The 60,490-nt window shown below is 31.6% G+C and overlaps 3 protein-coding genes and 1 pseudogene across 3 annotated transcripts; 3 read left to right on the top strand and 1 right to left on the bottom strand.

The window, feature by feature from the left end:
• The first annotated feature begins 21,604 nt into the window (after positions 1–21,604).
• LOC114193471 (L-type lectin-domain containing receptor kinase IX.1-like) lies at positions 21,605–24,158 on the top strand. The gene is made up of 2 exons (XM_028083291.1): positions 21,605–23,064; positions 23,330–24,158. Exons 1-2 carry the CDS (start codon positions 21,716–21,718, stop codon positions 23,979–23,981), a joined length of 2,001 nt encoding a protein of 666 aa, XP_027939092.1. The 5' UTR covers positions 21,605–21,715; the 3' UTR covers positions 23,982–24,158.
• Positions 24,159–36,640: 12,482 nt separating this feature from the next.
• On the top strand, positions 36,641–38,837 carry LOC114193473 (L-type lectin-domain containing receptor kinase IX.1-like). The gene has a single exon (XM_028083293.1). It carries the CDS (start codon positions 36,737–36,739, stop codon positions 38,633–38,635), a length of 1,899 nt encoding a protein of 632 aa, XP_027939094.1. The 5' UTR covers positions 36,641–36,736; the 3' UTR covers positions 38,636–38,837.
• Positions 38,838–46,931: 8,094 nt separating this feature from the next.
• On the bottom strand, positions 46,932–55,558 carry LOC114194250 (annotated as a pseudogene).
• A 3-nt stretch (positions 55,559–55,561) lies between these two features.
• LOC114194246 (L-type lectin-domain containing receptor kinase IX.1-like) lies at positions 55,562–57,222 on the top strand (the record flags this gene model as incomplete). Its single annotated transcript, XM_028084370.1, has 1 exon — positions 55,562–57,222. A coding segment is annotated over one exon (1,614 nt), but the record flags the coding sequence as incomplete, so codon positions are not given.
• Between the last annotated feature and the right edge of the window lie 3,268 nt (positions 57,223–60,490).

Genomic DNA, 60,490 nt, shown 5'->3' with positions numbered 1-60,490 from the left:
AACAGAGACAAGGAATTGACTTCACAAAAATTTTCTCTTCTGTTGTCAAGATGACTACCATCAGAGTTATCTTGAGTATAGTAACTGCAGAAAATCTTCATCTGAAGCAGTTAGATGTGAAAATTGCATTCCTACATGGAGATCTTGAGGAAGAAATCTTTATGGCACAACCAAAAGATTTTGAAGTACAAGGCAAAGAGAATCTTGTGTGCAAGCTTCATAAAAGTTTGTATGGATTGAAACAAGCACCGAGACAATGGTACAAGAAGTTTAATGAGTTTATGAGAAACTCTGGAGTTCACATATGTGAAGAAGATCATTGTTGTTACGTGAAGAAATATGTTGACAGTTATATCATTCTTGCCTTGTATGTTGATGACATGTTGATTGTTGGTGCTAATATGGCAAAAATTGACAGGTTGAAGAAACAATTGTCAGAAAATTTTGAAATGAAGGATCTTGGTACAGCCAATCAAATTCTTGGTATGAGAATTTCCAGGGATAAATCTAAAGGTATTATGAACTTATCTCAAGAAAAATATATAGAAAAATTGCTTAGCAGGTTCAATGTTGGAAATGCTAAAACCAGGAATACACCTTTGGGAACTCACTTAAAGTTCTCAGAAAGGTAATCTTCTCGGACAGAGGAAAAAGAAAGTCACATGTTTAAAGTGTCATATGCATCTGCAGTAGGGAGCTTGATGTATGCTATGGTTTGCACCAACCTTGATATAACACATGTAGTGGGAGTTGTGAGCAGGTTTCTATCAAATCCCAAAAAGGAGCATTGGGAAGGCGTGAAGTGGATATTGAGATATTTGAAGAGCACATCAAAGATGCATTTGTCTTTTAAAAGAAGTAATTTCACTTTACAGGGGTTTTCTGATGCAGATTTGGGAGGTGATTTGGATGGTAGAAAGAGCACATGTTACATTTTTACGTTGGGTGGCATAACTATCAATTGGAAGTCCAAACTTCAAGGAAGAGTCTCCCTTTCAACCACTGAAGCCGAATATATAGTTATCTCAAAAGCAGCAAAAGAGAGATGATATGGTTGAAGAATCTTCTAAAAGAATTAGGGAAAAGGCAAGATGAATCTCCATTGTTCAGTGACAGTCAAAGTGCCATTTGTCTTGCTAAAAATCCAATTCTTCATTCCAGATGCAAACACATTGAATTGAAGTATCATTTTATCAGAAACTTGATAAATAATGGAGATTTGATTTTGTTGAAGATTCCAGGTGCAGAGAATTCAGCTGATATATTGACCAAGACTGTCACAATAACTAAGTTGAGGCTTTGCATTGCCTCAACTGGCCTTTGAGAAAATTGATGATGAAGGCACTACACTAAGTGGTAATGTAAATCAAACCCCAAGTGGGAGAATTGTTAGTAGTATGGTGCTTGATTTAGTCCCACATCGCTTAGAATAGTGAGATGTGGTTCTCTATTTTACTATATAAGAGACTCTATGTAAAACTTTGAGATACACCAGAAATAAACATACTTCCTAGTGTAGTCGTGGACGTAGGCATACACATTGTACGCCGAACCACGTTAAATTCTCTGTGTCTATTTTTTTCTCTGCTTTATTCTTTCCTTTATTGCCTTGTTCCTAACAGGTGACACATTATTACTATTGTTATTATGTATTCAAGGTAAGTTGTTATTTTATTGATATGGATTAATATTACTTTACCTATTTTATCACATGGATCCAAGGTCCAAAAGGCTCTATAAATAAACATAGTATTTCACCCAAAAATACACACTTCTCATACTCATTCTCTCTTACTCTAAAGATTCAAACTTTCTTATTAACTTAGCGTTGGAGAGTCTTTTGTAGGTGGGTCTTCCTTCCCATGTGTTTCAGCCCTCAGGACTTAGGAGCATACAATAGGATTCTTCAATGGATCTTCTTGTTCCAGTCATAAGGAACATTCAAGTCACCACTTCGATTTTGTCACCTATACAAAGATCTACGGTCTAAATTCTGATAAGAACATTAATGAAATTTTTTCTTACAGTGAATATTTTCTTATAAGGAGATATGTAAAACCCATTGTTTCAAACATGAAAACATCCCAAAATCAACTCAAGAAAATGGATGAATAGGAATTTACTCTAAAAACAAATTCTTGTTCGGACAATCGTTTTCTATTATCACCAAGATTTTTAAGTTGAACTCTAATATATGAATAGAAAGAATGATTAAATCCTTCAAAAATCTAAAAAGAACACATAGAAAAGAGTTGTTTTAGAGAGATATTTTCTTTTAAAATCAAGTTTAATAATTAACTTTTTTATGTTTATAAAATTTATACTTAAATAATAAAGGTTAAAATACTCTGTTGGTCCTCGTTTTTGTAGCAAAATCTCAATTTGGTCCTCGTATTTTTAATAGTCTCAATTAGGTCCTCATTTTTGTAAATTAGTATCAATTAGGTCATTTCCGTTAGTAGAGAACTAACACCGTTAAGTAGGTGCCACGTGTTAGTTTCTCGTTTTTTTGAATTTTTTTAATTTTTTTTTAATTTTTTTTAATTTTTTTTAATTTTTTTTTTTAATTTTTTAATTTTTTTTAATTTTTTAAAATTTTTTTAAAAAATTATTTATGCCACGTGTCACTTCTGTAATGTGCCACATGTCAATCTAATATGGTGACACGTGTCAAATTAATGTATGAATCTCAATTTGGTCCTCATATTTGTTAATTTGATTTCATTTCAGTCCCAATTTTTTTTAAAATAATTTTAATTTCATATGCTCCAAATTTAGAACAAATTTAATTTTTTTATAAATGTAATGATGATACTTTTATTACAAGTGATATTTCTATTACATATTTTTAACAACATTTAATTTATTTAAATTTATATTTTACATTAAACTTTATTTAAATTTTGTTTTAAAATTATAAATATATAAAATAATAAATTTATATTTGAAATATTTGTATAATATTCAATATCAACAATATTTTAGAGTTGGCTTAAAAATAACAATTTTATAAATTCAAATTTAAAATTTTAAAATAATTTTATAAAAATTAAAATAAATATATTTAAAATTTTAATATTAAATATAATTAATATTATTAAAATATTTAATTAAAATATCAATTTTAATAAAAATAATCATAACATTATATAAAAGTAAAATTTGGTTTAAATTTGGAGTGCCTGAAATTGAAAATTTTTAAAAAAAATTGGGACTCAAATCAAATCAATTTAACAAATATGAGGACCAAATTGAAATTCATATATTAATTTGACACGTGTCACCATATTAGATTGACACGTGGCCAATTACAGAAGTGACACGTGGCATAAATATTTTAAAAAAAAAAATTAAAATATTTAAAAAAAAAATTCAAAAATTCAAAAAAAAATTCAAAAATTCAAAAAAGCATTCAAAAAAAAATTCAAAAATTCAAAAAAACGAGGAGTTGACACGTGGCACCTAATTAACGGTGTTAGTTCTCTACTAACAGAAAGGACCTAATTGATACTAATTTACAAAAATGGGGACCTAATTGAGAATAATAAAAATACGATGACCAAATTGAGATTCTGCAACAAAAACGAAGACCAATTGAGTATTTTAACCAATAATAAAATATTCAGTTTTGTCTCACTAATATTATTTGTAAGGCCCACTTTTATTGAGTGTCCTAATGTTAACGGTTGCCTCACTGTTGGGCCTAAAGGGCTGGCCCATAGGGTGGCAAGACCCCTAAAGCAGCCAAAGGTCCCTCAATTGCAGGTCATTCTGAAAAATCAGTGCCCTAACTTCCCCTTTTTCTCTCCACAAAACCTCTGCTAGGGTTTCGAAGTATGCTCATCTTCTTGTTCAGCTTGACCTTGGTTCGGCTCACTTTTGCAGGTCTGGTTCTAGAGCTGCTGTGCTCCGTGGTTCAGTGTCGAAGTCTCATATAACCCCTTTCCAGGTAAGGGAAGTTAGGGTTTATAGTTATTTACATTTTTGGTATGCTTTCTGAGTTTGAATCATATGCTTGAAGTATACTCATGGTTTGATTGCTTGGTATTGGTAAAAGTATGATTTTTGGGTGTGGTTTCTGCGTTTTCACAAGTGAACAGTGGCGGGCACTGGTTTTCTCGCCCAAGCGAGCATGCCTCGCCTAGGCGAGACTAACAAAGGCTCGCCCAAGTTTTCTGCGCGAATAGTCGCTCAGGCGACTTGTCTTCATTTTGAGCGAGAGGTGATCTTGCTTAGGCGAGAGGGAGCTCGCCTGAGCGAGAACTCGCAGGGGCCACTGTTCCACTGCTCGAGCTCTCGCCTAGGCGAGAAGGGACTCGCCTGAGCGAGGGGATCTCTCTCGCCTGAGCGAGTCTCCTAGCCTGAGCAAGACAGGGGCGAGTTGTGTGCTATGATGTGAATGGTCAATGATATGGTTGCTTGTTTTCCTGGCTTGAACACTTTACTTTAATGGTTTGAGGGATGATGCCTCGATTATTATATGAGGTTGAGGTGAAAGCGATATATTGCTTTATTGTGTATGAATTGGAAAGCATGAGATGTATGATTGGTTGTTTATACATGATATTAGTACCATGAGATCTTTCTGATTTGTTTGGTGACACATATACAAAGTCTGACTTGGACATAATTCCATGACTCTTGTAGTGAGAGTTCATGGTGGTGCCTCACCTAATGGACATAATCCCATGGACTTTCCTATTGGGAGTCCTTGGTGGTGCCTCATATAATGGACTTAATTCCATGAACAGCGGGGTGAGAGTTCATGGTGGTGCCTCAACATAAGGACGTAATTCCACGGGGGGGCGGGGGGGTATCGTGGTGGTGCCTCAAGGCCAAGATGTAATTCCACGGAGGTCTCGTGGTGGAGCCTCATGTAAGGATGTAATTCCACAAAGGCCTCGTTGTGATGCCTCACTGCTAGGACGTAATTCCACAGTTTGGTGGTGGTGCCTCATCATATGTATCCGGATAGTCAAGTCTAAAAGTCTTAAGTGGTTTGGGTATATCATGTGTGGATATTTGTTGATTATGTTTGGTTTGAACTTACCTGTTGAGTGTTATAATATAATGATCTGTTACACTAGCTTACCCTTTCGCTTGCTTGTATGTTGTGTGTGGCTTTCTCCATTGCGATGATCATCAATTTTATTGATGTGAGCAGATGTGAGAACCCTTGGCAGTGGTAATGATAGTAGAGATGGTGCAGCTTGATGGTTATGGACGGGTATTGAGCTCACTATGGGGTCCGCGGTTGAAGGAGTTTATTTAGTTAGAATTTCTCTTGTTCTGGACAAAAACTTGTGTTGTTTTTGAATTATTGTATTGATGATAGGCAGTGTGGTGCCTCTTTTCTTTGTTATGAATAGGTTTGGGGTACTGTGTACCTCCGTATACCAATTCTCGTACTCTTTGGATATTTATATATGTAGCGTTTATTAAATTAGAATTATCTATTTAAAATGGGAAGTTACATTAATGGTATCAGAGCAGTTCGTCCTTAGGATGACCTGAGGTTATGGGTTTGTCATGCCTTGTAGGCGGAAGAAGTCATGTCTAATTGAGTTTGTCAGTGAAACCAAAATTTTTAAGAACAGAAAATGCCTTGATAAAGTAATGAGGGTGCACACTCATGACTAGATTAAAGGTTGTTTTCCTTTCTTAATTCTAATGGTTTGGGGAAAGAAGGGTGGCAGACAAAAGGGTTGGTTGTCTGTAAGTGATAGAGTGTTGCTTTGTATGAAGTAGTTTGCCTTGTTACGCCTTTGTGCTTTGTGGCTAGTGTCTACGGAGATAAGGGAAAGCAGATTGAATATCAACTTGGTCTGCTCGCCTTTACAAGTGTTGGATGGGGTCTCTGAGACAACGTCTTACCTCAGAGATAGGAAGTTGATGTATGGTGTATATAATTGAGCAAGGAAAGCTAAGTTTTGGTTTAATAAACCGGAGAAGATGCTAGAGTTCACAAAATAACGTTTGGTCAAGAGGGAACTTTAAGGATAGACTCTCGGAAACAAATACTACAAGTTTTCTAAAAGAAGTCAAATTCAAAGATTTAGAACACTGAAAGGTAGCAGTGCATGCAAGTGCCACATCGTTTGGGGGAAGTCAACTTGATTCTACATCCCGACAATGTTGAAGTTCAGAGTCATAGAAAATGCATATAGTGTTAGGATAAGTGTCATTGAATATAGTCATATGGTCACACCTAATGCTTCTTGGGGTAGTGGAAGAGGAACAATTGGCAAATTTTAGATCGTAAAAAGTGGAGAGGTTGCTTGGCAACCATAAAGCTAAGAAAGTAGGAGACCATGAAGTGCAAAAAGATGGCAAACCTCTAGTGAGAGGTTGAGATGGAGAAGGGTTCACTGAATAAGTCAGGAAAGATGACGTTCCTAAGTAGGGGAAAGAACAATTTATGGTTAGGGAAGAAGTGAGATAAGGAATTCATACTAGGATTAATAGTCAGCAGGTGAGGATGGGTCTTTTCAAACTGATAGTGGGATGTTTCAAGGAAAAGTAGTTCTCATGAGTAGGACATCTGACCTTGGGTATAAGTGGAAGATTTCACGTACCAGAAGGAGGGACACACCTTTAAAGGTTATTCTCGTATGGAAGGACAACCCAACTGATCTCGGAGCACAATGATGGAGGGTGTGGAAAGAAAAGTTTTGAGTAGTGATATGGTGTCTACAATGGTTGATGCTAAAGTGGTTAGCACGAAAAAAAAAATTCTCCTCCAGAGATGCACCTTACAAAGTGATGCTTGGACTGAGAGTCGAATTCCTTGGGATCATCTACTCCTTGGAGTCGCCAGTATGGTAAAGGAGTCATGGTTGACTTTAAGAAGGGACTGCGAGTGAGATGATGGTTTTTGCTACAATTGCGACCAAGTGGAGACTCGCTCGGGTGTGTGGTGCCTTCGTGATGATCAAAGTATTTAAATTCAAACCCAATTCGAATTATTCTCTTTGCAAGGTTGGAACATAGTCTCAAGGGTGAATCAATTGTTTTCTCAATCTCGCTCCGATGAGCTGGGACAACCAACGAGGTGGTGTTCTTAGATTAAAAAGAGATGAGTCAGCGGTTGCATATGAAGTATGCATCAAGCTAAATAGTGGGGACAGAGCTTCATGTGAATCAAAAACATCTGACGAAGGAAAGTGAATAATAGACGAAAGGGATCTAAATGGTAAAAGGATTATAGACGCGTTCTGAAAACAAGTACTAGAGTTTTGACCTTGGTGTGGTGGAGTTCACTTCTGCGTTGGTGTTTGAGGAACAACCTGTGACAATAGTTCCTAATGGAATGGTTACTACTGTGAATTTAAAGTAAATACAGAAATGGAGGAGATGTTAGAGAAGTAGTGGCTTATACTAATTATAATCACAAGGATGACTGCAAGTTTGGTGGACATTAGAGAAAAGGTAGTGGTGGAATAAATTGTTCAAAGGAAAGCGTTGGATAAGAGAGGATTGGCTTTTTGGGCCTATGGTTGTAAAGAGTAGAAACATGATGAAGGTAAGGCAATCTCAAACATGTTAGTTGTACCGTCAAGGTTTAGCGACGAGTTTCCAAGTGCGAACAAAGTCTTTGGAATGGGCAAGAAAGGGGATTGACAAAGGTTGTAGTGTCTAGTAGGACATATGGTTTAGAAAGGGGTGGATACGATGTTGAGAAAATGGGACGTTAAGACTATAAAAAGGTGAGTCCAAAGAGTTTTGCAAGTTCCGTGGAGGTTGTGGAGGAAGGTTTCTCAGCGATGATTGTTCCCTTGTCACGGCAGACGTGGGAGGAACATCGTTTTGAGTGAACGGATGAGTGACTTGTGTGTGTGATCAGAGTAGCGCAGTAGGATGATGGAAAGTGATACCTATGAAGGGTAAGAGGTGTGTGGAAAGAACTATCTCACTCATGACTTAGTGATTACTACAACACCCAGTTCTTCATCAGCGAAAGTGTCATTCTTATGAGTATCAAGTAGGGATGTTCAGTGATCATTTAGAGTTGGAATTATGGGGTTACTCAGAGAAAGTTATACAAGAGAAGTAGGAGATGGTTTGAGTTATGATTTCAAGTTAGGGTGTCAACTTGGAAGTGAGAAAGCAAGAGTAGATGTTCAGTCAGAGAAGGGAATTCAAGATCCTCGATTTGACGGGGTAAGAGTGAGAGTTTGTTGAGAAACATAAGTGTTTGGGTTAGGAAGAGAATGGGTGAGGAGATTTCATTAGTCTAGTCATCTGACTATAACTAGTGAGTCTCTCAACAAGGTTGGAGAAAAAGCAAATCAGAAAAATCTTAGTTTGAGAAGTATCTTAGAGTTGATAGGTATATATATCACACTAGAAATTTCAAGTCAAGGAAGACATGGTCCTAAGGCTTTTGGGGAATGATGGTTACAAGTTAGTAAAACGAAGATGAGATGCCAAAATGAATTTGGTAGTTGTAACTGAGGAAAACTTAATTTGGAAATGGAATGACTTGGTTGTGGACCTTGCTACCATTGGTGGAAGTTAGTAAAAGAGGCAAGAGGTTATGAGTGTCGTTATACATAAAAGTGGTCAAGAGTGTTGATGGCGAGGCAATAGGCTAGAACTCAATCGTGATCAAGTCAGTAGAGTGATGCATAAAAGAGTGAACAAGGTGTCGAGAACTGATGACGAACATGCTTTAGTTTGAGACCTACAGTGATATGAGGGGTAGTGGAGAGCATATGGTGGATGGGTCAGTATATCAGATACAAGTTAGTTGGACAGGTATGAAGGAGCAATCTGGTGTTAAGGTTGCAAGTTGGAAGTTTGTCGAGTGTAGTGACTAAACCAGTCTACATTGTTGAACACATATCACATAGCACAAAGGCAAAGTTTCCAGTGACTATAGGTGTTGGAGTCATCAAACATGTCATGTCGAGGCGGTGGTTGTCGGAGGGTGTGAGGAAAATATAGTTTTCTTCCTACCCCATCGGTGAATTTTTGAAGACGAAAATTTTTGTTGTTGGGGAGAATGTAAGGCCCACTTTTATTGAGTGCCCTAATGTTAAGGGTTGCCTCACTGTTGGGCCTAAAGGGCTGGCCCATAGGGTGCCAAGACCCCTAAAGCAGCCAAGGGTCCCTCAATTGCATGTCATTCTGAAAAATCAGTGCCCTAACTTCCCCTTTTTCTCTCCACAAAACCTCTGCTAGGGTTTCGAAGTATGCTCAGATTCGTGTTCAGCTTGACCTTGGTTCGGCTCACTTTTGCAGGTCTGGTTCTAGAGCTGCTGTGCTCCGTGGTTCAGTGTCGAAGTCTCATATAACCCCTTTCCAGGTAAGGGAAGTTAGGGTTTATAGTTATTTACATTTTTGGTATGCTTTCTGAGTTTGAATCATATGCTTGAAGTATACTCATGGTTTGATTGCTTGGTATTGGTAAAAGTATGATTTTTGGGTGTGGTTTTTGCGTTTTCACGAGTGAACAGTGGCAGGCACTGGTTTTCTCGTCCAAGCGAGCATGCCTCGCCTAGGCGAGACTAACAGAGGCTCGCCCAAGTTTTCTGCGCGAACAGTCGCTCAGGCGACTTGTCTTCATTTTGAGCGAGAGGTGATCTTGCTTAGGCGAGAGGGAGCTCGCCTGAGCGAGAACTCGCAGGGGCCACTGTTCCACTGCTCGAGCTCTCGCCTAGGCGAGAAGGGACTCGCCTGAGCGAAGGGATCTCTCTCGCCTGAGCGAGTCTCCTAGCCTGAGCGAGACAGGGGCGAGTTGTGTGCTATGATGTGAATGGTCAATGATGTGGTTGCTTGTTTTCTTGGCTTGAACACTTTACTTTAATGGTTTGAGGGATGATGCCTCGATTATTATATGAGGTTGTGGTGGAAGTGATATATTGCTTTATTGTGTATGAATTGGAAAGCATGAGATGTATGATTGGTTGTTTATACATGATATTAGTACCATGAGATCTTTCTGATTTGTTTGGTGACACATATACAAAGTCTGACTAGGACGTAATTCCCTGACTCTTGTAGTGAGAGTTCATGGTTGTGCCTCACCTAATGGACGTAATCCCATGGACTTTCCTATTGGGAGTCCCTGGTGGTGCCTCATCTAATGGTGATGATGCCTCAAGGCCAGGACGTAATTCCATGGAGGTCTCGTGGTGATGCCTCATGTAAGGATGTAATTCCACGAAGGCCTCGTGGTGATGCCTCACTGCTAGGAAGTAGTTCCACAGTTTGGTGGTGGTGCCTCATCATATGTATCCGGATAGTCAAGTCTAAAAGTCTTAAGTGGTTTGGGTATATCATGTGTGGATATTTGTTGATTATGTTTGGTTTGAACTTACCTGTTGAGTGTTATAATATAATGATTTGTTACACTAGCTTACCCTTTCGCTTGCTTGTATGTTGTGTGTGGCTTTCTCCATTGCGATGATCATCAATTTTATTGATGTGAGCAGATGTGAGAACCCCTGGCAGTGGTAATGATAGTAGAGATGCTGCAGCTTGATGGTTATGGACGGGTATTGAGCTCACTATGGGGTCCGCGGCTGAAGGAGTTTATTTAGTTAGAATTTCTCTTGTTCTGGACAAAAACTTGTGTTGTTTTTGAACTATTGTATTGATGATAGGCAATGTGGTGCCTCTTTTTTTTGTTATGAATAGATTTGGGGTAGTGTGTACCTCCGTATACCAATTCCCATACTCTTTGGATATTTATATATATGTAGCGTTTATTAAATTGGAATTATCTATTTAAAATGGGATGTTACATTATTTCTACTTTAAACAATTTACTAAATCCATATAATGAAATGAAAATATAATACAATAATTATTTGAGAGAAAGTATTTTAAACTCACACCATATATTTTGAAATAAATTTTATTTTCAATTTTCATATAGGAAATTGTTTTCTAGAACGTTAAGAAAAATATGTTTTCATTATGTTTTTTATAAGAAAACTTTAGAATGAATATCTAAATTAATCTCTAAATTTATCAATTTATTTATTTTTAGTCCTAAAATTAGGGAAATTAAATAAAGTTTATGAACCCGCAACTTATCGCTCATTTTAGTTCTTGCCATAGTTTCCCAATTTTATTAGAGAATAAAATGATAATTGTTAGATTCAATAAGGACTGTAGTAGTCAGTTGAAAACTTTAACGACTTCAATAATAGCAGTTGGCGCATTTTAATAACTAAGTTGATAATTGAAGATTTGATTTTAAGAATTGGTTTGATTTTTTCTTTTTTTAATTTCAAAGACTATTATGACACCAACACACAATTTCAAAATAAAAGAATTTATCCACAATTTGATTAGAAAAACTGTTTACAAGATACTGAGTGTATTTAATTGACTTAACAAGATAATGTCAAACTAGATCGAGGATTGATTCCTTGATTGGCCTTCATTCATACACACTTAATCTTTTATATATATATATATATATATATATATATATATATATATATATATATATATATATATATATATATATATATATATATATATATAGTTTTATTCTTTTAATATCACTACAATAAAAACTTTAAATAATAATCAAATTTCGGGACAAAAAATAATTAGTCACTTAGTGACCAAGTCATTAATTTATAAATTAAAATTTATTGGTAAGTTTTAAAAAATTATAATTTGTAACTGATAACTAAAATAGTTTTTATTATGAATTAATTTTTAAATTGTTCACTAACATTTACTTAGGTTTTAGCTACCAAATGAATTAGTCACTAAATTAATATCAAATTAGGAATTTTCAACCTGCCAACCCGCTGTAACGCGGTCTGCCTAGCCCGCCAGTTTAGCGGGCCAAAATGGACTGGCCCGTTCTGGCCCACCAACCCATTTTTTTAATATTTTTTTTTATGTTTAAAATTAAAAATAATTAAAAAATAATGCTTTTTTTATATTATATAAATAAATTTATATATATAATAGATTTATAAACAAAAATTAAAAAAAATTTAAAAAGAATTTAAAAAGAATTTAAAAAAAAAAGGACGGACCAGCCCACCCTAACACGGGACAGGTTGCAATATCCAACCCGTTTATTGGTGGCAGGCCAGCCCGACCCGTTTTTGGCAGGCTACAAGCGGGCCGGGCTAAAACGGGTCGTACTGACCCATTTTGCCACCCCTATATCTAATTAATTATTTAGAGACCAACCAATTTCTTTGTATCTGAAACCTAGGTAGCTAACGTTAGTGACCAATTTATAGACCAATTCATAATAGAAACTATTTTAGTTACCAATTTAGAGACCAATTATAATTTTTTGAAACTAGTTTAGTTACCAATAATGTTTAGTATCTAAATTGGTCACTATTGTGACTAATTATTTTTTGTCATTATAGGTCATCATTTAAGGTCTTTTTTAATGTATGGACTATATTATAGTGTTTATATTAGTTATTTATATTTAGTTGAACTCAATAGAAATGATCTAATTTTAGTTTAGACTAATAGTGGCGAAACTAATATGAGCTTAAATAAATGAAAACAAAATTTGGCTTGTTAGGGATTGATGAGAATCCTGACAGGTTTAAATTAGACGGATAGTTATGATTCCCAAGATGCCAAATTAGAAACATACGTCTCTTTGTCTCCCCATTAGTTGTCTCCCCTTTAGCAGAGGAGTATCATGTCCTCAAGTTTGGTAATTGGTAATTTAGTTGAGGAAGATAATTGGACTATTCCACTACAAGCTTTAGTCAATACCAAGATCCAAGATGCAAACATGTATATGTTTGATAGTAACCGTACGATGTAATGCTTGTTTGTTTGTCTTTTATTGATAATTAGTAAAGATTAGAAAGATTATTTCAAAATAGTTTGCATACAAAATTAGATTGCATATCAAAATCATAAAATTTATTCCAGTAGTGGTATCAGAGTCAACATTGTTATCAAATTATTCATATATGTGTGTGGTTGTGAATTTTTTTTCTTTATATATAACAATATGGATATCAATTTTTTTATGTACATGCGATTATTGTTTGTGCATTTTCTATCTATGAAAACATGCTTGTGTGACTTTCATTGTCTTTTTAACCACATGGCTTCTAATATTTTGAAACAAATAAATAAATAAATAGATGATTTCGATAGATTATAATTTTTGTATGTAACTGGTAAATTTTATTTAAATTAAGTTTATATAATGTATTGCCAAAGCAATCTGTTATAGAAATTTTAAAAATTGATTTAATTAAGATTACACAGATGTTAGTATGAGATTATTTATACATTTTGTTTTCATCCCAAACAAGACATAATTTGGCCAAATAATAACATGCTTGTGATAATAAATATATGAAGATTATAAAGTTTATATTCACGTGAATAACAGTTAGTTCAAAAAAAAGACTATTATTTAACATAATTACATGTCAACATTTGATTATTACACATAAAGTACCAATCATAAATTAATTTCTATGTCCAAAGACTAAAAAAATTAATGTTGTGCTCAATATCTTATAATGGGTCTACCTTGAAAATTGTCTTCTTTTTTATTTATTTATGTATTTGAACATATTATTAAGTTTATTTATATTCTTTTCAATTATATTGATAGTGATGTTAATTTATCTACTCAAATTAATTGTATCCCCGAGCCTAATGGGACAAACTGTTTGGAAGGAAGCAATTGAGGTAATTATTGACTGTAAGGATCTTGATCTTGCATTTTAGGCTAAGTAACCCACTCCAACTTCGGAAAACCCAAAGGATAATAAGGTTGAAAAGTGGGAATGATCAAATCGAATGTGTCTGATGATCATGAAGGCGATTTGATCCAGAAGTTTTATGGGACTTTATTTCTGAAGACCACGACGCTAAATGTTTCCTTGATGTTGTTAAACAGTATTTCACTAGTAATGAGAAAACTGATGCAAGCCAATGCAAGGAGTTTGGTTACTAAACTTATCTTATGAAATACAAAGGTAAAGAAACATAACATAGTACATTATGGAAAATAAAGTTGATGTTCATAATTTTATATTCTGAACATGATTTGTACAATATATATATATATATATATATATATATATATGTATATATATATATATATATATATATATATATATATATATATATATATATATATATTGTTATGAATTAATGATTGTCCATTGATTTGATACATTTACTCATATGATTCACTACTCTTTATGGTAAATATTTGTATTAACTAAGTTGATTTGTTCCTTTATGGATTACATATTGTATCTATAAATAAGACTCTTCCTATCAATAATAAGACATAGATCAGTTGCTCCCTATTCTCCATTCTCTATTATCTATTATTCTCTCTTCTCTCTATTATTCACTTTATTTCATAACACGTTATCAGCACCATGCTCCAATTGAGGACTAGTGGAAGTTTTTTCTCTCCAAGGACAGTGCTCTACGTGTCTCAATCCAGGTTCTTTCTAATCCTTTCTCAATTTATAATTTTACCTTATATTCTTCCTCTTGTGATAAAAATTGTTTGACCTTATCAATTTTCATCTCCGTCTTATTATTTATTTTTATTATGACGATGATTATTATTAATATTATTATTTTGATGATGATTATTCTTATTAATATTATTATTTTATGTGTTAGTTCTAAACACGCGAAACTTTGCAAAATTTGGATTTGTGACCCTTGATATTGCAAGGAAGAATTCCTTATATTGGATTTTAAATTTTGAAATACATTTAGATGTAATGGATAATTGGATACCATTGAATCAAGAAATAAAGTATCTAAGCAACTAATTTGCTCATGCGACAAAAATATTGTGAAAAAGGATTCACAAATATTATGAATTTATTTTATGCCTATGTATGGCTGGCTGGACAAAGCAATAAAGCTTTTGATGAAAAATCATGAGATCCGCCTAATCTGCTCCATTCCCAGAAGTGAATGCAGCAATCAATATTATGAATTTATTTCATGCCTTTGTATGGCTGAACAAAGCAATGAGCTTTTGACCTCAAGAAAATCATGAAACTTGTCCAAATTGGTTCTGCTTCATTCCCAGAAGTGAATACAACAACATTTGATTTATATTTTCATGATCGTGATCATGATCTTGATTTTGGACATGGTTATAAAGAAAATTTCAAAGACACATTTTGTCACCAGAAGGGGCACAATAATGTGAAAAAAAGGAAAATGTGAAAATATTAACAAAAAGATGAAAGTATATATTATCATTACGGTGGTAAAAGCCATTTGAGTTGTACTTATTGTACACTAAAGCATCTTACAAATAATGAGAAGAACATAGAAACACAATTTGCTTACGAAGATGGTGATTCTGATTATGGCCATATGGATGCTACTCATCTTGATATTGTTATTTTCTTTGCTAAAGCAAATGGAAGCATTGATCACCTCATTGATTATGAGAGTGTTAAAAAAAATCTCATATTGATATTTACGTTTATATGAAAAACGAATGTTTGCACTAGTACCAAAAGAATGTGTCTTATTGATAGTGCAACAACTTATACAATTCTCAAGAGTAATAAATTTTTCTCTTGTTTGATAATGTGAGACATCGATGTTAGTATTATTTATAGTACTACAAATATATTTGAAGACTCTAGAAGAGCTACCATACTTCTACCAAGAAGTTGAATAGAAACTTATTAAGTTTCAATGATATTTGTCTAAATGGATATTATATTGAGAGAAACAATGAAAAAGATATGAAATATCTTTATATCTCTATGATTGAGTTGAAAAAGAAAGTGTATTGGAGAAATTATCAGCATTCTCTTATAGTTTGTACTACAAGTTTATTAGTACAATTGAAATGCATGTCATGGTAAACCAGAAATTTACAAATCAAAATGATTGAGTTATTTGACATGATCAGTTATTATGATGCGAAAAAAAAGGTTGAAAAACTCATGTGGACATGTTTGAAGCGTGGTAGACCTATTGGTTCCAAAGATATAAACTCTTGAATGAGAAAGTGAGTTAATATGCAAAATGACCTAATCGAAAAGGTTGAAATCCCAAAAGATTCATTTGACATAATTAATGGTTCGGTTCCAGAAGAACCTCAAGTACCTGAAATGGTTGAAATGATGAGATCTCAATAAATTATGTCATGAATCATAGAATATGGAACCAAAATAAAGTTAACATTGATGAAACTTTTACTTATAACATAGCAATGAATGTTATGAATGACAATGAGGATCAATAAGCAATGATCATTGAAGATTGTCGGCGAAGAAAAGATTGGCCAAAATGAAAATATGCAAAGAAGCATAATTGTATTTGCTTACTGAACGAAAGGTTTTTGGACGTATAGTTCGCACACCTGAAGTTGTGAAACTTGTTGGGTACATATGGATTTTTGCGCAAATATCAAATTAAAAATGATGAAATTGTTAGATACAAAGCATAATTGGTTGCTCAAGGTTATTCACAAAACCTTGTATTGATTAGTGAAAAAACATGTCCACTAGTATTGGATGCAACAACATTGCAATATTCGATTATTCTGCTTGCACAACAAGGTTTGCATTTACATCTAATGGATGATGTTACAACCTATTCGTACGGTTCTTTTGAGAATCATATTTATATGAAAATCCCTGAAGGATTTTATTTGCCCAACAAGACAAATTCTAAAGAGGGTTATTCAATAAAATTGAACATGCTCTTTTATTGATTAAAGCAAGGATGTGTGTGGTATAACCATCTTATTGAGTTCTTATTAAAATAAGGATATAAAAATAATCCTATTTGGTCTTGTATTTATATGAAAAGATCCAAATAATGAATTTGTCATAATTATTGTTTATGTAAATGACATAAACGTCGTTGGAATTCCTAATGAGTTCACAAAGGCAATTGATTACTCAAAGAAATAATTTGAGATGAATGATCTTTGAAGGGCAAAGTCTTATTTGAAATTAGAAATTTAGTATTTAAATAAAAGTATTTTTATACATCAAGAGGCTTATATGATTAAGGTGCTTAAAATGTTCTAAATGGACAAGTCATGTCCATTATGCACTCCAATAGTTGTGAGGTCGTTAGATGTTGATAAAGACTCTTCTTAGACCTCAAGAAAATGATGAAGATCTTCTTGGTCTAGAAGCACCATATCTTAGTGTCATAGAAACACTAATATATCTTGCGAATTATACTCGATCTAATATTGCATTTGCTATAAATTTGTTAAGCAAGATATAATTCTTCAACTACAAGAAGAAAATGGTTTGTAGTAAAACATATACTTCGTTACTTTAAGGGTACTACGAATATGAGCTTATTCCATCCAAATGATTCAGATTCAGACCAATGGGTTATGGATATTCATGTTATTTTACATATTCTTACAATGTCACAATGGTTGATCACAAACAAGATGTTTGTTCACATGTGGTAGCACAATGGTTTCATGAAGGTATATGAAACAAACCATAGTAGCAACATCGTCTAATCATACAAAATTACGAGGAAAGTTGTGAATATGTTTGGTTAAGGTTTATAATTCAACATGTGCAAGAAACTTGTGATTATCCCCGAGAAAGATGGAATCAACAACCATATATGAAGACAATAATGTATTGTTCAATTGAAAAGATGATATAGATATCCAAAAATTCGTTCATATGAAAATATGACAAGTCTATTCGTAAAGTTTTTGCCAAGAAAAACTTTTGAGAAAATGACTCACAAATTCGGACTCTATCGCCTTAATGATGTAAGTTTACATGAGGGGGAGAAATAGAATATGTGATGAACAATATTGTATTAAAGAATACAGAATGTTGTACTCTTTTTCCTTCACTAGGTTTTTTATCCCAAAGGGTTTTTTCTAGTAAGGTTTTAACGAGGCACATTCTTTATCAATGGACACTCAAGGGGGAGTGTTATGAATTAATGATTGTCCATTGATTTGATACATTTACTCATATGATTCACTACTCTTTATGGTAAATATTTGTATTAACTAAGTTGATTTGTTTCCTTTATGGATTACATATTGTATCTATAAATAAGACTCTTCCTATCAATAATAAGACACAGATTAGTTGCTCCCTATTCTTCATTCTCTATTATCTATTATTCTCTCTTCTCTCTATTATTCACTTTATTTCATAACATATATATATATATATATATATATATATATATATATATATATATATATATATATATATATGAATGTGTGTGTGTGGGGGGGGGGTACATGTAATGTGTGTGTGTGGGGGGGGGGGGTACATGTAATTTCCATGCAACTTATAATCTTACATACAATTATGGTGATCATTATGGTTAGACACATTGGGATATGATGAAAGATGTAGTGGTTCCCTATTGCTATTGTTTAAGGAGAGTCTAAATGTATAGTTGCGTGTCTGAATTTTATTTTACTTTTTTTGTGATATAAATGGATAAATGGATATGAAGCCCAATATTGTTAGAATTTTTTTAATGTGGGCTATACATATTATTTATAGCATTTATATTAGTATATTAGTTATTTACATTTAGTTGGGCTAATAGAAGAGATCTAATTTTAACGAATCTTTAGGTTACCAATGATTAGTGGTCAGTGGTGAAATTGATATGTGCTAAAATAAGTGGAAACCAAAGTTACCTCGTTACGGGTTAATGAGAACAGTAACATGAATCAGAAGGATAATCATAGTCCCAAGATGTCAAATTAAAAATATACATTTCTATCTCTTCATTAGGAAAGAAATATCAAATCTTATTGAGTAGCATAGTAATTTGGCTAAGGAAGATCATTGCACCAAAGACTATTCCACTACTATAACTTTTAGTCAATACCAAGATGGAATAGGTATGTTTGATAATGATAATATGATGTAATACTGGTTTGTTTTTTATTGATTATTAATAAAGATTAAAAAATTATTCCAAAAAATAGTTTGCGTAAAACATTAGTTGTGTACAAACACTACTAGGAAAACTAATATTTCCTGCAAATTTTATTTTGATTTTTTTTAGGAAATACTTATAAATTTTGTGATGAAAATAAATTTGCAGGAAATTGTTGCCAATTTTTTTTTGCAAAATATTTTGTGTCAAACACTTTTCACAGCAAATTTTTTAAGCAATACTTACGAATTTTATAATTTCATAGGAAATAATTACCCATGAAGAAATTACCTGCCAATTAAAATTCTTAAAAAAAACAGGAAAAAATATTTTCTTGCAAATTTTTGTAACAAATTTGTAAAAAAAATTCTTGTAATATGAGAATTTTTAGTAGTGAAAATCATAAAATTTATTCCAACACAAAAAATAATATATATATATATATATATATATATATATATAAAGTAATATTTATAGTTAAGAAATACACATACATAATAATCACTTTTAATTATAAAAATACCTAGACATCGCTATATATCATTCGACTATCGTCAATACATAAATATGACCCTCCTACGTTTTTATTTAAATTATCAAGAGAGAAAGAATAAATGATATGAGAATTATGTGTATTTCTTATCGAGTTTGTCCATAAAATAAAAATATTAAAATGAGAGAAGGGTTTGAAGTGCTAGAATACATGTACATCACCCTATCTTAATTATATTATGATTTTAAATGTGAATTTCAGTTCTATTAGGGAATGATAAAATGAACAATATATATAAAAAGTTATACATATTATTTTAATAAGTTAGAGATAGTGTTATACTTTTTTAGATAAATTTATTTATAATTTAGTAATGTTGAATATCTTTAGTGAAATTTTTCAAGAGACAAAGAAAAAATAGTTATGAAATAAGTTTCATATATATAACATATAATTGATATTTATTTTAAATACTCATTAATAATTTTTCAAATAAAATACCCAATGAATTAAAATTTCTGGCAAGTATATGATATCAATTCTCTTACTTTTACTTCCCATATGTTTATAAAATTGGAGTACGATGTGACACAATTTGAAGTGTTATATGCATTAAATATCTCATGATTTGAAAGTATACATAATCATTTAATAAAAAAATATGTGTTGATATATATGACAGAGAATAAATTGAAAAATAAAAATTATTTTAACATCACTTAACAAAATAATATAATATTTGGGATATAAAAATAATTCTCTTTTAAGAACTTGAGAGACTAAATTTTATAATTTATCAAATATTCAATTTTAAAAATTATTAAGTACTTATAAACATTTATAATATCTTAAAAATTTAAATCCAATAATTTATTGTCGATAAACTAAGTCTTCACGAAGGAGAGAGGCAGTAGAATAGTCAAAGAATGACATAATTTATTTCACAACTTTAAAAGATATAACCTAAACATCAAATAATAGAAGTCAATGTAATTATTATCTCTACTAAATATTTTTCTAACCGGAAGTATCTCTCTTATTAGTTCCTTGATCGTGGAAGTCTTCTTCAACATTTATGATGAGAATGAAGACTTTTGGTTCAATTATAATAAATAAATATCATGTGAATTATTTATATATTGTTTTTAAGTGACACGTCTTTATGGATTATGATATTCTAATTAAGATATTTCCATCTCTACATCATTTGCATCATGTTAAAAGTATTATTAAAGATAAAATATATAAATAACATTACATAAGAACATTCATGATCATGAAAGTCAAGAAAAACCTTTAAGTCATTCCCACTTCTAGAAAAATTTGACCAAAATAAATTTGGTATAAGATAACAACATAAAACCATATATGGCCAAAACATGAGCACTCATGGTTTTCTTTAAGAATAACAAAAATTCATAATTTCATAACGATAAAATTATTACTTTTTCTTCTATTTTACCGGCTCATTTCCAATTTAAAACTTGAATTAACTAAATTAACTTTATACTACTCCTAAACTTTCAACTAAACTAACCTTATTATATACTACCCAAAGGTTGAAATACTCTATTCAATCATGCCATTAAGCTGATTGAAAATAATAGATTTATTATTACCCCTTATTAAACTATTACGGGATCATAAAATATGCATTAAAGCATAATACTAATATCAAGTAACAATAATCACTTTCACAATTGAAAAAATGTAACGGATATCAACGGTCACTAGCCTCCCCATACAACATTATTATTAGACCTCCAAATATTCAAAAGCTTCTCACAAGAGAAAATATTCTGAAGTTTTCGATGCATATATATATTGCCACATAAACTACAAACCAAAACGACAACACATACGTAGATTTTCATCAGTAAGCATACGTTGACGCAGAACATGCCACAAACTAAATGATGTAGAAGCAGGTATACAACGAGACCAAAACCTCTTCAAACCAAACCAATTCCAAAACATTTCTTTCTACCAGGGTTGTTTAGATGACTGATACAATCTTTCAAATTAAACTAATTGTCCTTTTTTTTTATTATTGTCTGACTCGTCTAAGTAGAAAAATGAGACAGAATTTATATTTAAAAGAATTTATTCGATACTATTCAGTTGCATATTTCAAGCTAAATGAGTTTGGATATTTTATTTAAGGTCGATTTGAATCTTACCAATGCCAAAGAAACAAAAAAGTTGATTATTGGTACTTTGTATCTATATCTATATATATATCTTTAAAACAACACTCCCTTCATCAATTCCAGCAATAACTGTTCTTTCCCTTGTCTTAGCCCTTTCAAAATTCATATGAACAAGGGATAAAAAAAACAGCCACTGAGAATGAGAATGAGGTTGCTAGAGATGGTGACAACTTTTGTTCTTGTGCTGGTTCTTCATCCACCTTTTCTTAAAACTGTGGAATCACTAAATTTCAACATAACAAACTTCAACGATCCTGAGAGTGAACAAAACATGGCATACATAGGTGATGGCAAAGCCAGCAACGGCAGCGTAGAACTCAACATCGTGGACTATCTTTTCCGCGTTGGAAGAGCTTTGTATGCAAAACCGATGCACTTGTGGGATCAATCATCCAATGTTCTCACAGACTTCACCACGCGCTTCACTTTCTCCATCGACAGAGCCAAAAACGGCACCTATGCTGATGGTTTCGCCTTCTACATGGCCCCTCATGGCTACCCGATTCCTCCCAACTCAGGGGGTGGCACTTTTGCCCTATTCAACACCACTTCCAATACCTTTATTCCCCATAATCACGTTCTTGCGGTTGAGTTTGACACATTCAATGGCACCATTGACCCTCCCATGCAGCACGTTGGCATAGACGATAACTCTCTCAGCTCCGTCACTTATGCCAAGTTTGACATTGACAAAAACCTGGGAAAGAAATGTAACGTTTTGATAACCTACAGTGCCTCCAACAAGACCCTCTTTGTGGCTTGGTCCTTCAACGGAACAGCAACGTCACACTCCAATTCTTCACTGTCATACAAGATTGACCTCATGGAAATTCTACCCGAGTGGGTGGATGTCGGGTTCTCCGCTTCAACAGGCGAATTCACTGAACACAACGTTATTTACTCCTGGGAGCTTAGTTCAACGTTGAATTCCGATGCTACGGATAATTCCTCCGGTGGGGACGGGAACGGGAAACGAAACGTTTGGGTAATTGCTGTGGCGACTTGTTCAGCAGTCTTGGTGGCCGTGGTTGCGAGTGTTGCAGTCTGGGCAATGATCATGAAGAAAAGAAGGGATAAGGTTGACAAGAGTAATGATGGTGAAGGTGGAGCCAACTTGGTTAAGTTTGATTTGGATAGGGCAACTATACCAAGAAGATTTGATTACAAAGAACTACTTGCAGCCACCAACGGATTCGCAGATGATAGAAAGCTTGGACGAGGAGGCTCGGGACAGGTTTACAAAGGTGTTCTGAATGATTTGGGAAGGGTTGTTGCGGTGAAAAGGATTTTCGCCAAGTTTGCAAATTCAGAGAGAGTTTTCATCAATGAGGTTAGGGTTATAAGCCGTCTTATACACAGAAACCTGGTGCAGTTCGTAGGTTGGTGCCACGAGCAAGGTGAGTTTCTGTTGCTTTTTGAGTACATGCCTAATGGAAGCCTCGACACTCATCTCTTTGGGGACAAAAAACCATTGACCTGGGATGTTAGGTGAGTTAGATAACATAGATGTTATTTTCTTTAATATATTTTATTACCTGTTTGGAACATTTTAAATATATTACCATGTGTGTTTTGCATCACATCTGACACCCGTTAAAATAATAACTTCTCCAATCTTTTGTTGCTATGAACGTGAAAATAAGAAAATACATAATTAAAAAAAACAGGCAAACATGCATTAATTTTCTTGCATTGTATATATATTTACTAGTACGTGCTTCTTTCTCTGGTTTCATCCCAATCCTCCCGACAGGTATAAGGTAGCATTAGGAGTGGCTGCAGCAGTTCGTTATCTTCACGAGGATGCAGAGCAGTGTGTTCTTCACAGGGATATTAAGTCAGCAAATGTGTTGTTGGACACAGATTTTAGCACCAAGCTTGGGGATTTTGGAATGGCAAAGTTTGTGGATCCGAGGTTGAGGACTCAAATGACAGGGGTGGTGGGGACTTTCGGGTACCTTGCCCCAGAATACATCAACGGACGTAGGGCTAGTAAGGAATCAGACATTTATAGTTTCGGGGTTGTGGCTCTTGAGATCGCATGTGGAAGGAGGACTTACCATGATGGAGAGTTTCATGTGCCTCTGATGAACTGGGTGTGGCAGCAGTATGTGAAGGGGAATGTGATGGATGTTGTTGATGAGAGATTGAACAAGGAGTTTAATGTGGATGAAATGAGAAGCTTGATCGTTGTAGGGTTGTGGTGTACTAACCCTAACGACAAGGAAAGGCCAAAGGCTGCACAAGTGATAAAAGTTCTTGAGCTAGAAGCGCCATTGCCAGAGCTTCCACTTGATATGCATGACCGTTTTCCTCCTTCTCTAGTTACATATTCAGAACAACCTAATTTTCAGTCCATTCAGACACTACCTTTCACCGACAGCTTTATAAGTGTTGGACGTTAGTTTGGTAACCCAACCTTTGTGTGTTTAAGAAGGAATACAGTTGTGTACTTTTCGTGCAGATTTTCATTTCATTTTGTGATTTTTGTTACTTTTGTGAGAAGTTGTTTAATGACATGTGTAATGTAAACAAATAGCTGTAACATAATTTCCTTTGAATAAAAAGTTTGTTCATGTTAATGACCTGTTATATATGTCTAAATGGGTTAACGATACTTTGATTTTGAATTAAGTTTGTTTCACATTCTTAAGACTTACACTAGAATTGATTAACTTAAAATTGATCTCTTCTCTTGTTCCTTTTCTCATACCTTTAAAGGTGAGAATTTAGATCAAGAGGGGTTGTTGTTGCGTTAAGAATTTCAGAAATTTTCTACATTTTTAAATTTAGGTACTCTCTCCATCTATAACCTATTGTTATATATTTTTCTCTATTAAAAAATTTTCTCTCACTATGCATTCCAAATACTTTATACCTACAACAAATTGCATAACCTAATCTGTGATATGCTCTTTTATTATACTTATAGAATTCACATGCTGAGAAAAAAAAAAAAACTTAGAATTCACATGGCTATTGACGAGGAAAATGATAAAAAAGAAATCACTGAAAAAATATTCCAGGAGTACTATATAGGAGCCATAAATAACTAAATAATAGATGAAAGAGTGAGTAAAAAAAAACTTAAAAATTAAAAAATATATATTAGTAGGAAGATGACCAAAGACTTCTTGCCTTTCTATGTTTGTTTTATCACTGGTTCAAAGATAAAGTTTATATATTGATATATTCTTAAAATATTTCTTTATTCCAATTGATTGAGTATTATTGTTAAATTATTAATAAAAAAAAAACCTATGAGAGTGGTTCTATGATTTGATTTTGATTCTTAAATCCCAAAGTTTAAACTCATTTTTTTAAGTTCTACGACAGCAGTACATAAACATGTAAGAAAGTTTATCTATATATTAGTTAACGAATTGCATCATCAACCCGGTAAACGAATTCTGCATACAAATGGAATTTTTGCAACTACTTTTCACATTCAATTACGCAGAATATTGTGTTTAATTATTTCCTCCATTCCGTATTTATTTTAATTATTTGCCTCCATCACATGGTTTTAAAAACATATTTGTCCTTTTCAATCACTACCCAAAGTTAAAAGCAAAACAGCGAGAGACAAATATATATATATATATATATATATATATATATATATATATATATATATATATATATATATATATACACACACTAAAACCTCTCGTAATTAAGTTATCAATATACTACAAATCGTGAATTTGTAAATATCCACAAACTTTTATCATGTTACACCAATACATGAGTAAAGGATTGACGTTAGTCTTTGTAAATGAGAAAATTATTAAAAAAATGTGAAAAAATAATTATAGAATTCTAATTTTACAAGTCTCATTCACCAAACTTTATTTTCCTTTATTAAAACCTCAACTCATGGTTAGGTGATAATATTTACTAGTCAAAATTTAGGTAGTCCTTTTCACTAATTTTATTAGACGAAAAAATTTATTTGGAGCTTAAATTGAAAAGATAAAAACAATTTGTCTCACAAAAATGGTTAGAAGTTGTACAAATTAAAATCAAACAGTTATTGTTAAAAATGTTCAAATAATTATAGAATTCTAGTTTTACGGTCTCATTTACCAAACTTTATTTTTGTCTACTAAAATCTCAACCTATGGTTTGGTGGTAATATTTACAAGTCAAAATTTAGGTAGTCCTTTTAACTAATTTTATTAGACGAAAAAATTTACTTGGAGCTTAAATTGAAGAGATAAAAACAATTTGCCTCGCAAAAATAGTTAGAAGTTGTACAAATTAAAATCAAACAGTTATTGTAAAAAATGCTCAAATAATTATAGAATTCTAATTTTACAGTCCCATACACCAAACTTTATTTTTGTCTATTAAAATCTCAACCCATGGTTTGGTGGTAATATTTACAAGTCAAAATTTAGGTAGTCCTTTTCACTAATTTTATTAGAAGAAAAAATTTATTTAGAGCTTAAATTGAAGAGATAAAAACACACAAAAATGGTTAGCAGTTGTACAAATTAAAATCAAACAGTTATTGTAAAAAATAATTCAAATAATTATAGAATTTTAATTTTACAATCTCATTCACCAAAATTTATTTTCGTCTATTAAAATCTCAACCCATGGTTAGGTGGTAATATTTACTAGTCAAAATTTAGGTAGTCCTTTTCACTAATTTTATTAGACGAAAAAATTTATTTGGGGCTTAAATTGTAAAGATAAAAACAGTTTATCTCGCAAAAATGGTTAGAAAAGTTGTACAAATTAAAATCAAACAGTTATTGCAAAAAAATATTTCAAATAATTATAGAATTCTAATTTTAGAGTCTCATTCACCAAACTTTATTTTTGTCTATTAAAACCTCAACCCACGGTTAGGTGGTAATATTTACAAGTCAAAATTTAGGTATTCCTTTTAACTAATTTTATTAGACGAAAAAATTTATTTGGAGCTTAAATTGAAGAGATAAAAACAATTTCTCTCACAAAAATGGTTAGCAGTTGTACAAATTAAAATCAAGCAGTTATTGCAAAAAATAATTCAAATAAATATAGAATTCTAATTTTACAGTCTCATTCACCAAAATTTATTTTTGTCTATTAAAATCTCAACCCTTGGTTAGGTGGTAATATTTACTATTCAAAATTTACGTAGTCCTTTAAACTAATTTAAATAGACGAAAAAACTTATTTGGTGCTTATATTGAAGAGATAAAAAATAGGTTTAACTAATCGTACAGTACTCAATTTGGGCTAGTGTGTCAAATAGGTACCCGGTTTTAAAAAAGTGTTAATTGCATCTCAACTTTTGAAAATTGCTTCAATTAGGTCCCTTTCAGACTGAGTTGACTAACGCCGTTATTCAACGTGCCATGTGTCAATCTGTGGTTTTTTTGATTTTTTTTTTAAATTTTAATTTTTTTTTAATTTTTAAATTTTTTAAAAAAAAAATTAAAAATGCCACGTGTCAAGTCCCTATGTGTGACACGTGGCATTGTCAGTGCCATGTGGCATTGTAATGCCATGTGTCAGTGTCACTATTAGATGTCATTGTGTTGATTTCGATTTAGTCTCCAGATGTGTCTTTTTGTTTCAATTTAGTACCTAAGTATGTGTATCTGATTCAATTTTGTCCCAATTTTTTTTTAATAATTAAAATATTTTTGTAATCCATTTTTTATAAGATTAAAAATAATTAAGTATAAATATTTTTACAAAATTAAGTACTAATATTTATAATGTTTCTCTCAATTTCAGACCAAATTTATTATTTGTATAAATGTTATACTAATATTTTTTTATTAAAAACGACTTTTAACATATTACTTTATTAATTATTTTTTTATTAAGTACTCATGTTTTGTTAATTTTTTTTTTCAAAATAGAACAATATTGTCTCTTACTAATTTTAAATCAAAATTTCTATTGGTATGAATGTTATACTTTTTTTATTTATTAAAAATGACTTAATAAAATGACTTTTACCACTAAATTTTAATATAAATATCAAATATTTAATTTTTTTAAAACTTTTATACTTAATTACTTTTAATTTTATTAAAAAAAATTAATTATTAAAAATTATTAGGTCAAAATTGAATCAAATACACATAAGTAGGTACTAAATTGAAAAAAAAAACATAAATAGGGACTAAATCGAAATCATCACAATGGCATGTGATAGTGACACTGACACGTGGCATTACAATGTCACGTGACACTGACAATGTCATGTGTCACATACAGGGACTTGACACGTGGCATTTTTAATTTGGCGTTAGTCAACTCTGTCTGAAAGGGACCTAATTGAAACAATTTTCAAAAGTTGAAATGTAATTGACACTTTTTTAAAACCGGGTACCTATTTGACACACTAGCCCCAAACTGGGTACTATACGATTAATTAAACCTAAAAAACATTTATCTTGCAAATATGGTTAGAAGTTGTACAAATTAAAATCAAACAGTTATTGCAAAAAATACTTCAAATAATTATTGAATTCTAATTTTACAGTCTCATTTACCAAACTTTATTTTCGTCCATTAAAATCACAACCCATGGTTAGGTGGTAATATTTACTAGTAAAAATTTAGGTAGTACTTTTCACTAATTTTATTAGACGAAAAAATTTATTTAGAGCTTAAATTGAAGAGATAAAGAGAATTTATATCGCAAAAATGGTTCGAATTTGTACAAAATAAAATCAAACAGTTATTGCAAAAAATACTTCAAATAATTATAGAATTCTAATTTTACAGTCTCATTCACCAAACTTTATTTTATTTTCGTCTATTAAAATCTCAACCCATAGTTAGGTGGTAATATTTACTAGTCAAAATTTAGGTAGTACTTTTTACTAATTTTATTAGTTGAAATAATTTATTTGGGTCTTAAATTTAAGAGATAAAAACAATTTATTTGGTAAAAATGGTTAGAAGTTGTACAAATTAAAATCAAACAGTTACTCACAAAAATGGTTAGAAAAGTTGTATAAATTAAAATCAAATAGTTATTGCAAAAAATAATTCAAATAATTATAAAATTCTAATTTGACATACTTATTCACCAAACTTTATTTTGGCTATTAAAATCTCAACCCATGATTAGGTGGTAATATTTACTGGTCAAAATTTAGATAGTCCTTTTCACTAATTTTATTAGACGAAAAAATTTATTTGGGGCTTAAATTGAAGAGATAAAAACAATTTATCTTGCAAAAATGGGTAGAAGTTGTACAAATTAAAATCAAACAGTTATTGTAAAAAATACTTCAAATAATTATAGAATTCTAATTTTACCATCTCATTCACCAAATTTTATTTTCGTCTATTAAAATCTCAACCCATGATTAAGTGGTAATATTTACTACTCAAAATTTAGGTTGTCGTTTTTAATAATTTTATTAGACGAAAAATTTTATTTGGGACTTAAATTGAAGAGATAAAAACAGTTTATCTCGCAAAAATGGTTTGAAAAGTTGTTCAAATTAAAATCAAACAGTTATCGCAAAAAATACTTCAACTCTGCAAAAGATTATTATTTTGAAAGACGAGCAAATATAAAATTGCAAACAATGTTTTTTGACTAAGAGGTGAATACACAAAATATTATCTTTACACGATCCTTCTTCAAAGAGATGGTAAGTGGATATTGTCCAAATTTTTTTTCATTGATATGAGAATAAGGATGGCAACGGGGTGGGGCGGGTACGGGTATCATGATCCCATCCCCATTCCCATAATAAAAATTCATCCTCATCCCCATCCCCAAAACCAACGGGTATACAACTTTTGACACATCCCCATCCCCACCGGGTAACGGGTATTTTCTTATACCCATACCCATACCCATTTTTTTATTGTTTCATATATCAATTAAATATTTTTTATAAAAAAAATTTAAAAATCACACCAACGGAATCATGATACTATCAAAATATTCAATATTAAAATAACATACTCTTTTTGATTTTCATGATGTCAAATATTAAGAAAAATATTATAATAGTATAAATCTCAAATTAAAGTATCAAATAACAACTAAATAAAATTCAAATAATTATATAAAAGCTAAAAAATTACACATTACTAAAATTTTATAATAACCAAAATATTTATTAATTTTACAAATGATCAGTGGTTTCATTTGCATTCGATCCACCTACACATAGAAAAAAAATGAAAAATTAGATATGATATAATAATTGAAATTGAAAATTTTAATTACTAGAATATAATGTACCTTCTTCATCAGATTCATTTTCACTCATGAGAACATCTTTTCCTTTTAATTTTTTAACACCTACAAACACCAAATGTAGAATATTAGATGAGAATTCACAAAAATACTAACAAAAAATATTAATAAATTTGAGTAGATGGATTCAATGGAGATTGACTGTCATTATTGGAACTTTGAAAGGGAGTTGGTTGTTGTGAACACTGTGGTGGACTTGGTACCTGCAAATCTTGATCTCTTGTGCTCATTTTCTCTAGAAACTAACATACGTAACAAAAAAAAATCAAACAAAGTAAAAAGGTTAATTTCTTTTTTAACAAAATATAAAAGGAAAACCAATAATCAAGTTTAAAAATATTTCAAATATTTTTTATACTATTAAAAATTTATATTATACCACTTAAACGAAATAGCACAAATAACAAAATTAAATTAATAATAATTCAAATTTAAACATAGATTCTTCATCTTTTGATCTTGAATTAAATTAAGGATTTATGCAATTGAGCACTTAAAATTGAGAATTAAACATTATCATGAAACAAAAAATAAATAATAAATAAAATTATCATAAAGGAGTAAAGATAATTAAATGTGTGACCCAAATTTGAGAATATCCATTTGAACATAACATAACGGAAAAAAAAATGTATAATTAAGATTATGATAAAAGGAAAAGTACCTTGAAGATCTGCTTAAACCTTAAAGAACAAGCCAAACAATTAAAAGAGAGTAAAAAAGTGTATAACCAAAGTAACAAAAAGAAGAGCTACAAAATAAGAGTCAAACATTTTCATGAAAATAAATAAATAAATAAATATAATCAAATGTGTAACCTAAAAATTATTTCATAGAATGAAATTGAGGAACACCTATTTGAACATAACCATGTACAGGGAGTAAAAATTATGTAATAAGAAGAAGAAAAATTACCTTCAAAATTAAATCTTGAAAAACAAACCAGACAATTGAGAGAGTAAACAAAGTGTATAACAAAAAACAAAGAGAATGAGAAATATGTTATATATATATATATATATATATATATATATATATATATATATATATATATATATATATATATTATATTATATTATATTATATTATATATTATATTACTATGTATATATATATTATATGTGTGGATATCTTATGTTTATATATATATATATATATATATATATATATATATAATTATTTATATATATTATATTATATTATATATTATATTATTATTACTATGTATATATATTATATGTGTGGATATCTTATGTTTATATATATATATATATATATATATATATATATATATATATATATATATATATATATATATTTTATAGATATATATTTATTTTAAGTATATATTATATTATATTATATAATAATATAAATATAATAATATATATTATATTATTATGTATATATATTATATGTATATGCGTAGATATTTTATGCTCTTATATATATATATATATATATATATATATATATATATATATATATATATATATATATTTCTTTTAAATTTTTATAAATTTGTAATGTTATAAATTTGTTTATAAAAGATCTCACTAGTTAAATGATTAATTTGTTTTATACGTATATATTATATATATTATATTATATTATTATATATATATTATATGTATATTATATTATATTATATTATATTATATTATATTATATTATATTATATTACATGTATATGTGTAAATATATATATATATATATATATATATATATATATAAATAAAAGTATATTTTATTTATATGTATATATACTATATTATATTATATTATATTATATTATATTATATTATATTTTATGTGTAAATATATTATTTATTTATATATATTTTTTAGATTATTTAATAAATTATAAATAGTTTAGTAATTTAAGTGAGGACGGGTATTTGGGCGGGTATATATATATCCCCATCCCCATCCCCATCCCCAGTTGAAAATTTCGGGTATTACCCATACCCATACCCATACTCAGTCAAAGCGGGGATTCCCGTCAAAACGGGGACGGGTTCGGGTGATACCCACGGGCACGGGTTTATTTGCCATCTCTATATGAGAACTCTTTGTTTCGGCCAGATAGTAAGATACAGAATATAGATAGTATCTAATTTTTTGAATCAATTACGAGGATCGATAATTTTTTTTATCAGCAACAATAAATACAAATTAAATTGAGATAATAGAGTTAATTCAACCTTTAAAAAAAAGATAAAAATAGAAAAAGAAAGACTGACGGAGGAATAACCATTATGTGAGCACCTAATTGTATTTGAATCAAACATAGTTCTCATTTCTTTTTATCGTACACTTTGTGATCTTCGATGGATTATCCAAAAAATTCTACAACCATGCAAAAAACAACCAAGAATCCCACAACAAAAAAGTCACAACATTATAAAAAACAAAACACATAAATACAAATAATGGTGACATTCACTCATGACGTTTTTCAAATCATGTATAAAAGAGCAATGTTTTAGATGTTAATATTAGAGTCGTATTGATTTTAAACACATGGTTGGGCATAAGCACTAGTCTAAATACGAAAAAGATGCTCTTGGATACTTATTTGTGATCCAAACTCATGTTTTAATTTGTGCCAAAGAAAACATGTCATCAACATCTACTTTTGCATTCCTAAATATTTAAATATGATATTGTTCCTCTGGTTCCAAATACTCCAAATCGTTGTTACTCACATACATCTCCAAACAACACTACAACTTTTACTCAATCCTATATTCGAATTGGGGAAAATGAATCTCAGCATAATTATACTAAGTAGAGTCCTGACCAAGAATCATCCATTTTCCATAAGATAAACAATTTAGAGTTCCACCATAACATTCTTCATCTTCAAACGGAAAAAAAAAAAAAAACATAAGCTCTTAGTAATTTTGATGATGGTAAAGATTTTGTAATCACATTTGTAAGATTTTCCTTGTCTTTTGAGCAAGTAGCTTGACAAAAATGTAAAAAGAATAGATGCAATTGCGAAAAACTTATAATGATTATTCTCATTGTGATAATTGAAAAAATTTATATTTGATGATGATTTCAATTGTATCATTATAAATGTCTAGATATAATATTAGTTCCTCTCTCACAATAAAATATCAACTATAACAAAACAAACATAGTATATTTGTTTTTAAGTATATTTGTTGGCAATTTAGAAGTAAACCTTAGGAACGGTAGATAGATTTTAGAGGTTCATAGAATGTAAGGGAATAAGTATATTTTTGCTCTAGCATGCAAACTTTATTTGCACATTTGTATATAAATTGAAGTTCTTTAGTGTTACATTTCTATATATGGATTAGATTACTTCAAAGTCTTTTTATAATGTTGTTTTATTTATTGATAAGAAAAAAAAAATAAAGAATCAACAAAAGCATACACCACAACTATTGCAATTATCATAAGTAATGTTCACTTTTTTAAATAAAGAAAGGACGATGATCCGTCAGAAAAAAAATTGTCAAACTTTTTCTTATACTAATGCCAACAATAAAAATGATGTCATTATTTTTTTAATCAGAAAATGACGTGTCACTATTTAAAATTGTTGTAATTTCATTAATTTATTTAATTATTATTATAATTGAATCAAGACTTCTCAACAAAAATCATATCCCCCAATAATTTCTTTCACAGAACAATATATAAGGCGTAATAGTAAGAGATTATCTTTGAAGTACATCTATTGTGTGAAAGAAAGAAATGAATAAGTTGTCTAATTTATAAAACTAATTGAAGTGATTTGAGAAATACATTATTTAATTGAAGTTGGTGACTCAGGGTCGAGGAGAGAGAAAAAAAAAATTTAAGATAATTAAAAAGAATAGACATCCATGAATTCTATACATTATTTTCCTTCATCACATTCTTTCAATTTTGTTGTACTATTATTTGATTAGATATTCATTGTGACAAAGGACCTTCCTCATGCAATAAAAAAATATTTAAATATTTAAATTATTTTTAACTTGCTGAAACTGCTGAAACGATATAGAACGAGAGTGATTAAATGTACTGGAACATAATTTATATTATAGTAGGTAATCGTTATTTCTTGACCCATAAAAATATTCAAGTACATCAAATAAATAAATAATCATAATAAATAAGTTTTATCATAAACATTAACATGCTTTAAAATATAAAATTATACTACACAAAGAAATAATTATGTAATTTTATTTAAAATTAAGGATTTTATTGTGAATAATATAATTTAGTAAATGTAAAAAGATTTTATTAAATTCGTAGTTTATTATTTTTATGTAATAATGTATTGTTGAATTATATCTCTAAAAAATATACATAAATAACTGATTAAGAGGTATATATCATAATAAAATATCGATAAATAAACTCCATTTTTATTCACTCGTAGAACAATAAAGTTTGAGCTTAAGAAGTTACAAAAGGTTTATTTTTCCAACTTCATTTAATTAGTTTTTATTTTATATATATATATATATATATATATATATATATATATATATATATATATATATATATATATATATATATATATGACTAAACCAACATAAAACTCACATTCTTTTATAATTTTAATTTACATAAATATTTTAAAATACTAACTTAATGCTTATAATTTAATTTTTATATTTTAATCTTTCAAATAAAATATTCTAATACGGTTATTATTGATAGAATATCATTTTATATTATTAAAACTAATATATGTTTTTTATTTTTTTAATAATATATTAATTTTAAGTTTTATTTCAATTATTTTTGTCTAATCAGCTATTAACAAGAGCAACAATGGTTAACACTGGTATACAAGACTTAATTAAATTGTAAGTCTAATAAATTTAAGTATTTTTATTAAAAATTTAGTTTATTAATTATTTATAATTTTTATATTATTTTTTAATTGATTATTTGGTATTTATTTTTTTTTATAAATATTGTTTCACCGTTTTAGTCACTAATATTTATCTGTTAATAAATGTGAAATTTTATAGTAAAATAAAAGTAATGATGGGTGACTCATATTTTATTAGTTGCCTTCAACGATGATGTAGAAAGTATTAGTCATTTTACATTTACACAATTTTATGATTTTATATTATTTATATAATCTCATATCTTTTAACACGTGCATAAATAAGTAAGATGAAGAAAAACATAATAATTACATTACTCAATTAAAAAAATTAAACAGAAAATACTTAATTGTAAAATATAATTTTTTTGAATACTTTATAATAAAACAAATTTAATATATATTTAATCAAAAATACCTAAAGTAAGAGACAAAAAAAAAATAAAAATTTGAGGGCATAATGTAAAATGTCTGCATGTGGTTAGTTATAGGCTTTCTCATTATATGTAATTATGTGTTTCAGTGTATATCCCTCGCAAACAAACAAGTTGCTCCCTTCCTTGGCGTTTTTTTACATTATATCTATGTAAGTAGTAAACGCCATGGCAAACCATGTTTTGAGAAATGTAATATTAAAGAAAATAATTTTTTAATAATTAAATTTTGATAATTTTTTTTTAATTTGAGTAATATTTTTTAAGTGACTTTTTATTTTTATATTCTTTTTGTATATTTCAAATTTATTTAAAAAATATCAAAAAAATATCAAAATTTAATTATTAAAATATATTTTCCAAAATTTAATGCAAACAATGATGAGCATAGACATTTGACAAAACCTATTATCCTATTAGCTCACGCAACTCCTGAATGTCAACTCCATATCATGTCAGCTACGCCAACAGATACACACTTCATTTCTTTGTTTTCCTTCATCTGCATTTCATTGTCAAAAACATAATGCTGTCCAGTTCAAAATAATTAAAAGAAAAAAAAATTGCTCTTGAATTGTGAACAGCTCAAAGCATCCAAATATCCTATCTTGCCTTTCCTTCTTTATTTCTCTTTTCTAACGGTTCCGGTTTCGAATACTAAATAGATGAAAATCAAGAACAAACTACTTTTCTTATTTTTATATTAGTAGATATGAGTTTTTCATTTTTTGGAGTTCATTAGTTCTGGTTCCAAAATAAGTATATTTATCTCTTATTCTTTTCTCTTTATCTACCTGTTTTGTAGGAAGACGTGTTAGTATACAAAATATCAGTAACTGATTCCTATTTTTCTGCTGGATATTAAATCTCTTCCTTTTAGTAATGAACTAATCACCTCGGTTCAAATCCTGCTCCATCCAAATTCTGTTTGGCCAAAATCCTACTTGACCCAAATCTTGCTCGGCCCAATTTCTATTTGGCACAAATCCTGTTCAGTCCAATTCCTACCTGGCCCAAATCCTGCTCGGTACAAATGTTGCCCGACCCAATACCTATTTGACCCAAATCCTGCTCGAATTCCTTGCTCGTTACCTCAGTCCATAACTGAAACTCGTCGTTTTATGATAAATATTTATCAGGTCGAAATCGAAATGAATATATTGAGATCAGTCATTCTCCGGACAGTACACTAACTAAATACATATATGTGACTGCCCTGCAAATAAAATTATAAAACGAAAATTCTGACAGAATGAATGAGCTATGCATGCACATGAATTTAAGAGAGAGAAAGAAAGACATACGCTAGGGCGCTCATGCCAGCAAGATCATCTATGAAGCTGTAGAGATCAGTAATATAATATCATAAATTGTCAAAAAAAAAAAATGTTCCATGATTAGGATAATATTATTCTTCTTTTCACTACAACAACACCTGCAACTTTTTTTTTTTCTGAACTTCAAGCAACGCCTTGATCCGGTCACATTAACAAGATAATAAAAAGTCTTTGTTTAGGGGTTCATAAATCGTAATATTATACTTTATGGTACGGGCATATAAACTATCCAATGTTATGTATGCCGTTATCTCAACCTTAGACTCGGTGGTAATAAACCATGTTGGCAACCTTTGATACTTTCCACTACTTGAAAACTTTTCTTCTGTTCCTCATCCTCTGTATCCTTCCAATAAACTTAGCTCAACCACTTTCCTTCACTATAACTAACTTTAACGACACTAAAAATGCTAGCATCGTTGGATACGCCGGCGTGGCCAAGGTTGAGGACGGATCTGTGGTGCTCAACCCAATCATCGAGAATGGAGATGGAAGAGTAATTTATGGCCAACCTCTACGCCTAAAAAACTCTTCTGATGGACTTGTCACTGATTTTTCAACTCGTTTTTCATTCACCATCGACGCAACAGTAGCCAAATACGGTGATGGCTTTGCCTTCTTCTTGGCACCCCTTGCATACCAGATTCCGACCGCCACTTCTGATGGCTCCCTTCTCGGCCTATACGATGCCACCCAAAGTAACATCATTGCTGTCGAATTTGACACTTACATAAACGAGTTAGATCCACCAGTGCAACACGTGGGGATCAACAATAACTCTGTGGTATCTCTCAATTATACCAAGTTTGATATTGAAAACAACTTAGGGAAGATGGGGCATGCGTTGATAACTTACGATGCTTCTGCCCAACTCCTGGCTGTTTCGTGGTCCTTTGATGGAACTAGTTCTTCTTCTACTCCTACCGGTTATCTTTCGTACAAGATTGACCTATGGCCAATTTTGCCGGAGTGGGTCAATGTTGGGTTTTCGGGTTCAACTGGATCGTCCACTGAGAAAAATGTGATCTATACCTGGGAGTTCAGTTCAAACCTAGATCTTAATTCTACGCATGGAGTGGACAGTGGCATCGCAACCAAATGCAAGGTTCAGGTCAAAATAATAGTTATTACAGTCATTTGTTCTATTGTTTTTGTGCTTGTGGTTATTAGTATTTCTTGGTTGATTATCAAAAAGAGAAGAACAGAGGATGGTTTTGGTTTAGATAGAGAAGTTATGCCTAGAAGGTTTGGTTATGAGGAAATAGTTGCAGCCACCAACGGGTTTGCAGATGATAGAAGGCTGGGAGAAGGAGGCTCTGGACAAGTTTACAAAGGGTTTCTGGGAGATTCAGGGCGCGTGGTTGCTGTGAAAAGGATTTTTTCTGATGTTGAAGATTCTGAGCGAATATTTAGAAACGAGGTGAAGATTATAAGTCGTCTTATACATAGAAACCTTGTGCAATTCATGGGGTGGTGCCACGAGAAAGAGGAGTTGTTACTGGTTTTTGAGTACATGAGTAATGGTAGCCTTGACAATCATCTGTTTGGCAACAGAAGAAGTTTGACATGGGATGTGAGATACAAGATAGTATTAGGTGTGGCAAGAGCACTTCGTTATCTTCATGAAGACGCGGAGCAGAGTGTTGTTCATAGGGACATAAAGTCAGCTAATGTTTTGTTGGACACAGATTTCAACACAAAGATTAGTGACTTTGGGATTGCAAGGTTGGTGGATCCAAGATTGAGGACTCAGAGGACACAGGTGGTGGGGACATATGGGTATCTAGCTCCAGAATATATAAAGGAAGGGAGGGTTAGCAAAGAATCAGACATGTACAGTTTTGGGGTTTTGGCTTTGGAGATAGCATGTGGAAGGAGGACTTACCAGGATGGCGAAGATAATCATGTGCCTTTGACGAAATGGGTATGGAAACATTATGTGGATGGGAATATTTTGAATGCTGCTGATGAGGAATTGAAGATGGATTTTGACATATATGAAATGAAATGCTTGCTCACTGTGGGAATATGGTGTACCCTCCAAGACCACAAGGAAAGGCCAACCTCAGAACAGGTTATAAATGTTCTTAAACAAGAAGTGCCATTGCCAATGTTTTCTGCAAAATTCTCTGATAATGGGCAACCGGATCCCTTTGAATCCTCATCCAGAAAAACATAAATCATCCCATTTCAAATTCTCAGTTATTCAAGAATCACTACTCCTAAGGAGGATGTCACCAAGAAGAGTTAGTTCAGAGGAGCAAGTTTCTTGAATTTGTACAATATAAATTGTCATTTAGTTGATAGAATGAATATTATCAAGATGTCTACTGGACTTGAAAATGAGATGTCAAATGAAAAATTCAATTTGTTTTCTTCTATTATTTCTATTCTGTGTTTTGTGTTATATGATTAAATAATTTGTTTGGATGGAAACTGGTATCTATAGATTTGTTTTAAATACTTTTTATATATCCAACATTAAGAAATCAAATTTGTTTTTCTCTTCTAACTCATTTATGGTTTATTGTGACTTTTAACTCTAGCTAAAATTCGCTCCAGCTTTACCTTTGCCTTAGGATTTAAGTATAACAGGGAAGTTTAACTTAAAGGACCAGTCCGTTAGGTGAGAAAAATCTTAAAAGCCTGCCATATCAAGTAGATTGATTTGTTTTTATTAACAATAGCAAACTTTATCAGTCACTCAATAGGAATTGGGGACGAGTGGAATCTAAATTTGACTATCTCATCTATATTTTTTATAGTTATGTATATGAAATTTTTATCTAATTCTCGTCTCCATCTTTACCCTCATATTTACAATCTTATCTATTCTTTTACTATTCCCTTTAAATTAAAAATTTTCCGAATTGAACTAACATACCGGAATGAGTAATCCGGAACAGACTGCGCAGATTACCTCGACCTCTCATCATGAAACAGCAGAAACTCCATCACCGAGGCCAGGATCCACCGATTCCAGCGAATATCGACAACCACTGTTGAAGCGACATAAGCCCCTCGTTGTTCGGCGCCGCCACATTCATTGTCGTCGTCACCATTCGTCATGTCGCAAAGCTTCATCACGGAGACAAATGACCCGGTGCGGCCATCGACGTTGAGCCCAAGCTGGAGCATCGACTTCGCAGCCTTGGCGATCTGAAAAAGCTACTGAATCGGGATTTACTGGTGTAGTGATCCCAAACGATGGCATTGTCTGGGAGGATGAAGGGAAGGGACTTTTTTGCGGAAGGGAATTTGGGGGAATGGGTTTCTATGGAGTTTGGGAGAAGCAACTCTGTAATTGGGGATCTGAATTGAATGAAGGTAGTTGGTGATTTGGTTCGGATTCAATTCAGAATTATAGAAGTTGGAGAACAAAAAATTTGAATTTTTCGATCTACAACTCAATTGTACTCAGGAGTTTATAATTTACCATACATTTTAAATTTTGAATACATTTTTAAAGTTTACATTACAAAATGCGAACCCAACATCCAAAAATAAAATATTTATTAGTGATTTTTCATCGGAAAATATGTAGATGGAGTTTTGTTGGCTTTTTCACTATGGTGTAATTTTGTTGAAATTACTATAATGGTAAAAAAAATTCAAAAAATATGACATGACTTCGTAACAAAGAAGTCGTGCAAGTTGAAATGATTTTGCACTAGATAAACGGAAGTTGTGGTAAAGTACAGTGATTTTATTTAAAAGTGAAATTGTCGTAATTTTAGATGATTTCAGTTTTGGAATGAAAAAAAACTAAAGTTATATAATGTTATAAATGAACTTAAACTTAAATTCTGATAACACGACACAATCATAGTTCATTTCAATAAGAACTAAAATTATCATAACATGATACGATTTAAGCTTATTTTACTATAAAACTGTAGTCGTTTTAAGTCGTGACCATCTCACTTTTAACAGAATATGAAGTTGTACTAACTTGGCACAATTTGCTCGTATGCAATTTTCTTTTTAAATATGTACCATGTTGGTAATTTCAAAATGAAATTATATCGAAATGGTGAAAAAGTCGAGTTTTGTTCCTTAGATGTTTGTTGACATATGATTCCATCCAAAGGCAGATCATCTATATGACATAGAGGCCAAAAGGTTTTTTATTTAATTTTTTTATATATTTTTAAAATTTATTTACATATTATTATATTTTTATAATAATTTTATGAAAGTTTTCTTTCTCTCTCCTCCCCATCTATCTCTTCCTCATCTCTTTTCTTTTGTCTTAATCTTCACTCTCAATATTTCATCCTTTCAAAATTAAATTGTCTCATGAGGAAATTGAAGTGTTAAGAAACATTTTGACTGATCAATTTTTTGTTAGTAAGTTCATTTTCTATCCCTTTTTGTAAGCAATATATTTTTCCTTTACAAGTGATAAATTTGTTTAATGTGTACTACTTTGTGTACACAAATTTATCTTTTTTCTAAATAGTTGAAAGGTAATAAAGTTATATTAGAAAAAATATGATAAAGAGTAGATAATTTATTATTCTTTTAAGAGGAGGGCTTGTGATGAATATGAAAAAATGCATTGACGTCAACTAAAGTTGAAAAATTTCATGAGGATCCAAGAATTTGAAGAAAATGAAAGCAACTCTCTAAAGTTCCTAGAGTTACATATAATGAATTTGAAAATTTTTTAGAAGGTGATTCGGGGAACGATGAAGGCTAAATTTTTAGCAAGTAGTATGATAATCTATATTCAAAGGGATATTGCAAGAAACTTTAATTCTAATTCAATTATTGAAGATTTCACGAAATTCAATTATTGAAGATTTCACGAAAGACCATAGAGTAGTACTTTGACTAAAGTTGACTATATTCAAAACATGTGAATTGGATGTCGACATCTGCAATTCAACTTCTTGAACCAGATGTCGACATCTGTAATGGTCTTTTTCAAAAAAAAAGCTACGGGAGTCCACTTCCACTACTTCAAATAACAAACTACGAGAGTCCAGTTCCATTACTTCAAATAACAGATTCAAATCAGGCAACGTCTCATTTACAAATTTAAACATGAATTGCACAAATAACATATACAAATGATTAAATGATTAAGTGGGCAAAGAATGAACTTAATTGGAATGGAAGGAATCTTGAAAGGATATGAAGCACAATGCAATACAAAATAAAGGATCTGGAGGCTGCAACTGTTGCGGTTGCTACAATGCCAATTAATCAGAGTGGACAGAAGAGATAAAAGGAAAATGATGGATGTGAGAGAGAAAAGGAATTGCTGCCGCATAAAAGGTGGTTAGGTCAAATTGAAAATTGAGGATGCATGAGTAGACTCTTGTATTAAATATAGGAGAGAGAAAATTTACTATTTACTTTTTACACAATGTAAGAATTAAATAAGCTTTGGGAGGTACAGGAGAAAGGGGAAAATGATTGGTTGACATCTTTTTTTTACTACTTTTTCTACCACCTTACGTGGAATGAGCAATGGCATTTTTATTTTTATTTTCAATTTAGTTTTAAATTGCCACGTTGGCACTTAAGAAAGAAATTTTATTCCGCGCGTGGGCACCAAAAGTGCATTCTCTTTCCCTCTCTTTCAACCCTATTTCTCAACTACGAAACCCCATTTTTGAACTCTCGAACCCCATTTTTGAAACCATTCTCACATTCTTGAACTCCAATTTGGAACCCCCGTTTTATTGCCATTATCCAACCCCATTTTTGTGCCATTCTCTTACCCCGAACCATGCCCACATAACCCTTCCCTTGTAGTCTAAAAAATTGCCATTGTCGAACATCGAAAGCTGCCATTGAAGAACCCCGACCCCATTTCTTTGCATCCACGAAGGCTTCTAACGATTGTGGGCATTTGGGGAGGTTTTAATTTGGTTTTCCTTCACCTTTTGTTGACAACCCCTCTATATTTGTGTGAAGTATTTTTGTGTGGTTCTTGTGTGGCATAAGGGTTCTCTATTCATTTTATTCTTCTACAAAGATTTTAAATGTATGTGCATATGTGGAAAAACTTTCGTGACCCATTTTCAAAATTAACCTGCAACCCAAGACCAATTACGTTGCAACCCACAAGTGACTTTTTGCACAAAATAAAATCATAGATTTGGAAAGTGCAGTTGGAAACACAATTCCCTCACATACTTGCTAAACCCCAACTTGTACACACCAATAACACACCCCATCCCACTGCTTATAAACCAAATATATGTGCAATTTGGGGAAGAACTTTGATAGCCCATTCTTAAATTTAACTTGCAACCCAAGACCAATTAAGTTGTAACCCATAAGTGACTTTTTGCACAAAATAAAATCTCGGATTTGGAAAGTGCAGTTGGAAACACAATTCCCTCCCATACTTGTTGGATCCCACCCTGTGCACACCAATAAGAAACCCCATTCCAGCACTTCTAAACCAAATGTATGTGCAAATTATGGAAGACCTTCTCTAGCCCATTTTTAAAATTAACTTGTAACCAAAACCAGTTAAGTTGTAACCCACAAGTGACCTTTTGCACGAAATAAAATCACAAATTTTGAAAGTGCAACTAGAAACACAATTCCCTTTTATACTTGGTGTACCCTAGCCTGTGCACACCAATAACACACCTTTTTCTCCATTTTTGCTTATGTGTACACCCATGATTTTGTTGTATCCCTATAGTTGGTTTAGAAGTGCTCAGATGAGGTGTGTAATTGGTGTGCACAGGTTAGGGTCCAACAAGTATGGGAGGGAATTGTGCTTCTAGCTGCACTTTCCAAATATGTGATTTTATTTCGCATAAAAAGTCACCTGACAGTTACAACTTAATATGTTTTGGGTTGCAAGTTAATTTTAAAAAGGGGCCAGGAAAGTTTTTTCACATATGCATATACAGTTGGTTTAGAAGTACTATGATGAGGTGTGCAACATGAATGGGAGGGATTTGTGTTTCTAGCTACACTTTCCAAATCTGTTATTTTATTTCGTTCAAAAAGTCACTTGTGAGTTACAAATTAATTGGTCTTGGGATGCAAATTAAATTTAAGAATGGGCCAGGGAAGTTTTTCCCCAATTTGCACATACATTTGGTTTACAAATGTTAGGATGAGGTGTGTTATTGGTGTGCACAGGCTGGGGTCCAACAAGTATGGGAGGGAATTGTGTTTTCAACTGTACTTTCCAAATCTGTGATTTTATTTTGTACAAAAAGTCACTTGTGGGTTGCAACGTAATTGGTCTTGGGTTGCAGGTTAATTTTGAAAATGGGTCAGGAAAGTTTTTCCACAGATGCACATATATTTAAAATTTCTGCAGAGGAAGAAGATGAATACGAGAACCCCCTATGCCCGTAAGAACCACACAAAAATACTTCACACAAATATGGAGGGGCTGTCAACAAAAGGTGAGGGAAAACCAAATTAAAACCTCCCCAAATGCTCGCAATCGTTGGAAGCGTTCGTGGGTGCAAAGGAATGAGGTTGGGGTTCTTCAATGGCAGCTTTCGATGTTTGACAGTGGCAATTTTTCAGACTACAAGGGAAGGGTTCTGTGTGCGTGGTTCGGGGGAAGAGAATGACACCACAATGAGGTTGGATAATGGCAATAGAACGGGGATTCCAAATTGGGATTCAAAAATGTGAGAATGGTTTCAAAAATGGGGTTTCGTAGTTGAGAAATAGGGTTGGAAGAGAGGGAAAGAGAATGCAATTTTGGTGTCCACGCGCGGAATAAAATTTCTTTCTCAAGTGCCAGCGTGGGCAGTTTAAAACTAAATGAATAATTAAAATAAAAATGTCACTACTCATTTCACGTAAGGTGGTAGAAAAAATAGTAAAAAAAAAGATGTCAACCTATCATTTTCCAGAGAAAGGTTCAAGAGTATAGGGAGAAATCCCCTCTCGTTTGTATACACCGCTACACTCCTTTGCGGGCTTTCAAGAATTGGACTGAAACCTTTACTTAGTAATTGATTATGGGCTATTGCTTCATGCACCTGTCATATTTCTTCCGGCACCCTCACTTTCCGATTTTTTTTTTGGAACACCATAAACAACTTCAGAACTTTGTTTCCCGGAAAGCAATCACCCTATCCCATTACGGAAAATGTTTCCGGAAACTTTTTGACGGAGGTGGAGGGAGAAATTTTACAGAGTGTAGGAAGCAACAGCCTTAATTATGCAGTTGGGTCATGTCCACGGCCCAAGTAAGCTTTACACCAAGGTCCAATGTTGATTCTGTCCCCCCAAATATTTATGGTAATTGCAAGAATATTAAATTTGTCAAAGCTCCTTATAAATATATTTTAAATAATTTCAATTTGAATTTATTTTGTTATATTCATTATAACTTCAAAATTGGACACCAATTAATGATTAGCGAGAGAAATTTTTTAATAAAAAATAAAATGAAAAATTACAAAAAAAAAATGTAGAAAATTCTAAATTCATAAACTGTAAATTGTTAACAGCAAGTCAAGTCTTTCTGTGTCATTCTGTTTCTTTTCCTTTTCTCAATTAAATAAAAAAAAATTCTAAATTTATAAATTGAAATTTAACTTTTCAATTCTAAGTCTTAAATTCTGCTAATTACTAAAATAATCTTTTGACTTTTCTTTAAGTATTAATATATGTTAATTTTCATATAAGTTTATTCAATAAAATTCTTTTGTAAACTTAAATACTTCTTCATCTTTTATCTTGATCGGTTTCTTGTCGATGAAAAATATTGTCATGAAGATATTTGTGACTTAATCTCAACCTGCCATGTGAATTGGAAAGTTGCCTTGAAAACATACTCCAACTTAGTTCTAATGCACAAGTGAGATCCCTCTTAGCTTTGAACTATTCTTGCAATCTTAAAACTTTTTCTCAAGTGTCACACTATTCATGCAAAACATGCTTCCTTCCCTTTAAGCTTTTTTGTAAATTTAATTGCATTGCCTCTAGCCTCTTTTGCAATTTTGCATTACAAATTACCTTTTGCAATCTTTAGCCTCTGAATATCAAGCTCCTTTTCTCTAGAAGAATCAACCCTTTCCACTGGGAATGTCTTTCTTGGATTGCTTCTTCCTCGTAATGTTCATCGCTTAGAACTAAAACTAGCATACTCGCTTTATCAGTTAGCTTCCTAGAGCCTTATTCAACCACAAGAATTGATAAACAAGGTCATAGAAAACAAATCTAACCCATAGATTTCCAAGATTTAGTGGAAGGCAACAAATTTGATTGATCATTATCATTAATTGGGCTTTCACTACCCTTTCTTTGCTTATTTTGACCTTAGTTAGTGGGATATCTGACACAACATTCATATTAGCATTTTCTATCTTAGCATGGTTACTATTAGATGATCCAACAATACGGGCATCCTCTTCAACATCAAGTTTTAGAAACTTTTTAATCCAACTTATACATCCTATTTTTCTACATTTCAACTCGAGCAATCAACCATCTAAACTTATCTTTTAAATATAATACTTTCTCTTTCATGAGTATCAAGTAACCTTTCATCATGAGTATCCTCATAATTAGAATGTTTATCTTGAAATCTGATACATACACATCTCATTAATCCAATTTAGTCATCCTTTTGTAAGTATCAAATCGTACCTCAGCCTATTACTGTAACCTTTGAAGCATCCCCAGACAACACATATATGAATTCAACATTTGTATGACTTCTCTAAAATATCTCATGCTTCTTTTGAATTTTTAACACTTGCTATCTTCTCAACGTCAAACTCATAGATAGCTCAGAGCAACATGTACAAGACTACCTTGTCATTCATACACATCGCTTTCAATGCATTATTTTGGGTTATCATACCCATAGTTGACTATCTTCGTTAATCGAGACAGAGAGACATTATTTGTAACACTTGTCGTTTCTTTAAACATTCATACACTTAAGTTTTCAAACTCTTATACCAATAGGTTGACAAAATGTCTTTCCTTGTGAATACTTTGATTCACCTTTTATTTTTCTTAATCAAATAACACAATTATGAACTTAGTACTCATTATTACAATTAATACAAAAAAATACTAACTCCTCATCTTTTTTTCTTTTAAGCTAATAAATCATTAACTACCATTTAAGTTTATTTGATAATAATACATTAACTCTCATTTAAGTTTATTCAACCTAACAATCTCTTTTGATCTAAAATCCCACCTTTAAAGGTATGAAAAAAAAAAAATAAAGAAGAGAAGAGATCAATTCTAGTAAATCAAGGTTAGTGCAAGACTTAAGAATGTATTCAAAATGAAATTATCTACCACCGATTTACCAAGACATGAGAGATCATTAAACATGACCAAACTTTATTCAAAGAAATTATCTTCCGCACCCACTCATACATTTGACATGTCATAAAACAAATTCTCACAAAGGTAATAAAAACCACAAAACAAAACGAAAATCAGCATGAAAAGAGCACAACTTCATTGTTCCCGAAATAGATGAATTCAGAGGCTGGGTTACCAAACTAACGTCCATCACTTATAAAGCTATCAGTGAAAGGTAGCGACGGTATGGACTGAGAATTGGTTTGTTGTGAATGCGTAAGTAGAGAAGGAGGAAGATGGTCATGCATATCAAGAGGAAGCTCTGGCAATGGTGCTTCTAGCTCAAGAACTCTTATTACTTGTGTAGCCGTTGGCCTTTCCTTGTCGTTAGGGTTAGTACACCACAACCCCACAATGATCAAGCTTCTCATTTCATCCACATTAAAGTCCATGTTCAGTTTCTCATCAGCAACATTCAGAACATTCCCTCCCAAATATTTTTGCCACACCCAGTTCACAAGAGGCACATGAAACTCTCCATCTTTGTAAGTCCTCCTTCCACATGCAATCTCAAGAGCCACAACCCCAAAACTATAAATGTCTGATTCCTTACTAGCCCTACCTCCGTTCATGTATTCTGGGGCAAGGTACCCGTAAGTCCCCACCACCCCTGTCATTTGAGTCCTCAACCTCGGATCCACAAACTTTGCCATTCCAAAATCTCCAAGCTTGGTGCTAAAATCTGTGTCCAACAACACATTTGCTGACTTAATATCCCTGTGAAGAACACACTGCTCCGCATCTTCATGAAGATAACGAACTCCTGCAGCCACTCCTAATGCCACCTTGTACCTATCGGGAGAATTGAGATGAAACCAGAGAATTCAGAACCATGTACTGGTAATGTTTTTATTTGCATAAGTAAATTACTCTATTACAAGAAAGTATAGGAATATGTATACAATGCAAGAAAATTAAATGCATGTTTGCCCATGCTTTTTTAATTACGTATTTTCTCATCTTCACGTTCATAGCAACAAAAGATGGAGAAGTGGATCTGACTACTGGTGTTAGATGTGATGCAAAACATATGGTATACTTACTATATTATTATAAGTGATAGGGAACAGTGTGATTTTGAAATATATTATGTTTCAAAATGGTAAGAAAATATATGTTATGTAACTTACCTAACATCCCAGGTCAAAGGTTTTTTATCCCCAAAGAGATGAGTGTCGAGGCTTCCATTGGGCATGTACTCAAAAAGCAACAGAAACTCGCCTTGCTCGTGGCACCACCCTACGAACTGCACCAAGTTTCTGTGTATAAGACGGCTTATAACCACTAACCTCATTGGTGAAAACTCTCTCTGAATTTGAAAAGTTGGCGAAAATCCTTTTCACAGCAACAACCCTTCCTAAATAACTCAGAACACCTTTGTAGACCTGTCCCGAGGCCCCTCGTCCAAGCTTTCTATCATTTGCGAATCCGTTGGTGGCTGCAAGTAGTTCTTTGTAATCAAACCTTCTTGGTATAGTTGCCCTATCCAAATCAAACTTAACCGAGTTGCCTCCACCTTCACCATCATTATTCATATCAACCTTATTATTCCTTCTTTTCTTCGTCATCATTGCCCGAACTGCAACACTCGCAACCACGGCCACCAACACCGCTGAAGAAGTCGCCACAGCAATCACCCAAACCTTTCGTTTTCCGTTCCCCTCACCAGAGGAATTATCCGTAGCATCGGAGTTCAACGTTGAACTAAACTCCCACGAGTGAATAACGTTGTGTTCAGTTAATTCGCCAGTTGAAGCGGAGAACCCAACATCCACCCACTCGGGTAGAATTTCCATGAGGTCAATCTGGTAAGAAAGTGAAGAACTGGAGTGTGAGGTTGCTGTTCCGTTGAAGGACCAAGACACAAAGAGGGTCTTGTTGGAAGCAGTGTAGGTTATCAAAACGTTACATTTCTTTCCAAGGTTTTTGTCAACGTCAAGCTTGGCAAAAGCGACGGATTTGAGAGAGTTATCGTCTATGCCAACGTGCTGCACTGGAGGGTCAATGGTGCCATTAAATGTGTCAAACTCAACCGCGAGGACATGGTTTTGGCGAATAAAGGTGTTGGAGGTTGTGTTGAAAAGAGCAAAAGTACCACCACCTGAGTTAGGAGGAATCGGGTAGCCATGAGGGGCCATGTAGAAGGCGAAACCGTCAGCATAGGTGCCGTTGGTGTCTCTGTCAATGGAGAAAGTGAAGCGCGTGGTGAAGTCTGTGACAACACTCGAAGATGGATCCCACAGGTGCAGTGGTTTTGCGTACAAGGCTCTTCCAACGCGAAAAAGATAGCTCACAACATTGAGCTCCACGGTGCCGTTGCTGGCTTTGCCATCACCCACGTACGCCATGTTTTTTGCACTCTCAGAGTCTTCGAAGTTTGTTATGTTGAAATTTAGTGATTCTACGGTATTAAGAAAAGGAGAATGAAGAGCCAGCACAAGAACTAAAGTTGTCACCATCTCTAGCAACTTCATTCTCATTCTCAATGCCTCTTCTTTTTTCCCCTTGTTCATATAAATTTTGAAAGGGATGAGACAAGAGGAAAAATATAGTTGTAGCTAGAATAGAATTGATGAATGGAGCTTGTTGTTTAGATATATATATATATATATATATATATATATATATATATATATATATAGGTATATATAGATACAAAGTACCATATATTAATTAACAATTTCTCTCCTTATGTCAACTTTCTTTGTGCTTTCATCGTATGATTCGAAGTCGATCCTAAATAATATATCCAAACTCAGCAGTGTAGTAATAATTTCTCCCTTTTTTTTTTCATTTGAAACGTTGATGTCATTTAGCTTGAAATGTCAATTGAATATGAAAAAGTATTCGTTCACGTCACAGACCCACTAAACAAATTCGGTTGACCAAAAGTGTTGATTGGCCCCCGGCGGCAACATTTGTACGACAAAGCCATTTGTTTGTATTTTATAATTTTAATGTTTAGGAAGGCTTCCACATGAAAGAACTAATAAGAAAGATACTTCCAGCAAGAAAAATATTTTTAGTAGTGATTATTTGGTTGACTTCTTTTATTTTATTCTTAGGCTATATGTTTTAAAAGTGTATAAAGTGTGTCATTATGTTATGTGATTATTCTATTGCCTCTCCTCAATGAAGACTTAGTTTAATGATAATAAATAAATGGGTTTAAATTTTTAGGATATAATAAATTTTTACTTTAAGTACTTAATAATGTTTTGAAGTTGAATATTTAATTAATTAAAAAAATTTGGATTTTCAAGTTTGTCAAATATTGTTTATTTCTATTTTATTTTTAATATTATCGTAATTTTTAAAATGTTTTATATTTTTTTCCAACTTAATTTCTACTGTATTATATAAGTTTTTCTTGTTGAGAAACGAAAATTATCATGTTAGTATTCAAAATAGAAGAAATTTAATACTTGTTCTTTAACGATTCAAAGTCTTATTATAAAAAAATGTATCATCAATTAAGAATATCACATTCATTTAATCTAGAATTATTCTATTAACACAGAAATAAGATTAACATAGAGAATGTAAGAATATAATATGAAAATTTCAAATATATAAAAAGTAACATGTACACTCTTCAAAGCAAAAATTTAGCTACTCAACACTCTACTACCAAAGAATAAAAAAATAGTTAAATACTAAGTTCAAAGTGTTTTTGACTTGAGACAAGAAACATTATGGACTTAGAACTGATTATATAGTCATTAACACTCACCTCCTAAGTCATCCTAAGTGATGTGAGACTTTTCAAGATATATTATTTTCATCAACACTTATATGTAATTCAATCGTATAACTATTAATACACTTTTTTTTTCAATATCAAGTTTATGAAATTCTTGTAAGGAAATCTTAATATTAATGAGTTTTGAGCAAACTGTATAAAATATTATGATATGAACTCTAATCTAAAACTTTAAAATAAATAACTCTTTGAATTTTATTTTTAGTGGAGAGATTTAGCACCAATAGATCATGAACATGCATATACGAGATATTATGACCAAGCATACATTTATGTGGAGGTTTTGTATTCACTTTCTGTGTAATCTTGTAGACTGGCCAGAGAAGATGCGATCTGGGTGGCTAATCTTAAGATTCCTACCCAGCTTGACGTTGGGAAGACATAGCTCTTGCATTGAAAGTCCAGTTTAATTGTTCTGTCAGATAATTGTAGAAGCATAGTATGTTGTTAGCGCCTACTCAAACTCTATTTCCTTTCCAAGAATGTTGCTTAGATGTTGTTCGAATGCCCCTATGATATATATTTTATGCTCAATGTCTAGGGGAGTCTTAGCTTTTGTACGTGAAAGTTTTATCATTGTTTTGACAGGTTTTGGAGATGCACTGCATCTTTCCCTCATCTTTTTGTAAATGGGTTAGAGCACTCTTTAAGTGCTCTATTATTAATTTAATTTAATTCTTTGCCGATCAAATAAAAAATAAAAAATGCAAAACATAATTAAAACATTAACCCATTTATTTTGAATGTGTTATTTTTTATCAATTGATTTTAGAAAAATCTCAATTTCTTTGTAAATTGTCATTCAACACTATTTAAATAAGTTATTTATACTTTATTTAAAATTTATGAATGTTATGCATTGCATTTTTATTTGAATTTATGGTTAAAATATGTTGTTAAATATTAAATTTTTCTTTTGTAAATATTTGCGGCTACCAGTAGATATATGTGGATATTAAAAAAAAATATGTGGATACCCGCATAACGGATCTCTGCACGGATATGGATACGGGTACGAGACGAATATTTAAAATTTATTCAATAGGTAGGATACAAGAGAGCTACTATCCGTACCTTTATATCCCTATTATTAACTATACATTTTTTTTCTTTCTTTTTTGTGGTTTTATTCAATGGTGTATCTAACATTTGATCTTTTTCACTTTTCTTTAATATTTATATTTGTTTTTTATTTTTATTATGTAGAATATAATTTTGATCATTTTTATATAATTATTTTATTTTCTAATATTTTTCTCATAAATATAAATTTACCACAACAATTGCATGAAGATATTTTATTTACTATAATATAATAATTTAATGTTATTGTTATAACTTTTGTTTACACCATCTAACATAAATTGAAGTTTTAAAAATGAAAAATCAAAGATTTATGTCTAAATTTGAATCATTATTAGTTTACTATGTTTTCTCTGTGCAATTTCATTATGTATATAATCTTTATCGGTGTATAAGAAAAGAGATTAGTAAAAAGACATTTGAAATATTTTTAAACTTAAATATTCTTTTTTTATCATTTTTTAGAAATATTTTTTAATTTCTTCAACTTTGTTTCATTAACGTTTGCAAAATTTATAGATATTTTAGTTTTCATGAAATTTTGTGTATGAAATTTTGTGTATGTGTAATATATTTAAATTAGTTCTTTCACTTTTATTCGATTATTATTTGGTATTCTAATTTGATGTTTATACCATTATAATATCTTTCTATATATTTACCATTGAAAATATGAAAATATATCTGTTTAACATTGAATATTTTATAACATTATATTCTTTTTATGCTATTTTTACTTTTTTATATAAAATAATTATTTGATATCAGTTGTGTATCTACCTATACATACATGAGGTTGGGCAAGCACACCCTCTAGTTTTTTTAACTTATTATCTGAAAAAAAAATATTTTGCCGCCTCTCATTTTATATATTTATCCCCTAATTTATTTTACTTACATTTGATATTCACTCTATTCACTCTGGAATATGATATTTTCTTTGATACTTTCACATATATCTTATGCTTGCACATGCTTTGGTATGCATCCTTTATAACTTTGATACATATATGTGTGTTAAATGTTCGCTCTAATTAAACAAAAACTCGTATCCAAATCATATGAGCTAATGTTGTTTTTCACCAAAATTTTCAATACTTGTATCCTTTTTGAGGTACTTGCACTCTTTTATATACATTTACCTACACACAAAATTGTTCTCGTTTCATGGTACCATCATTACATATGAATTTAACCCTTAGGCAAATAGTTTAGGTTATATGAAAAATTGCATACATATTGTATATACACATTTACATGAGAATTAAAATTGAGATGTAAATTTTCACAAGTCCTCAAGGAGCATTTTGACAAATTCAAAGGATCATATTATCAATAGACACAATACTCCGATGTACATTCTTATCAACGGAAATATAATTATGACTTAGTGGTAAGTTGTAGTTCAACTCTTCAAACTAACAATTTGGATTGTTTTGGAGGATTAATTCAAGATATAGAAAAGATAAATCATCTACAACAATGTACAAAGAAGATTCCTTCTTTTGTGTCCATATTTTAAAATATCAATTTTACTCTTTAAAATATAATTACTTATTAAATTTTTGAAAATGACCATTACTTTTACAAACTTTTTTATAAAATCATCTATCTTTACTCTTTTCTTCTTCTCTATTTATCAATAATTATTCTCTCATATTTTCTTATATATTTCACTTTATTTTTAATAAATATAATTTTATTTTATATATTAACTTAATAACAATACAGTATCATCACCTACTAATATAATATCACATATATTTTAAAAAATACGTACACAGAGAGACGTGACAATGTCTGTGTGTATGCTAGTACATATTAATAGTCTAAAATATTTACAAAATTACAAAATAAAAAAATAATAATTAATTTTCTGATAAAAAATATCTTCTGTTTGTTCTTGAAATATTCTACTCTTTTTATTATTATTTTTATCTCTATTTATGTACTCAATAATACCATAGTGTATGCACCCACTCAACCTCATCCTCTCTTCCAAATTGATTAGTATATCTCCACTCCTATATTCTCACCCATATAATCTCCACTAGACACATTCATTGTTCCCAAACCATAAACGATAAATTAATTTCGTCCATTCTTCACTCCTCCTTTTTCTATTTAGCACCCATCTCTTTAATTTTCTTCCTAATGCAGTTTTCGTTCCAATCACTGCACATCCCTTTTCTGATCTAGAACTTCCTAATTTTTTAAAAAACTTTTAAAATAAATAACAATATAAAGATTAAAATGTAAACAATTTTTTTTAAGTAGAGTATTCATTATATGTGTACAAATATTAATACTCCTAATTAAATTTCTTAAAATAACCTATTTAGAAAAATACAAAAGAATTAATTTGTCTATTATTTTTATACATATTCTAATTCACATTATAATCACTACAAGACAAATTAACAGCTAAGAATATGTATACGATGTACTGGATATAACTAAATTAACGTAAATAAATGCAAAATAATTCCTAACTTATTATAAGTGAGATTCTCGAGATTAAGTTTTTAATTCAAATTTTAAAATAATATTGATTACTGTTTAGTAGCATATCAAATCATTATCTCATCATTCAATAACAATATGTCTGCATTACACATTTTACGTTTAAAAACTACATATAATAAAGATTCAAATTATCATCAAGAAGAAATCTAATAAAATTAGAATATATATATATATATATATATATATATATATATATATATAATTATGTAAAAAAAAATCCTTTCATATTAATCATAAGATTAAGTCATATTTCTGGGGACTCCCAAAACCAGCATCTACCACAATGGGAATCAGAACGTGTGGACATGTTTCTGAAGTGTGAAACTTATTTATTTAATAGTACAACACAACTGCAATATAAAGAAGGTTTAAAAATGAAAATGAAAATGAAAATGAAAATGAAAAACATATGTTCCGAAATAGAAGGCTGCTACAACCATGTCTATTATTGTCAATGAAACTTCAACACAACTGATACTATATATAGCCTCGTGTCAACATTTTTCAATATTCATATTACATAGCCATTGGTGTATCCCTCATCACAAACACGTTGCTCCCTTCGTGGTTTTTCCTTTCATTAAATTTTTGCAAAAGTTAAGGATTAGTAAACGCAAGGTAAGCCATGTGCATTGAGAAATCCAACATTTAAAAAAACAACCGATGAGCATTGACATTTAATGTAAACTGTTATGTCAGTCCACTCCATAAGGAATATATAAGGTCAACTCTATAGCCAACAAACTGGCACTTCTTTTCATGTCAGCATTTGCAATATTTATATTATTCTTCGCTCTCAAGATATTTCAGAGATAAGACGAATTATGAAATAAGACGAACTATGGTGTAAACTTTATTTCATAAGTTAGTTTTATTAGTAAGACTTAAAATTTAGTTCTTATCACAAACGAATTCTACTTTCTGAACTTCAGGCAACAAGTTCTGTGCCGGAGAATTGAATTTTTATTGCAGTCATATATTAAGTAGATAAAAACAAAAGTGGATTAAGATGTGACTATTGAGTCATGGCTATTTCAAACTGTTCGTTTAGAGTCAATAGTAGGAGTTTGTTAACAATTCAATTTCATTCTTCCCTTCAAATATATATATGATACAATACCATAGTGGGTATCTCAAGCTTAGACTCAGTGGTAATAAACAATGGTGGCAACCTTCGAAAAATTCCACTACTTCAAAACTTTTCTTCTTTTGCTTATCCTCTTTGTCCTTCCAACAACCTTAGCTCAACCATTTTCCTTCACCATAACTAACTTCAACGATACTGTAAGTGCAAGCCTCGTTGGATTCACAGGCGTGGCCAAGATTGAGAACGGAACTGCAGTGCTCAACCCACTCATCAAGGATGGAGTTGGAAGAATACTCTATGGCCAACCTCTACTCCTCAAGAACACTTCTAATGGACATGTCACTGATTTCTCAACCCGTTTTTCATTCACCATCCAAGCTTCTAAAACCGTCTACGGTGATGGCTTTGCTTTCTACGTCGCACCCATTGCCTACCAGATTCTCAACAGCGATTTAGCCGGTTACCAGCTCGGTCTGTACGATGAAAGCGTGCCCATAATTGCTGTCGAATTTGACACTTACGTAAACGATTTAGACCCACCAATGCAACACGTAGGAATCAACAATAACTCTGTGGCATCTCTCAACTATACCAAGTTTGATATCGAGAGCAACATAGGGAAGATGGGGCATGCGTTGATAACTTATAACGCTTCTGCAAAACTCCTTGCTGTCTCGTGGTTCTTTGATGGAACTAGTTCTGCTTCTACTCCAAACACTGATCTTTCGTACCATATTGACCTGGGGGCAATTTTACCGGAGTGGGTCAATGTTGGGTTTTCGGGTGCAACTGGGTCGTTCCAAGAGGAAAACGTTATCCATTCCTGGGAATTCAGTTCAAGTCTGGATTTAAATTCCACGAAGGAAGAGGTAAACAAAGAAAATGGCATCCCAACCAAATGCAAGGTTCACATGAAGGTAGTAATTGTTACAGTGATTTGTTCTATTGTTTTTGTGCTCGTGGTTATTAGTACTTCTTGGTTAACCATCAAAAGGAGAAGAGCCGAGGATGGTTTTGGTTTCGATAGAGAAGCTATGCCTAGAAGGTTTGGTTATGAGGAAATAGTTGCACCCACGAACGGGTTTGCAGATGATAGAAGGCTGGGAGAAGGAGGCTCTGGACAAGTTTACAAAGGGTTTCTGCGTGATTTAGGGCGCGTGGTTGCTGTGAAGAGGATATTTTCTGATGTTGAAGATTGTGAGAGAATATTCAGAAACGAGGTGAAGATTATAAGTCGTGTTATACATAGAAACCTTGTGCAATTCATGGGGTGGTGCCACGAGAAAGGGGAGCTGTTACTGGTTTTTGAGTACATGAGTAATGGAAGCCTTGACAATCATCTGTTTGGGAAGAGAAGAAGTTTGACATGGGATGTGAGGTACAAGATAGCGTTAGGTGTGGCAAGAGCACTTCGTTATCTTCATGAAGACGCGGAGCAGTGTGTTGTTCATAGGGACATAAAGTCAGGTAATGTTTTGTTAGACACAGATTTCAACTGTAAGATTAGTGACTTTGGGATAGCGAAGTTGGTGGATCCGAGGTTGAGGACTCAGAAGACAAGGGTGGTGGGGACATATGGGTATCTTGCCCCTGAATATGTGAAGGAAGGAAGGGCTAGCAAGGAATCTGACATGTACGGTTTTGGGGTGTTGGCTTTGGAGATAGCATGTGGAAGGAGGACTTGCAAGGATGGGGAATATAATCACGTGCCTTTGACGATTTGGGTGTGGAAACATTATGTGGATGGGAATATTTTGAATGCTGCTGATGAGGAATTGAAGGGCGATTTTAATGCAAAAGAAATGACATGCTTGCTTACTGTGGGACTGTGGTGTACCCTCCAAGATCACAGGGCAAGACCAACGGCAGAACATGTCATTGATGTTCTTAAACATAAGTGTTCACTGCCAATGCTTTGTACTTAACATGGCTGATTGTTCTGTCTCATCCTACCAATGGGCAATCTTATTCCTTTAAATCGTGGTCCATAAAAGTATAAATCTTCCTATTTCAAATCCTGGGTTATTTCAAGAATCCCTCTTCCCAAGCAGGGCGTCACTAACAAGAGAGAGTTCACAAAGCAAGTTTCTTTAATTTTGTTGAAAGTGTGCCCCAATAGCTGCATAAATTGATGTTTTAGCTAATTTTTAAAATTACAAATTTTCTGTAACTTTGACCTATTATTTAGGAGTTCTGATTCTGTCTCTATCATAGTAGAAATTGTTTAGTCGTGCCTAAATATAATGGATATTTGTTTTGTATATTGTATTATTACTCTATTTAAAGAGCAAATGAATAAGAGTTATGTCCCCTTCGTAAATATATCTACTTTATATATATATATATATATATATATATATATATATATATATATATATATATATATATATATATAATTTCAATAAATTGGTATCAAGAGCTTTTCATCTTGAGATCTAAGAGTCTAGAGAAATCATAATAGAAATAGACAACACATCATAATACATAATATCACCACCAATTTTATGATAGTGAAGAGTACGACCTATGGGTTACAAGGATGGCTATCCATCTTGAAGCACTAGGTCTTTGGAAACCAATAGAAGAAGACTATGCAATTGGTCCAATGTCTGACAATCATACAATGGCTCAGCTGAAAACTCACAAAGAGAAGAAGATAAGAAAGGTCAAGGCCAAAGTGTGTCTTTCCTCTTCAGTTTCAAAAGTCATATTTATGAGAATTATGAATTTGAAATCTGCAAAGGACATTTGGGACTACCTCAAGTCAGAGTATCAGGATAGTGAGCAAACCAAAGGTATGAAGGCACTCAACTCGGCTAGAGAATTTGAGATGCAGAGCATGTAGGAGACACTATTAACAATTATGCTGGACAAATTGTTAAGCATTGCACACCAAGTACGTCTCCTCGGTAAGGATTTTCCTGACGAAAAGATAGTACAAAAAAATACTTGTTATTGTACCTGAAAAGTATGAACCCAAAATATCAGCATTAGAGAAGTTAAAAGACTTGTCAAATAACACCCTTTGAGAATTGGTAAATGATTTACATGCGCATGAACAAAGGAGAATGATGAGACATGAGGAAGTAGTACAAGGTGCTTTTCATACAAAAGCACAAACCTCGGGAGGAGGCAAAGATAAGAAGAACACCAAATTGAAGAACAAGAAACCAGAAAGCTTCAACAAGCACCAAAGTGACACCTTTCTGCTTTGTCCACACTGCAAAAAAACAAACCACTCTAAAACAAAATGTTAGTGGAGGCCTGACATCAAGTGCAGAAAAGGTGGCAAGTTGGGGGCATGTAGAACGTATTTGCGAATCACTGGTGTCCACGAAGCAACGTTGAACAACTCTTTGTTGCAACATGTTTTGCTACAAGCAACAGTTCCAGTGATTCATGGTTAATAAACAGTGGTTGTACAAACCATATGATGAATTCAAAGATCTTGACAAAACCATTGTTTCCAAAGTAAAAATTGAAAATGGTGATTCGATCTTAGTCAAAGGAAAAGGAATTGTTACTATAGTAAGTTTAACAGGTTTGAAACATATCTCTGATGTCTTATATGTGCCTAACATTGACCAGAATTTGCTTAGTGTGGCGTAGCTAGTTGAAAAGGTCTTCAAAGTTATATTTGAATACAAATGGTGCTTGATTAAGGATGCAGAAGACAGATAAGTGTTTAAGGTGAAAATGAAGGCCAAAAGCTATGCTTGAAATCTAATGGAGGAGGAGAAAATAGCTTTTTCAAGCACCTGCAACAACATTGAATTATGGCACAAAAGGCTCGGATATTTCCACCTTGGGACTTTTATACATGTAGAAGTATGACTTGGTTAAAGGTGTAACATTGCTTGAAGACAAGATGGCTGATTGCGTGTGTTGTCAATACAACAAGCAAATTAGAAGACTGTGACGACCAATTTTTTTTTTTTTACTATTATTTTCTATATTACATTTATAAAATTTTAACATATAATTTTACAATAAGATATAATATACTTAAAATATTCACATATACATATATTTATATATCTTACGTTACTATATGCATCTTAAATTTACATCATTTGGTACATATTATATTTTCTATATTAGAAAAGGAAGAAGTTATTATTTATTTACAGTTTTTCCCTCGTATATTAGTCTTCAAACATATGAAGGAAAAATGTTATGGATAAGATTCACTTGGACTATTAAGAGTAAATAAAAAATGAATCCAATCTGTCATTCCAGGATAACCGATGCATTTGGAACATTTAGGAATGTAATGGTAGAATTTTCCATACCTTGAAATGTTACCGAATTATTTACCGCATTTATCTGTCATGCGTTTCTTGAAATACTACTACGGTATCGGCAAAGAATGGGTCAGGCATGTTAGGGGCAGCCATCTACAATGAGATTATAATATTTTTTTTTATACATAATCATAAAATAAGGAAGTGAGACAACTATCACATGAAAATCTAACATATCTTAATAAAATAAAATGAAAACTCTTTTCAAATCCATAAAACTTGGATCTTTATTTAATTTTATAAAGACTTTGATTAATTTTGTAGTAATTAGTTAGGATAATTGAGTCTCATCACGGCCAACAAAGTAACTCAAGAACATATCATCTTGAGTACTAACTACTCGTTTAAATCCCCAAGGTTATACCTCCAACAACAAAAACCAAATCATTATTTTGATAGGAATAAAATATATATATATATATATATATATATATATATATATATATATATAAGATACAATAATACAATATATTTAAACATATTCAAGTATGAGTTAAAAATTGTGTACCCGAAATTAATGAAGGATCCATGGAAGCACGTAGTATGAGATGCTAGTGTTCTCTTTTTTATAAGTATTTTAACACGTAAAAGTGTTGTACGTTATTACTCTTAAAACTGACTAATGGGGTATCCATTTTTATAACCTCTCAGCATAGACTAGGGACCTCTCAAATAAGTATCTGATTATTCAAACTCATCACAGATCGTTTATTAAATAATCCAACCCATCACGGCATCACACATCGTTCATCAGAAAACCAAAATTATATATATACCCATACAATAATTAATTATGTGCAATATAATTAACATTAACAAATAACTTAATTTATTGATTAATGCTAATCCATAATAATAACAACATAGAAAATAATAATTTTATATAATAAAATTATATAAAATATAACATACTTATCATAAGTTTTATTTTGATAT

The sequence above is a fragment of the Vigna unguiculata genome, chromosome 8, assembly GCF_004118075.2.
Source record: "Vigna unguiculata cultivar IT97K-499-35 chromosome 8, ASM411807v1, whole genome shotgun sequence".
Lineage (NCBI taxonomy): Eukaryota > Viridiplantae > Streptophyta > Magnoliopsida > Fabales > Fabaceae > Vigna > Vigna unguiculata.
This window is presented reverse-complemented; position numbering and strand designations above follow the sequence as displayed.

Excerpts from the sequence above, each read along its gene's own strand:
- LOC114193471 (XM_028083291.1), top strand. The coding sequence starts at position 21,716 with ATGAGAATGAGGTTGCTAGAGATGGTGACAACTTTTGTTCTTGTGCTG. Across the intron at positions 23,065-23,329 it reads CCATTGACCTGGGATGTTAG|GTATAAGGTAGCATTAGGAG; the intron begins GTGAGTTAGATA and ends TCCTCCCGACAG.
- LOC114193473 (XM_028083293.1), top strand. The coding sequence starts at position 36,737 with ATGTTGGCAACCTTTGATACTTTCCACTACTTGAAAACTTTTCTTCTG.